This window comes from Xenopus laevis, chromosome 5L (assembly GCF_017654675.1).
Source record: "Xenopus laevis strain J_2021 chromosome 5L, Xenopus_laevis_v10.1, whole genome shotgun sequence".
Lineage (NCBI taxonomy): Eukaryota > Metazoa > Chordata > Amphibia > Anura > Pipidae > Xenopus > Xenopus laevis.
The window spans coordinates 160,278,442-160,350,530 of NC_054379.1; the positions used below are offsets into that span (position 1 = coordinate 160,278,442).

General features: G+C 38.7%; 3 protein-coding genes across 3 annotated transcripts in view; 2 read left to right on the forward strand and 1 right to left on the reverse strand.

Annotated features, from left to right (window-relative positions):
• Positions 1–8,004: 8,004 nt before the first annotated feature.
• Positions 8,005–23,208, forward strand: LOC108716251 (cytochrome P450 2C14). Its single transcript, XM_041563594.1, has 10 exons — positions 8,005–8,189; positions 10,279–10,470; positions 11,470–11,632; positions 13,432–13,581; positions 15,112–15,272; positions 16,791–16,967; positions 18,094–18,235; positions 20,125–20,309; positions 20,973–21,114; positions 22,789–23,208. Exons 2-10 carry the CDS (start codon positions 10,291–10,293, stop codon positions 22,965–22,967), a joined length of 1,479 nt encoding a protein of 492 aa, XP_041419528.1. The 5' UTR covers positions 8,005–8,189; positions 10,279–10,290; the 3' UTR covers positions 22,968–23,208.
• Positions 23,209–39,861: 16,653 nt separating this feature from the next.
• On the forward strand, positions 39,862–55,727 carry LOC108716384 (cytochrome P450 2K6). Its single transcript, XM_018262478.2, has 10 exons — positions 39,862–40,063; positions 41,685–41,876; positions 44,903–45,065; positions 46,179–46,328; positions 47,699–47,859; positions 50,919–51,095; positions 52,213–52,354; positions 53,503–53,687; positions 54,337–54,478; positions 55,285–55,727. The coding sequence occupies exons 2-10, from the start codon at positions 41,706–41,708 to the stop codon at positions 55,461–55,463; spliced, it is 1,470 nt and encodes a 489-aa protein (XP_018117967.1). The 5' UTR covers positions 39,862–40,063; positions 41,685–41,705; the 3' UTR covers positions 55,464–55,727.
• Positions 55,728–59,350: 3,623 nt separating this feature from the next.
• cyp2b6.L (cytochrome P450 family 2 subfamily B member 6 L homeolog) overlaps positions 59,351–72,089 on the reverse strand; it is a 14,106-nt gene continuing 1,367 nt past the window's right edge. Inside the window, 9 exon segments of the mRNA NM_001094630.1 lie at positions 59,351–59,698; positions 60,601–60,742; positions 60,973–61,157; positions 63,295–63,436; positions 64,424–64,600; positions 66,302–66,462; positions 67,217–67,366; positions 70,455–70,617; positions 71,384–71,564. Of these exon segments, the coding sequence (NP_001088099.1) occupies positions 59,520–59,698; positions 60,601–60,742; positions 60,973–61,157; positions 63,295–63,436; positions 64,424–64,600; positions 66,302–66,462; positions 67,217–67,366; positions 70,455–70,617; positions 71,384–71,554 (1,470 nt within the window). The 5' untranslated portion in view covers positions 71,555–71,564 and the 3' untranslated portion in view covers positions 59,351–59,519.

Below are 72,089 nucleotides of genomic sequence, written 5' to 3' on the forward strand. Positions count from 1 at the left end.
AATGGGCATCTTTTACTTGGTCTCCTTCCAAGGGTGGCCTTTCTTTTTGCCCAGATCCTTTTAATTTTGCTTAGTTTAAATTGATATATAATGCCATTTTTAGCCCTTATTATGCCATGCATCCAGGTTACATGGAAAGGAGCACAAGTTGACTTTCAACATCTAGGGGGTTGTTTATCAACGGTTGAGTTGTTTTTCCCATGAAAAATTTGAGTTTTTCAGGCAATTTTTTGGTCTAAAATCGATTTTTCAGATTAGAAAAAAAACCTTGAATACCATTTAGCTAAAATAGCTCAAATCTGAAAAAACACATCTAAAACCGGTCGAGGTCATGTAGAAGCCAATGGCAGAGGTCCCTTGAACCATTTGAAGATCTTTGCAGCCTTCATGATGTTCGAGTTTTTTTGGTGGGTTTTGCTCAAGAATTCGCTCAATTCAAGCGTTTCGAATCAGACAAAAACTTGATCAATTCGAGTTTTGGGTTTCTCAACTCAAATTCACTGATTCAGGTTTTTTACATGAAGTTTTATCTTAAATAAGAAACCATTCGAGTTCATTCAAGGTCTAAAAAAGCTCACAAAGCTCTAAAATTTGACATTTGACAAATAATGCCCCCATTACAAGCTTTACAAGGGATCTCATTGATATTTTCCTTGTTAAGTAACAAGAGGGGAAATGCTAAATTCGTCACTGTTGTGTTAATTTAAACAATTTCCATTTGCTTCTGTCAAGTCAAAATATTGGATATTAAAATTAGCATGTCCCCGTGTGCATCCATGATTGCCCTATTGGCACTACTATTGCTAGTAGACACTAATGTTCAATTAGCAAGTATATTGCACCAAACATGCAGTATAATGTGTTACCAGACACCAATAAAGTTCTGGAAAGGGGTCAGTGGCAGAACATCAAAGGAAGAGCCAGGAAGGGCACCGCCAATTACTCCATGATTTGGTGGGAAGGGGAGATGGATATTTCTGATTTTTTTTCATTCTGTGATTCTAAAAAACAAATGGTTGCCAGGGTCACATTATATGAATATCTTGCACATGGATCTGGAACATTAAGGTGAAATGATTTTGTGTTTGTTCCTAGAGATACTATTGGGGGCATATTTATTATGCTGTGTAAAAAAACAGCGGTATAATACACCACACATTGCCACGCAAAGCAATGTAAAATAACAGTGGCAAATCTGACGTTTGCATGTTGTGAAATTACACACACATCGTTAAATTCACCTTTTATTTTACACAGCTTTTAATACAGTTTTTTTTCAGAGAACTTCATTTTACACAACATAATAAATATGCCCCTTGATGTATAAGAAATTTTTCAAAGAGTATTCGATTCTTTTTGTGCCATTTCCTATTGTAGAAAAGTGTTTTAAACTGGTTTAAGTGGATACAGTAACACTCTGGGACTATAGGGTATAATTTAAAAAGATATGGAATTCCACTGCTCCAGTGGACATATTTATCAAAGTCAAGGGAAAGTGTTGGAAGGGTTTCTGTCTTCTCCTATTTCATGGTTGCTGTTGGCTCTGCTTTTATGTTGCATTTATTTATGGCAGTAGTCATGTACTAAGCCTACTCCTCGTGCAGATAGCACTCTATTCATCCAAAAAGCTGTGTGTTGGAGTACGAGGACCTGCACCTGTGGGCACTGACAATAGGGCAGATACAAAGCAATAAAAGCACGATGCCTTGTACCTGCTTTTTGCACTTTGCAAACTGCTCCATAGTTCAGAAACATCTTATTTGTAATAAAAAAGCACTATGGCTGTCCAGTAGTAGTAACCCATAGCAACCAATAAGTTGTTTGCTTTTAAACTGGTGACCAGTAAACATAGTAAGTTAGGTTGAAAAAAGACACAAATCAAGTTCAACCTATTAACTCTTTTTTTAAAATCTGCCAGTTGATCCAGAGGAAGGCAAAAAACCCATCTGAAGCCTCTCCAATTTGACTCAGAGGGGGAAAAAATGGCAATGGGACCAGTCCCTGGATCAACTTGTACTATGAGCTATCTCCCATATCCCTGTATTCCCTCACTTGCTAAACACCATCCAACCCCTTCTTATACCTATCTAATGTATCAGCCTGTACCACTGATTCAGGGAGACAATTCCACATCTTCACAGCTCTCACTGTAACAAACCCCTTCCCAATATTTAGCTGGAACCTCTTTTCTTCTTATCGGAATGGGTGACCTTATGTCAGCTGGAAGACCTTTTAATACAGCTCAAGACCTTATTTGCCCTTGATGCTGTTGACTGGCATTGCTTGCTACAGCCAAGTTCATCATCTACAAGGATTTCAAGGTCCTTTTCCATTATGGATTTGCCTAGTGCCGTCCTATTAAGGGTATAAGTGTTTTGGATATTTTTACATCCCAGGTACATGACTTTACATTTATCAACATTGAATCTCATTTGCCACTTAGCTGCCCAGATTGCCAGTTTGTCAAGATCCTTTTGCAAGTGCCACATCCTGGATGGAATTAATTGGGCTGAACAGTTTAGTGTCATCTGCAAACACTGATACATAACTTAGAATACCCTCTTATAAGTGGTTAATGAACAGGTTAAACAAAAGTGGACCCAATACCGAGCCCTGATGGACCCCACTAAGAACCTTACTCCAAGTAGAGAATGTACCATTAGCAACCACCCTCTGTACCCGATCCTGTAGCCAGTTTCCTATTGCTGCTCATAATGCCATTCACTAAGACAAAATTTTAAATGTGATCCCTTAACAAGCCTTCAAATAATTTGCCCACCACAGATGTCAAGCTTACTGGCCTATAGTTGCCAGACTGAGATCGTAATCCCTTTTTAAATATTGGAATGACTTCAGATTTTCTCCAATCCATAGGCACCATACCAGATGAAAGTGAATTGGAGAAAATCATAAACAGGGGCCGGTCTAAAACTGAACTAAGCTCTCTTAGAACTCGGGGGTGTATGCCACCAGGCCCTGGAGCCTTGTTTACTTTGAAAATCGTACGATTCAAATGCACTATTACTTTGATTCGAACTATTCGAATTCGATCAAAAACGGACCTATTCAGCCAAAAAAAACCTTTAATTTAATTTCAGTTGGTCTTTTTGAATTCGAATTTCGAAGTTTTTCAAATTTAAAATTCGACCCTTGGTAAATCTGCCCCTCAGTATAGCAGCTCCCACACTCACTTTGAAGTCACAGATTTATAGAGGTATCAAATCTTAGGTGCCAACTCTGCTGAATAAATGTTCTAAAAAGGCAAAGCTAATTGTTTGGTGTGCTTCCTCCCTATGGGAATTCTTGTATCAAATCTTAGAACACATAGCCTGATCAGAATTTACCTGATTTGCTCCTCCCCTTAAGCAGACAGAGGGAAAGAGAGAAAAAAATGCTGTTCGTTACCACCAGTAAAATAACAATCCCGTATTAACTTTAAAAAATGTTCCCCCTTAGAAACTCACAGGCTAAAAGACAAAAAGAAAATAAATGCCCTAAATGTATCTACCAGTTTACCCCAAACAAAGTAAACCCTACTTATGAATTATAAAGTTATTTCCAATAATGCTAGTAAAAAATAATGAAAATTCTATAATCCATTTAGACTTATCTGTTAATTACCATTGTTGTTTGCTGTTTTCTCTTTTCTGTAAGCTCTGCAACTGCTTTATATTAAGTATAAAAAACAATGGTTAAATAGTATAAGTCTGGAAACCCTGAGCCTTGACCTTTCGGCAGAATTATCTGGGTTGGAACTGTGGAACTGTCTGCAGTAACTGAACATTTCGTCATTAAAAAAACCCAAAACAGTTACTGTATAACTATAAGTGCTGCAAAGAGTCCAGTTCATCTCAGTTCTTGCTTGTATACAAGCTCACTGCCTTGATAAAAGAAAACTGAGAACTGCTCAGGGTCGGAACTAGGGGTAGGCAGGTTAGGCACGTGCCTAGGGTGCAAAGCAGGAGGGGGCGCCAGGCACGCACCTTCTCTGCCTCCTACCCCATATCCATTACTGTCTGCCGCTCTGGATGGCGCTTGCTTCTCTATTCTCGTGCGTGCCCTTTTCGCGCATGCGTGTTTTCCCATGCGCACGTTTTCATGCATGCACGTGTTTTTGAGCATACGTTTTCATGCACACGTGTACCTACCGGGCGCTGCCACTGGCCAGGCTGCCTAGGACATCTGGCCAGACTGGCCTGGCACTGCATCATACTATACAGAATGAAGCACATTTATCAAAGGTCGAATTTCGAATTCATGGGAGTTTTTAAAAACTAAAAAATCTAAATGTATTTAAAAAATTGAATTTGTAAACCATGGGTGAATAGGATTGGCCCAAAAACTCGAATTGAATTCAAATCAAATTCGATTTGAGTTTTTTCTCAGAAAAAAACGCGAATGTCAGGCAGGGTGCAAACCACTTCAAATTGATCCCAGGTCGTCTCCCATTGACTAAAACAGAAATTCTGCAGGTTTTAGGTGGCGAATAGTCAAATTCGAATTCTTAAAGGGCCAGGGTATGATAAATCTCGAAAATCTAACTTGAATTTTTTTAAAAACTTGAATCTAATTTCCCTAGTTGCATTTGACAGTATTGGCCATAAAAAAACAGCAAAAATTCAATTTCAAATTTTCCATTTGACTCTTGATAAATCTGCCCCAATGTGAGTGCACTTGATCAGTCCCACATCTCTAGCTAAACCTATTAAGTAGTTGTTGAACTATAGCCAAGCACATTATTAAAGGGGAACTATAGTGAGAATGAAAATGTAATATAAGCTTCCTCAGACTGAAGTAAGCAACTTTCCAAATACAATCAATTAAAAATTCTGCATTGTTTCTGAAATAATCAAGTTTATCTTCACTATTCCTCTCTCAGCATCTGTTTCTCTACATTCTCTCTTCATGCAGTAGTTGGTTGTCAGATGAATGATCCAATATATCTTATAGTGGGGTGGGGGGACTTCCTTTCCCAGCAGATGTATTATTTGAGATCACTCAAATTACTGATTCCAGTACAAACAAAACCTAACAAAATAACTGCCTTTTGCACAAATCCTGCATGTAGAGAGACATGATGTCTGGTGATTTTAATGGAGGGAGCTCTAATACATCTTCTAGGCAAAAGGAGCCCCCTATAAGATATATTGGATCATTCATCTGTTCAGTAAAGTGACAGTTTTGTTTCATAGAATGGATATTTTATGTTTTGAAATGGAGCTTTCATTTTGTTGAAAGAATGGATCCTATACTATATAATCTTGCTTTCAGTTAGTGATGGACGAATTTATTCTCCAGGCACGAATTCGATGCCGGCGACAATTCTAGGCGCCCATTGACTTTAATGGACGTCCGAATTGTCACCAGCGTCAGAATTGTCGCCGGCGATGGAATTGTAACTGGCATCAAAAATATTTTGACACCGGCAACAAAACTCTATTTTGTCATTAAAATCTAGGCATGTACTAGTTAGTTATACCATTATATAGTAAATATATATATATATTTTTTATATAATTCATTCTGTAAGTTATTTTACACATAAGTGTGTCTGTTACATAGATGTTATACATTTGTGAGACAGATTGCTTGTTAAAATGTACAGATTGGAGTTTGTAATATAATGACATCCTTTTGTGCACAGACCAAATTTTGTTCTCAAGTCTTTTGTAAAAAAAAAAAATTATTTGTGTATATGGGCAAAAATACTTATTTACCATGAGAGACATACATTCTGTGTACTGGGGATACTTTTGTATACAGAATGTATTTGGAACAAACGGCACCCCACATGTGCCACCTGTTGTTTACATGTGCTATATGTTTGGCTGAAAATTAACTGGTTGAGAAAAGGAAAGTCTTGCAATGTTCTCTGGTCAGATGACTATTCTGCTCATTAACTTTGTTTATAAAGTTGAGCAATATAACAAGATGTTCCTTGGAGCAACAAGATGCTGAAATTAATTTTCAGCCAACTGTATCCAGTCAGCTGAACTAAACAGCAGGTGGTACCGTTGTTTCAAATTCATAATATTGACAGTTTAACAACGGGTAATATCTTGAAAATCAGAGTTTGCTTTTATTACATGCACGTTATCATGGAGTTAATAAAAGCAATACTGCCTGATTCATTTGGTGCAAGGACGTTACAGCTATTGATGCTAAGGGAACCCTGGAATTCCTGGTTTGTCCAGGCTGGAAATAGCCCAGGGATCTATGCACGCTATTCATCAGCCCATTGGTTGTATCTAGGCGTATGTATGGTTGCAAGAACCTTCTGTAAATAGCACCGATTTCTGCTCAATTTTGTGTCCAAGCTAGCCCCTTCCACTTTCTCTTGAGATTAAAAATGGGATTTATGGCAGCAACAGTATTTTTTCACAGATGTGAAGATTAAAATAGTTCATTGAAGTTCAGCAAAATGCTCAGTGATTGGCTGTGGTGTGTTACCTGCTTACGCTGCACCCAGCCTTTCACCCACATCTTATCTCTCACCGACTCCCACAGTGAATTCATTGTTTGTAGCTGTAAATATTTAACCCTTGTAATAAATACTATCGCAGGTAATTTGCAATAAAATGTTATTAAAACATCCACAGAAAGCAAAGTTCTCGTACAAATCAGCCACTGGAAATCGTTAATCAGATGGATTTTGTTAGATGGATTCCAAGGTATAGGAGATTGAGGATTTCATTTATAAGGGAATCTTGCTGACTATGGGGCAAATTCACTAAGCAACGAAAATGCGCTAGCGACGCCTTCGCCGCACTTCACCAGGGCGACGCTAATTCACTAAAGTCCGAAGTTGCGCTCAGGGAGGCGAACGGTAGCAAAGTTGCGCTAGCATTAATTCGTCAAGCAAAGTGAAGTTACACTAGCGATGCCTAATTTGCATACGGCGCCAAGTTAAAGTACAATGGACATATATGTAGCAGCAAATACATTACACTACACAAGTCTGGGAAAGCTTCATAAGATAAAATAGAGTTGTTATTTTGCCCTATACATGTGCCCACTGTATAGTTTAGGTGCCATATGTTAGGAAATGTAGGGGGGAAGGAGGTTGCCCCCAAAAAAATTTACGATCTTTTTCAGCCTATCACCCTTAAAAAAGGAAAAGACGCCAGCGTTTTTTGGGACTTAGAAAAAATGTCAACTTTTTTTCAAGCAAGCCCTATCTACTCTGAAAATTTTTTGACACACAACACCATACAAGTCTATAGGCGTCATTTTTGCGGCGAAACAAGGCGAAAAAATGTAATTAAATTAAATAAACCCAACAGGCTGGTTTTACCTCCAATAAGGATTAAGTATATCTTAGTTGGGATCAAGGACGAGCTACATTTTTATTATTACGGAGAAAAACGAAATCATTTAAAAAATATTGTCTTATTTGGATAAAATGGAGTCTATGGGAGACGGCCTTTCCATAATTCAGAGCTTTCTGGATAACAGAACAACGCTGGTGACTCTATTCCCCTGGGCTTTATGATTTATCCACTTCTGAATGATGGGGCTGCCGATGATTTGTTAGACCTGGGAGTGAGTTGGGGGTCACTGACAATTGATTTTTCTTACACCATTAACAAATACAGCAGTATTACATACAACTTGCTCCAAATATATAAGAAAGTAATGCTGTTTGTTGGAAGAGGCACCCCAATAAGGCCCCCCACACTAGGAATAAACACGTAGCAGCAGACCCAGCTAATACACTGACTCTTCAACATAATATTATTTCCCCCATGTGGGGCGTGAACTCTATAAACTCACAGCTCAAGTAGGACACTGTGTAAAAGGGTAACCGGTGGCCTTTCACACAGAGAACATGATAGCGGAAGTGTTATGTGTGTGTTACATCTGATGGAATGTTGCTGCGCTCGTAGGAAAGTGTTTCACCTACAGATACAGGTATAATGCACCCTTGGTTAATGCTTAGCGAACTTGTCACATGACCTGTAACTCTTAGCCCAGATTTTTTTTTTCCTCCTTTCAAGGTAACAGCAGGTATCCCCGTGTGGGCGGGGCTAACTAATATAAATACCAACACAAGACAGCATTGCCTGTGACACTGGGCAAACAAGACCTTAGAGAGAATTTAATTTGCAGAAGAGACTGGAGCAGAGAACAAAACTCTGATTCTACAGCTGCACTTGCTGAACCCACCTTGCACTCCCCTCCTGCTGCAGGTTGGTACTGTGGTTTTGTATTTATAACCAGATTATATTCTAGTTTAGCATTTCTTCACAACACAGTGCACTCTGGTGAAACGAATTGCCATATTCACTTAAACAATATAGGAATATATATTTTCAAGTGTAACCTAAACAGCAATCCATATCCTTATTAACAGCTAGTTATGGGCGAATCTGTCCCGTTTCGCTCCGCCGAAAAATCCTCATAAATTTGGGAAGCTCCGAAAAATTTGTAAAAATGCATTGACGTCAATGGGCGGCAAAATTATTTTGATGCAATCATTTTTACAAGCGTGACTTTTTTTGCAGCAAATTTTTGGAGCAGTGGCGAAATGCAAAAAATTTGCTGCAAATCCATGCCTGCCAAATAAATTCACCCATCACTATTAAAAACATATTGTGATGTCAGAATGTATCATTTATAACTTTAATGGACACGTACAGACCGATCCTATTGGCACTAGTCTGAAAGTGGGTCAATATTAGTGGCTGTCCGAACTGCTATATCTTCACTAATATGGCCAGGGACATTTTAAAGGATGATGTCCCTTCAGACGGACAGTAACATGGGCTGCAGGCTATATAGGGAAATATAACTCTAATATATAATTGAATAAAACTAATATTTAAAGACAATTAGACATCAGATGATGACTTTTTAAAAGGACAGTAAGGTGTTGAGTACAAAAGCTCAAAGCACCGTCTTTTTGCCCACAATGCACCTTGCTCCATCATAATTTGAACCTGATTCTGGTTGCACAAAGATTTGTGGCAGAGAGCGAATGGCATCCTAGTAAGTGCAGATTGTACCCAATATGTAGGGGATAGTAGGTAGGCATTCTCCTGCACACAAGCAGGAATATCACTGTAAGGTTCCTGCCATCCACAGAGTCAGACTGGACCAACAAGACACTAGGCAAGATCCTGGTGAGCCCCGTTGACCCAGGTCTCCATCCAGTGGTACATTGATCACCCAATAACGGGCCAGATTCAATTAAGGGAGAAAAAGTCATCTCATGGTTCATCACGTGAAAATTCATGAACGAGATTCAATTCGAGTAGAAAAAAACTTTTCTACAAGTCAATAGACTTCAGTAGAGTTTTCACGTGATAAACCGTGAGATACATTTCTCTGAATTGATTTGCATCTCAAATTGAATCTCGTCCATGACTTTTCACGTGATAAACCCTTTTCTCATTGAATTGAATCTGGCTCTATATGTTTTTTACTCTGGTTTCCTCCCACATTTGAAAACATAGAGGCAGGTTCGTTGGCTCCCAATAAAACTCATCCTAGTGTGTGTGAATGTTATAGGGGCCTTAGATTGTAAACTCCACTATGGCAGGGACTGATGGGAATCATGTATAATGTTTGTACAGTAGTGTGGAATATGTCCATGCTCTCTCTCTATCATCTACATACAGGGCCGGCCTTAGGCCTATTGGACCAATTGGGCCCAATAGGTCCCCGCACCTTTGGGGCACCACACCACAGGGCAGCACAGATAATATTTCCCTCAGCACATGATGCTGCCTGGCCTGCCCCCAACTTTGAGAGTCCAGCCCATCCCCAAATCCATAGGTCCAGCCCACCCCCAACTCTGATAATCCAGCCTATCCCCCAACTCCATAGGTCTAGCCTGCCTCCAACTCTCATAGGCCCAGCTTTCCTCCAACCTTGATAGGCCCTGCCTGCCCCCAATCCAACCATTCCTGCTCCCAACCTGAATAGGCCCAGCCTGCCCCAAACTAATTGGCCCAGTCCACTCTCCTATTTCCTCCCTCTCACTCTCTTACCTTGTCTGCCCCTTTCCTGTCTATTTTTTGCCTGTATGCCCTTATTTTCCTAAATACTTGGTGTGTCAGTAGCCAGCAACACTTTGTCTAGGGGCCCCGCCAACATGGTCCCAATTGGGCCCCACATTTGATAGGATCAGCCCTGTCTACATATATGTAAAGAATAATGATAAGCTGCTGATTGGCTACTAAGTTTCACTATATCATGAGCAAAATATGTACCTATTTTGTCATTTCTGATACCTCAATGACACAACATATTTTTCCTTGTTCCTTTTAATTGCAGGTGTAGATAAACATGATCACCATGGATCCAGTCTCTGTACTTCTGTCTGTTGTCATTTGTGTTTTCCTCTTTAAAGTTTTCTATGGTGGGAATGGAGGACCCCAGAATTTCCCTCCTGGACCCAAACCATTACCTCTAATTGGAAATCTGCACATAATGAATATGAAGAAACCCCATCTAACATTTATGGAGGTAACACCAGGAATCAGTTTTTGGAACTGAATTGCTGTTTTAGCCTATGGGGGACCTTCTAGAACCTATTTGGAGTCAATTGGTGGACTTTGAAAAATCAAAGGGAATTTTTGGGAAAAACTTTGAATCGAGTTTGATTGAATTCGCTATTCCTTCGATTCGTACAATTCTAATTCGGCCGAATTCGGACCTATTAGATCAAAAACAGACCTAAATGACCAAAAAAAAAACTTTTTCTTAATTTCGGTTGGTCTTTTTTAATTTGAATTTCTAAGTTTTTTCAATTCAAAATTTGCCCCTTAATAAATATGCCCCTAAGCGTCCATTTACTAACTATCGAATTTCTTTTTTGTTACGCCAATCTGTAAAAATTTTTTATTTTTATTTATTTTTATATATTTTATTTATTATTATTATTTTATTTATTTATGTATTTATTTATTATATAGTATATATATATATATTATTAAGTGTAAAAACCAGGAAAACCTCTAATACAAAACTTTGCTTGGCAAAAGTTGTCATAATCCTATAGATCTGATCTTATTGAGCCGTTTTGAAACAATTTGGACTTTTAGACGTTTTTGGATTTTTTTTCATTAGGAATTGCTCAAAAGACTCAAATGGTAATAGAGATATTTCTAATTTCTTTTTCAGTATAATTTTCCGTTTGTACTTGTTTATTTGGATCTTTTTAATAAATGTCATGACATTCGTGGTTTCATAGAAAGTGAGTTTAGTCTTGGTTTCAAAAACCCCTAACATTTTACTTTTAATAATTAGGCCTCTATGTAACTAGGAAAAAAAAAAAACACCTCAACAATCTTGACTAAATATCTCTAGTAAGCCACAAGGAACTCTCTGCTCTCTTTCTCACTTTTTCTCAGTTTCCTCTAAGTTAAAACATAAAATGTAAAATATGTCTCCTATGAGTAACTACAGTTACAAATAAATAAATATTATTTAGATGACAGTATTCCATTAATGCTTCCATTACAGCTGGCTAAGACATACGGCTCCGTATTCATGGTTCAGCTTGGCATGCAGAAGACTGTTGTGCTTTGTGGCACCGACACAGTGAGAGACGCTCTTATCAACCACACCGAGGAGTTTTCAGAGAGAGGCAGAATTCCCATTATTGACGATGTTTTTAAAGGACATGGTAACCTTATTCAAAATAAATCTGTTCATGACAATTGTTAAATCATTTGGCTCCTCAAATCCAGCATGTATTGGTTTTGGTTACATGACAGTCCTCATCTTTTCCTATTAACTATGGTGCAAATAGCAGTAAGCAACCAAATGTACCAAATGTACCTAAACTCTTATCAAAATCTACTAAAGTGGTGGTTCACCTCTAAGTTAATTTGTAGTATTTTATAGAATGGCTTATTCTAGCCAACTTTTCAATTGTACTTCATCTTTTCTTTTTTCTGAAGTTTTTGAATTATTTGCTTTCTTCTTCTAACTCTTTTAACTTTCAAATAGAGGCCACTGACCCCATTTAAAACAAATTCTCTGTAAGGCTACAAATGTATTGTTATATACTCGTATGTATGTATGTATGTATGTATGTATGTATGTATGTATGTATATATATATATATATATATATATATATATATATATATATATATATATATATATACACTCGAGTATAAGCCGAGTTTTTCAGCATCCAAAATGTGCTGAAAAAGTCTACCTCGGCTCAGTGGGCAGTAGCTGAGATTGTAGTCACTTTTAATCATTCCTATACCAACAGTTCACTTGGGGAGAGACTGCAACATCACACAGCACCCTCTGTTGGTTATATGAAAGAATAAAAGTGACTGCAATATCACACAGCACCCTCAGTTGGTTATATGAAAGAATAACAGTGCGCCCTCTGTTGGTTATATGAAAGAATAACAGTGACTGCAATATCACACAGCGCCCTCTGTTGGTTATAGGAAAGAATAACAGTGCGCCCTCTGTTGGTTATATGAATGAATAACAGTGACTGCAATATCACACAGCGCCATCTGTTGGTTATATGAAAGAATAACAGTGCGCCCTCTGTTGGTTATATGAAAGATTAACAGTGACTGCAATATCACACAGCGCCCTCTGTTGGTTATATGAAAGAATACCAGTGACTGCAATATCACACAGCGCCCTCTGTTGGTTATATGAAGGATTAACAGTGATGGCAATATCACACAGCGCCCTCTGTTGGTTATACGAAGGATTAACAGTGATGGCAATATCACACAGCGCCCTCTGTTGGTTATACGAAAGATTAACAGTGATGGCAATATCACACAGCGCCCTCTGTTGGTTATATGAAAGATTAACAGTGATGGCAATATCACACAGCAACCTCTGCATATGGTAGTGGGACAGTGGGACAATGCACACAGTAATCCGTTTGGAAATTCTCTGTCACTATCAACTTTGCAAAGAAGTCCGGTTGATCGCTGGGGGGTCGCTTTGGCGGAATGTGCGCTGCTGGGAGACAGGGCTGTAGTTGTGTCTAGGCTTATACTCGAGTCAATACGTTTTCCCAGTTTTAGTAGGTAAAATTAGGTACCTCGGCTTATACTCGGGTTGGCTTATACTCGGGTTGGCTTATACTCGAGTATATACGGTACTCATTTTTCTATTCAGACCCTTTCTTATTCTTATTCTCAAGTCCATGCATGGTTGCTAGTATAATTTGAACCCTAGAAACCAGATTGCTGAAACTGCAAACTGTAGAGCTGCTGAATAAAAAGCTATGACTCAAAACCCACAAATAATAAAAAAGGAAAACTGATTGCAATTTGTCTCAGACTAAAATTTAACTCAAAGGTGAACAACCCCTTTAAAGTATTATTGGACTAAAGATGGGATTGAGCTTAATAGTACCTTATGACCTAAACTGGTGCGGTGTAATTTGTACTACAGTTTTACTAGTGCATTTACAGTCTTTCTTTCTTCTCAGGTATTGTTTTTGCTCATGGAGAGAACTGGAAAGTTATGCGAAGGTTCACTCTTTCTGCACTAAGAGACTTTGGGATGGGGAAGAAGACTATAGAAGATAAGATCTGTGAAGAGAGTGATTGTCTAGTTGAAACGTTTAGGTCCTATAATGGTAAGGAGAAGTGTGTATATGTATATATATATATATATATATATATATATATATATATATATATATAATGATATACAGTAGATTATTTACATTCAAAATATGTTCATACTATACAGTATGCTAAGGTGGCTGCAGTAGCCATATACACTGTCCATTGACCAATAAAAAGAGAGCAGCAATAGTTCAGAGAGCAGCAGATGATACAGGCACTCAAGGAAGCAAATCAATATGGTGGTACATTTGTAATGAGCTATCAAACATTACAGAAGTTCTAAGTCATCTCTCGTGTCAATATCCTTTTTACACAAGAAGGCATTTCATTAGCTTTAGTGGACACTTACTGACACTGACGTGCAAAGCCTGTTATCCATAACAACTCCAATTTCTAAATATAAAGGCAAACCCTACAATTCCATTTAGTACAGGTATGGGACCTGTTATACCAATGCTCGGGACCTGGGGCTTTCTGGTAATGGATCTTTCTGTAATTTGGATCTTCATACCTTAAGTCTAGTAGAAAAGCATATAAACATTAAATAAACCCAATAAGCTGGTTTTGCTTCCAATAAGGATTAATTATATGTTAGTTGGGATCAAGTACAATCTACTGTTTTATTATTTCAGGGAAATAATTTTTAAGAAATGTGTATTATTTGGATAAAATGGAGGCTATGGGAGATGGCCTTTTCATAATTCTGAGATTTCCAGATACCAGATCCTGTATTTATAAGTAGTATTTATGCTGGTTTTGCTCAAATGTATAACCTTGTATTTATCAATGTTAAATCTGCTTTACCAGTTTGATTTACAGCCCCCAATTTATTTGTATCACATCAAATCTATATCAACTTCCATAATTCAGATTTCTTCCCACCTTCTTGTAAAAGAAATTGAAATGTGTTCCAGTATCTCAACCCTTAATAGCCTTCAAATTATGTTACCACCACAAATGGAAAAACTGATAATTGTTTGAGTAATGGCACCTCACCAAATATCAATGAGTCACAAAGGTTAATTAAACTGGTTTGGTAACCACATTCCATTGGAAATAGGACACACAAAAAAACTAAAGAATTTTAGAATAAAAAGGGCCATGGAGCTTTCCGGATAACAGGTCCCATACCTGTATATAAGTAGCATTTTTGTTGGTTTTGCTCAAATGTATATACTTGTATGTCTCAATGTTAAATCTCCTTTACCAGTTTCATGTACAGTCCCCCAATTTATTTGTATCACATCAAATCTATGTCAACTTCCATGGTCCAGATTTCTGCCCACCTTTTTGTAAAAGAAATCGAAATGTGTTCCAATATCTTAACCCTAAATAGCCTTCAAAAATTTTACTACCATAAATGGAGAAACGGATGCTTTTTTGAATAACGGCACCTCACCAAATATTAATGAGTAACAGAGCTTGATTAAAGTAGTCTTGTTACCGGAATAAAAAGGGCCATGTTTGGGATTTTGTTTATAGTCTTTTGGAGGATATCCTGAGAATATATATTTACTCTTCTTTTTTCTTTCCCTTAGGAAAGCCATTTGAAAACACCTTGATATTGAATTCTGCTGTAGCCAACATCATTGTGACCATACTCCTTGGTGATCGATTTGAATATAAGGATCAGACAATGCTGAACCTTGTAAAAGTAGTGAATCAAAATATCAGGATTGGTGGTGGCTTTATGACTAGGGTAAGCTATTTTATTATATACACTTTGTTCTTAGTTCCATGATATTGTCAAAGTAGTCAAATGTTACTGAAACTTCTTTATTTCCAAATTATTGAGTGGTTGTAAAACAGCAATGAGTTTTCATCAGTTTTTGCCAAAAAGAAGTTCTTCCCCATCCCATTATTTTGATCTCTTTTGATATTTTGGTTGCAGCAAAAATGTGAATTTGTGTTGTAGAAAATCGAATTTTTGAGATTTATTAAGTGAGAAAAACTCGAACTTGAACATAAGTTCATGGGAGTTGTACTATGATGAAAACAATGAAAATGATGAGTAGTAGGGATGGGCGAATTTTTCCGCCTCGTTTCACCGAAAAAATGACGCCCATAGACTTGTATGGCTGCATGCGGCAAAAAAAAAAAAGACGCACGTCAAAACAATTTTGCCGCGACATTTCGCCTGCGGCGAATTTTTGCCGAAACGAAACGGGTCAAATTCGCCCATCCCTAATGAGTAGAATTCAGTTCCTGGGTTAGATTCAAGTTTAAATTTATACTCATTTTTTATCTTAAATCAATCCCATTTTTTCCTCGACTCCTAACATATTTATAAAAAAAAAAACAATAAAATATGAAAATCTTGATCAAATTAGTTCACAAAAACAAACACATTTGCCAAGAAAATCATATTACAGTTGTAGGATCTGTTATCTAATGTTTGGGACCTTGGGATCCGGTTTTCCGAATAAGGTTTATTCATGTAATTTGGATCACAATACTTTAAAGGGCTAATTTATTAACAATCGAATTTCTTTTGCCAAAAATCTTTAAAAACTTGTGGTTTTTCTATTATTCTTTAAAGCTCTAAAAATTTTAGATTTGGGGAGTTATTTACTAAACCCTGAATTCAAAAATAACAAAAAATTGTGCATTTTTTTAGAAAATCAGACTTTTAAAAATAGTCATGAATTTTTCAGAATTTATTAAACCCGAGGATGGAAAAGTCTGAATCTGAAAATCCAACATCTCAGACCTGTCGAGGTTGCCTATAAGTCAATGGGAGAAGTCCCAAGGATTTTTTGATGTGTGCTGGGTTTTTGGCAATACCCTGAAGTTTTCAGAGTTTTCGGGCAAAAAATCCAAGAAAATCATGAAAATTGGATGAGAAATCAGAAAAAATCAGAAAAACTAAATTTTCAAGTTTTTTTCGGATTTTATTCCACATTTTTTTTCGGGAAAGTGGATTAATAAATAAATCCAAAAACCTGTACGGATTGTGTAAAAACCATGAAAATCACTCATACAAAAATTCACCAAATAAAAGTTGTCGATGTCCTATATAAGTCAATGGGAGCTGCACTGATCCTATTGGACTGTTTTTAATCAATTCAGACTTTTAGGGGTTTTTCTGATTTTTTTTTCACTAGTAATTGTCTGAAAAACTCAAGTTTTTAGAGGATTTTTTTTGTCTTGTCTTTCTACACATTTTTAAAGAAAATAATAATATTTGTAATCACATTCTATCTATTATGTCTTCAAGCTGTATAACATATATCCAACTATTATGCGATGGATTCCCGGCAGTCACAAAACTGTTTCTAAAAACGTGGCAAAAATATACAAGTTTCTTAATGAGACATTTACTGATCACAGAAAGCAACTGGATGTAAATGACCAGAGGGATCTCATTGACGCATTCCTTGTCAAGCAACAAGAGGTAATTCTAAATTCACATCTTAACATAGAATATGCAGGTTTATTCTTTATTCCAGTCTCCAGCTGGTCCTGTGTGTCGCCAGTGATCCCTGGGTTGTGGTCGACAAATGCACATCCTTGACTGGCAGTTTGCGAGGCAAACTTCTACCTTCTGTGAGGTGGAAGTGAGGGCTCGCCAGGTTGGTAAGTTTCGAGTTGGTAATCAGTGGGTTAGAGTTGGGTGTAAGTTTTGTTGACCCGCATAACACTAGTTACCAGCTTAAAGGAAGCTCCTCTTTAATTCCTGCTGTTTTGATTGCTCGGGCTTCCAGTAAAGAAACAAGTTCACTATCATGGTTCTGCAAAACCAAGCCTTACTTTTTATAGCTGTCTCATATGTTTATTTCTACTTTTTAAAGGTCTTCTTTTACTTGTCTGCATACCCAACATTATCCTTATTTCACTACAGTAGTATTATTCTAACCATACAATGGCAAGGCAGGGGTAGAAAGGGGGGAATTTACTAAAATCTGACTTTATCTCATAATATCAATAAAAATAGCTGGACCAAACTCCCATGGCCGATTTTATCTTGTTTATTAATAAAAAAAACTTGATTTAATCGGATTGTGGAAAAACTCGAATTGTACAAATTTTTGGGCTTTTTTCACGCATTATTTTCAAGTTTTTGCCCGAAACCCCTGAAAAGGTTGGATTTTTGGGTTAAACCCAGGGCAGACCACAATTACTTCAAATTGAAATATGTGCCTCTCCCATTGACTTATACAGGACATGAACAGGTCCGAGAAGGCAGATTTTTGGATTCGGACTTTTGGTAGCATCGAGGTATAATATTCCACACAAAAAAAAAAAAAATTGCTCAAGAAATCCCGACCATATACATTTGAGGTTTAGTAAATAAACCCCTATGATGCTATTAACATCTCAAGTAGAGGCAACTTTTTGACAAAGCTTAATGATATAAGGTAGAGTTGGAAAATGAGGGTTCATTGATGAGAAATCCCGTATGTATTATTCAATTCTAGTCAGTAGAGACATGCAGAGCCCCCTGTGTGCCTGACATCTGCATACCTTGTGCCTTTTTATTCTGTAATGCAGACAATATTCATTTGGTTCTGCAATTTCAGGAGAAACTTTCTTCTAAAAAGTTTTTTCACAACCAAAATCTGACGGCCCTTGTAACCAACTTATTTGCCGCTGGAATGGAGACGACTTCAACCACTCTTAGATGGGGCCTCCTGTTAATGATGAAATATCCAGAAATCCAGAGTAAGTGTCCAATTTGCACTATATTTATCTTTGTCAATTTTTCATCCACTGGTGGAGTTCAAGAGGTTGAGGAATGTGTCCCTTTTGTTGACACTTTGTACAATATAAGGTAAATGATTACCATAAGAACATGTTTGATCACTAAGTGAGTGTTAGGGAGTGTTAAATCATTATCTATATTGGTCTTCTGGAACTGTTGTGTAGGTTGACATTTCTCTTTGCCTCATTGAGTATGTGTAAGAGAAAGGTGGATATTCTCACCCTTACAGTTATTAATATTATGGTTTTAAGGAGGTGACAGAGAAGAATACCCTTCCAGGATCATTAGTGATGCCTTAGACAGTGCAATATTCATTGACCATTATGATCAATGTGATCTCAGCCAATCGTTTCGTTGTCTTGAGAGAGAGTGAGGTGACAGTGGTTTAGTAAAAAGGTGGTACTGTCAATATCTACTGCCATGCCCCTGCATGGTACTTTTAGAGAAAAGTGTGTTTTTTTCTGGATTAAAAGGCCACCATATTTTTAACATTTTGTTTGGTTTTAAATTTAATTTTTTTTTTAATTTACATTAATTTGTGTAAGTGTAAGAACTGCTAATATCATACAATGTAAAAAAAAAAAAAAAAAATATATATATATATACTGTATACAGGTATGGTTATCCAGAATGCTCAGGACCGAGGGGTTTTCTGAATAACAGATCTTTCCATAATTTGGTTCTTCACACCTTAAAGGGCATGTAAAGTCTAAAATAGAATAGGCTAGAAATGCTGTATTTTGTATACTAAACATAAACATGAACTTACTGCACCACAAGCCTAATAAAACAAATGATTTATGCTTTCGAAGTTTGTCACAGGGGGTCACCATCTTGTAACTTTGTTAAACATCTTTGCAAGACTAAGACTGTGCACATGCTCAGTGTGGTCTGGGCTGCTTAGGGATCATCATAAACAAAGCTGCTTGAGTTCTGCATGGCTGGGAAGAAAGGCGGGGGCTCCCCCTGCTGTTCATAAGTATGATTGTTTCCCTGCAGAGCAGTTAGGGACCGTCTGACAATTCCTATCCTCGGAATCGAATTGGACTTAATTCCTATCCACAGCAGTACATGAAGGGAGAATTTCACTGCATACAGTCAGGTTTCTTATAAAAACAGTACATATTTTTTTAATTAAAGTATATTGGAGCTAGGTTTCTTTTTCATTAAAGAAAGTAAAAATGGGATTTTATTGTTTTTGCCTTTAGATGCCCTACTAGAAGATCATGTAAATATTAAATAAACCCAATGGGCTGGTTTTGCTTCCAATAAGGATTAATTATATCTTAGTTGGGATCATGTACAAGCTACTCTTTTATTATTACAACGAAAAAGGAAATCATTTTAAAATTTGGATTATTTGGATAAAATTGAGTCTATGGGAGACATCCTTTACGTAATTCGGAGCTTTCTGGATAACAGGTTTCTGGATAACGGGTCCCATGCCTGTATATAAATTCCAAAAAGTGCTCATTTATATTTAGGCTATATGTCATCAGTACTGGTATGTCATCTGTTATCCAAAGTGATTGCATAAGGGATCTTTCCATAATGTGGATCTCCATACCTTAAGTCTACTAGAAAATCATTTAAACATTAATTAAACACAATAGGATTTTTTTGCATCCAATAATGATAGAGATGCAAAAGGAAGAAGGAAATCATTTTAAACAATTTTAATTATTTGATTATAATGGAGTCTATGGGAGATAGCCTTTCCCTAATTCAGAGCATTCTGGATAACTGGTATCCAGATAATGGATCCTATACCTGTATAAGAAGCTCTTTTTATTATGACAACAGAAACCTATTAATGCCTGCTTTACCACTACATTTATGTTTGCTCTAGAAAAAACCCAAAAAGAAATTGAACAAGTGATTGGATCGGCACAACCTCATCTCGAGCACCGGAAACAAATGCCCTATACTGATGCCGTTATTCATGAGATTCAGAGATTTGCAAACATCGCACCTTTGAACGTTCCCCATGAGACAAGTCAGGATGTCACATTCAGGGGCTATTTTATTCCAAAGGTACTATCTATAGTTGCTCTATAGTTGCAATTTCAGCTTTGTAGACTTTACAGTAAATCTTAGTTAAAGTTGGGTGACTCCAGAAGTCACATACCTCATTTCTTGCCTTTATTCTGTATTACTTCACACACAAGAGAAACAGCTTAATGTTCCCCTGACTGATTTTTTGGCCATGCACAATAGAAGCTTCTCCCCCCAAATAAACGAATGTTGGAGTAGGTCTCATTGAGCAGCTCTGTGCTGTATCCTGAAGATCCAGTTAGAGAAATAATAAACCATAAACAGTTTATAGGAGGCCAGGCTAGGGTTCTAAAAAAAAACGACAATTGGCAAGAGCATTCAGTTAGTTCATTACACTTTATTAATAAGCTAATAGAACAAAAGCACAAAATGCATTAGCCTGAGATTTGTCTTCCCAAATGTAGATCTTCTATTATCAGTCCTCACAAAAAAATTATATAGGATTCATACAATTTTTTCATTTCCTATTTTATACCTTTCCTTTCCATGACTTCTAATAATTTCACACATTTTTAGGGAATCCAAGTGATTCTGCTGCTGGAAGTGGACCTTGTGCTTCCTCTATAGTTACACCAGTGTATCTGCTAATCCTTTGTCTTTTTTTCTTTCTAATGGCTTCATCTTATTCAATAAACATTTTAGGGGACCCAAGTGATCCCACTGCTAACATCTGTTCTGCAAGATAAAGATTATTTCAAAAAACCAGAAGAATTTGTCCCGGAACATTTCCTTGACTCAGAAGGGAAGTTTGTGAAAAATGAGGCCTTCCTTCCCTTCTCAGCAGGTACTGTCACTCAATATCTAAAAATATACTAAAATGAAACTATATCTACTTAGCTTTAGATTGAATAATAACAATACAGGTATGGGCCCTGTTAAATGGAATGCTCGAGACCTGGGTTTTTTTGGATAATCATGTAAACATTAAACAAACCCAATAAACTGGTTTTGCCTCCAATAAGGATTAATTGTATCTTAGTTGGGATCAAGTACAAGCGACTGTTTTATTATAACACACAAAAAGGAAATCATTTTTAAACATTTGGATTATTTGGTTAAAATGGAGCTTTTCTGTAATTCAGAGTTTTCTGGATAATGATAACAGATCCCCCAACCTGTATCAATTAGAGACCATTCTATTATTGTTACATGTATGTCATTTATTATTTGGAATGCTTTGGAACCCATACTTATACTATCTACTAACAGAAGACTTTGTAGAGAAATAAACAAAAGGAACACCAAGAGCCCCAATAGTGTAATATGTATTGGTAAGGGATAATGAAATAAGAGTAGATAACATATACTCACAAACCAAGGTTACCAATAGGCAACCACTGTAAAGGCAGGTGGGGAGATTGTCCTGACCCCACTCAGGATTAAGAAGTCGCTCTCTGTAGATAGAAAAGGGGTATCAACCCTCCACCCAGGGTGGACTTAGTATTGTATAAAAAGAACAGAGGCGCCAAAAGAATAAAAGGATATAAACTGTTTAAAAACCAAAACTTGATAATCAGAGGAGGCAGTAGTGGATTTACCTCCTCCAAGCAGACACAAAACGACTGTAATTAAGCAGTCAAAAATTATTAACGAACTCCAATCAGGAGTTCGTTAATAAATTTTGACTGCTTAATTACAGTCGTTTTGTGTCTGCTTGGAGGATGTAAGTGCACTACTGCTTCCTCTGATTACCAAGTTTTGGTTTTTAAACTCGTTTATATCCTTTTATTCTTTTGGCGCCTCCGTTCTTTTTATAGAAGACTTTGTAGAATAGAATTGTAAGAAGGTATTAGAGATTGGTCAGAATCAGCAATGTGCAAGTTATAATAATGATAATTATCATATTGGCAAACAATGGGGGGAAATGTTGTGTTAGAGAGCATGTTGGATATAATTGGTAGAAATTGGGAGCCTGAATTATAAGAACCCAAACATAGATTGGTGAAAATGGCACAGTGTAAAATGGGGTCAATATGTGCAATAGAAATATGCCTGCATAGGAGACAATGGTTAAAATCAACCGAATATATGGGATAGAACAGGGATCCCCAACCTTTTGAGCCCATGATAAACATTCAGAAGTAAAAGAGTTGGGGAGCAACACAAGCTTGAAAAATGTTCTTGGGGTGCCAAATAAGTGCTGTGATTGGCCATTTGGTAGCTCCTATGTGGATTTTCAATCTACATTGAGGCTCTATTTGGCAGTACATCTAGTTATTATACAGCCAAGACTTGCCTCCAAGCCTGGAATTCAAAAATAATCACCTGTTTTTAGGCCACTGGGAGCAACATCCAAGGGGTTGGAGAGCAACATGTTGCTCACAAGCTACTGGTTGGGGATCCCCGGGATAGAATGATGAATCTAGGGAAACCAGTGAGTTACATAGCTAGCCAAACCAGTTACATAAAAACATTATTTCTAATATTTTTAATATGGACTCATTGCCTTTCCACTTAGGCCGAAGAAGTTGTGCTGGAGAGACGTTGGCCAAAATGGAACTCTTCTTGTTCTTCACCAAGTTACTGCAGAACTTCACATTCCAACCCCCTCCTGGAGTTGAGGTCCAACTAACCTGTGGAGATGCACTTACATCCATTCCTCTGGACCATGAGATTTGTGCTTTGCCTCGTAACTAGGACAACAATGTACACAATGGTTATAAAATAAAGTTGTTATGTTAAAAAAAGGGCAAGGACATTTAAAATAAATCAGCATTATAGGGTTCAACAAGCTTGTTCCTTAATGTTCTTGTGCTTGCACCAACCATATTGAAAACAATTAAGCACTTTTTTTACTGTTGTGTAGCTACATATTTTCTATACGTTAGTGTTCCTGCCACTTTAACAATTTTCTCTGTTTCATATCTGTAAATATTTCCTGAAAATATATCCAAAAAATGATGAATATTTTGTAGAATAAAGAAAATTTCAAATGAAACATTTGATATTGGCACTGGTGAGTTTTTCTTATCTTAAGTCATAGGCTTTTGCCGCTGGGGCAAGTAGAATTCAGTGTTCAATCTTAGAAAAACAAAAATAAACCTTATGAATCTAGATGGGCTATAGGAACCAACAGAAACAGCTACTGTAAACATATAATACTTTATTATAAGTCGTCTAATAGAAATACAAATCCTTATGCTGCTTTAATCTTCTTAAAGGGGACCTGTCACCTAGACATAAATGCTGTATAATAAAAGTTCTTTTCATATTAAACATGAAATCTAAATTCTGTTTTTTATTAAAGTATTTATAGCTGTTGTAAATTCATCTAAAAATCTCAGCTGTCAATCAAATATTACTTGCCCCTCCTCTATGCCTTAGGCATAGGGGCAGGACAAGCAATTACTTTCACTTTCCATTCAGCACTTCCTAGATGTCACTGCTCTCACCACATTCCCCCAGTTCTCTTCACCATTTAATTGTGTAACCAGGACATGGGGATGGACATCAGGTCCCCTATTCTGGTGCACAAACAATAATCTGAGATGATACAAGACTTGTCTTAATAACTGTAACGATCGCCGCCCGGAGCAGGCCCAGGAGCTCCGGGCGGCGCGTCCATCTTCGCCGGCGTCGCTCCCAAAATGGCGGCGCCCATGGCCGCCACGTGGGTAGCGGCGCCGGGCGATGACGTCAGCGCGCCGACGTCGGCGCAAGAGCGTCAATGACGTCAGAATGGCGCCAAATTTGAAAATAAAAACTCCAACTAGACGCCTGAATGGCGCCCAAGAATAGGATTACTTTCCTGAAGCATATCCTGGGTTTCCTGTGTGCCTTATTGCCTAATATTGTTCCTGCCTTGTATCCTGACCCTTTGCCTGGACTTTGGACTTTGATTGTATTCTGCCTGCCTGTGAACTCTTGCCTGTTCCTGACTATTCTCCGTTTAACCCTTTGGATACCGCGACCTTGTTCCCTCAAGAGGGCTTCCTCCTTGATCCAGACAACCTCCCTGGAGGGAGCTCCCGGCTCCCTGACATTATTCTTGGGCCATGGATCCTTCTGAGGAAGCCACACCTCATGTCGGACGAGCGCTCCGCGGACTGGCATCCCGCATGGAGGACTACGAAAACCAGCAGGTTCGCATTGGGCAAGCACTCGATGTCCTGCTGGCTCAAGTGCCTTCTGCGTCCTCCACTGCTCCACCTACTGGGGATCCCCCCATGGCGGCAGCCCCCACGAACACAAGCTACCCGACAGGTGAGCCTCGCATTCCTCCTCCCCCTCGTTTCAGTGGGGACCCACAAGCCTGCAGGGGATTTTCCACGCAATGCCAAATTCAATTTGAGTTCCAACCCACACAGTTTCCAAGCGAGCGTTCCAAGGTGGGGTATGTGATGTCTCGATTGGAAGGCAAGCCACTGGAGTGGGCAACGTCTCTTTGGGAGAAGAATTCCCCGCTGACTTTTGATGTTAAAGACTTTCTCCAAGCTTTTCGTATAGTCTTTGATGCTCCAGGTCGGGTTACGAACGCCCCTGCCCGTCTCTTGCAGCTCCGGCAAGGAAGCCGCAGTGTCAATGAGTATGCTATAGACTTCCGAACACTGATGGCGGAGACTTCCTGGTGTGATGACGCTTACAAGGCTGTATACTACCAAGGCCTATCCATCCGCATCAAAGATGATCTCGTCTCCAGAGAGACTCCTGACACCCTGGAAGGGTTGATCGCTCTATCCATTAAGGTGGACACTCGTCTCAGAGAGCACCAGGTGGAGAGAGAGCGCAGTAGACGATTTTCTCCCATGTTGGCCCCTCGCTTTCAAAGGCCGATTCTGCAAACACCCGCTGTTCCTGTGACCCATGTGTCGACGTCTCCCTTGGAGGAACCCATGCAAGTAGGAAAGACTCGCCTCTCCGAGCAGGAAAGACTCCGAAGACGTATGGCAGGTCTCTGTTTATACTGTGGTGGGCATTCCCATTTTGCCAACGCCTGTCCTGCCAAAGCCAAGAGTTTTGTACCCCGAGGGTATGTCTCAGGTTTCTTATGTAGGGGGCATCACTCGAGGTTGTCTGGAGAAGTATCAAGAAAATTCACGCAGGCTTCTCCTTCCTTTGCAGATTCACCTGGCAAGTAAGTCTATCTTCGAAAGGGCCTTCCTCGACTCCGGAGCGGATGGCAATTTCATGGATGCCTTTTTTGCCGAACGCATGAAGATTCCTCTGCTTCCATTGTCTTCTCCCCTGCGAATTACTGCCATAGATGACAAACCCCTGGAGTTTGAATTCGTCACAAAGTTCACGGCGGAACTATCTGTACAAGTTGGGGCGCTGCATCAAGAAAAACTTTCATTCTTCATCATCCCCTGTCCTTCTACTCCAGTGATATTGGGTCTTCCATGGTTACGTCTGCATAACCCCACCATAGACTGGTCCACTGGGCAGATCTCTCGTTGGAGTTTATTTTGCCTGCAACATTGCCTTCCGCCAAAACCCCTCGAGAAGGTGAATGTCTCCTCTGCGGAATTAAAGACTTTGCCCTCCACTTACAAGGGATTTTCCGATGTGTTTTGTAAAAAGTCTGCAGAGTTCCTTCCCCCACATCGCTCCTACGACTGTCCGGTTGAACTCCTGCCTGGAGCTATGCCCCCCAGAGGGCGCACCTACCCTCTCTCTCCTGCAGAGACTACCGCTATGAAGGAGTACATCCAAGAAAATCTCCAGCGGGGGTTTATCCGCCCTTCTACCTCTCCTGCAGGGGCTGGGTTCTTCTTCGTGGAGAAGAAGGACGGAGGCCTTCGGCCTTGTATAGACTATCGGGGTCTGAATAAGATCACCGTGAAAAACAGATACCCTCTGCCCCTGATTGCCGAGCTCTTTGACCAGCTGAAAGGGGCCAAGATTTTCTCCAAGTTGGATCTCCGGGGGGCCTACAACCTCATTCGCATCCGGGAGGGTGACGAATGGAAGACGGCATTCAACACTCGGGATGGGCACTATGAATATCTCGTTATGCCCTTCGGCCTATGCAATGCCCCTGCCGTCTTCCAGGAGTTTGTGAATGATGTGTTCCGAGATCTCCTAGGAAGGTTCGTAGTCGTATACTTGGACGACATCCTGATCTTTTCCAAGGACCTTGAAAGTCATCGCTCCCAGGTGAAGGAGGTACTCTCTCGTCTGAGGAAGAACTCTCTCTTCGCCAAGTTGGAGAAGTGTGTTTTCGAGGTATCCAAGATCCCCTTCCTAGGATACATTATCTCTCCAGAGGGATTTGAGATGGACCCCGTGAAAGTGTCGGCCATCCAGGAGTGGCCTCTCCCACTGAGTACCAAAGCAATCCAGAGATTCATCGGATTTGCTAATTATTATCGACAGTTCATCCGGGGGTTCTCTTCCCGCATTGCACCTATCCTGGCCCTCATCCGAAAAGGGGGTAAACCCAGCCTGTGGCCTCCATCTGCTATAGAAGCCTTTCAGTCCTTGAAAGAGGCCTTCACGTCCGCTCCTGTTCTTCGACATCCCAATCCTGCACTACCCTTCTGCATCGAAGTTGATGCTTCTGAAGTCGGAGCCGGAGCTATCCTGTCTCAGAGACATTCCTCTGATGGAAAATTGCACCCCTGTGCGTTTTTCTCCAAGAAGTTCTCATCCGCAGAGCAGAACTATGACGTCGGGAATCGAGAACTCTTGGCAGTCAAGCTTGCCCTTGAAGAATGGCGTCACCTCCTGGAGGGTTCTGAAATTCCTGTCCAGATTTTCACTGATCACAAGAATCTGGAGTTCATACAGTCCCTCAAGAGGCTAAATCCCAGACAAGCCAGGTGGGCCCTTTTCTTTTCCCGATTTAACTTTGTTTTGACTTATCGCCCAGGTTCCAAAAATCTGAAGGCCGACGCCTTGTCTCGTAGCTTCACTCCGGTGGACCGTGACCCTGAGAGACAGGAACCAATCATTCCACCAGTCAAGATCATTGCTTCTCTGTATCCCCAATTTGCCGACCAGATTCTGGCTGGGGCAGTCCTCGGCTCCTCAAGATACTCCGATTGGCATGGCCTTCGTCCCTCCAGAACTTCGCCTGGCCATCCTGCAACAAACCCACTGCTCCAGGCAAGCTGGACATCCTGGTTCGGCTAAGACCCTTGAACTCTTGAGGCGCCTAGTCTGGTGGCCTGATATCCGCAAGGATGTAAAGGACTTTGTGGCTGCTTGTAATGTCTGCGCCACTTCTAAGCCTAGCCATTCCCGCCCCAGTGGGTTGTTACAGCCTTTGCCGGTACCCTCTCGTCCATGGACGCACCTCTCTATGGACTTTATTGTCGAACTTCCTCCCTCCGGTGGGAATACTGTGATCTGGGTTGTTATTGATCGCTTCTCCAAAATGGCCCATTTCATCCCTCTGAAGAAGTTGCCCTCTGCGGTGGAGTTGTCCCAGCTTTTTATCCAGTACATCTTCCGCCTGCATGGTTTCCCGGTGGAGATCGTCTCCGATAGAGGCACCCAGTTTACTGCCAAGTTCTGGCGTTCCTTATGCAAAGACCTGGGAATTGTTCTTCAGTTTTCATCTGCATACCACCCGCAAACGAATGGGGCAGCTGAACGTGTCAACCAAGCCCTGGAGCAGTTCCTGAGGAACCACGTATCCCTCTGCCAGGATGACTGGTCTGATCTCCTCCCATGGGCGGAATTCGCTCATAATAATGCTTGTCATTCCTCTACAGGAAGGTCTCCGTTCATGTCGGTGTATGGTCAGCATCCTCAAGCTTTTCCCCAAGACTTTGTGCTATCTGACGTCCCGGCTGCTGACGACTCCGCAGCCCATATGTCTGCTATTTGGGCTGCGACCAAGTTGAACCTAGAGAAGAGTGCTCTTGTTCATAAGACTTTCGCGGATCGTCGTCGAAGATCCTCTCCTCTCTACAAGGTGGGTGATAATGTCTGGCTCTCTTCCAGGAATATCCGGTTGAAGATACCATCTCCCAAGTTGGGTCCAAAATTCGTGGGACCATTTCCCATCTTGGAGATAATCAACCCTGTGGCTGTCAGACTCCAGCTTCCACCAGAGATGAGAATCCCCAACGTGTTCCACGTGTCTCTGGTGAAACCCGCCATCACCAACCGGTTCTCTGGCGGTCAGTCTCCTCCTCCTGCCATCTCAGTGGAGGGTCAACTCGAGTACGAGGTGGAGAAAATCCTAGACTCCAGAATCTCCAGAGGGTCCCTTCAGTACCTCATTCAGTGGAAGGGCTTTGGCCCTGAAGAATGCTCCTGGGAAGGACACCGTGATGTTCACGCTCCTCGTCTGGTGAGGGAGTTCCATTCCAAGTTTCCCCAGAAGCCAAGTCCTGGTGGTCCAGAGGCCCCCCGTGAGGGGGGGGTACTGTAACGATCGCCGCCCGGAGCAGGCCCAGGAGCTCCGGGCGGCGCGTCCATCTTCGCCGGCGTCGCTCCCAAAATGGCGGCGCCCATGGCCGCCACGTGGGTAGCGGCGCCGGGCGATGACGTCAGCGCGCCGACGTCGGCGCAAGAGCGTCAATGACGTCAGAATGGCGCCAAATTTGAAAATAAAAACTCCAACTAGACGCCTGAATGGCGCCCAAGAATAGGATTACTTTCCTGAAGCATATCCTGGGTTTCCTGTGTGCCTTATTGCCTAATATTGTTCCTGCCTTGTATCCTGACCCTTTGCCTGGACTTTGGACTTTGATTGTATTCTGCCTGCCTGTGAACTCTTGCCTGTTCCTGACTATTCTCCGTTTAACCCTTTGGATACCGCGACCTTGTTCCCTCAAGAGGGCTTCCTCCTTGATCCAGACAACCTCCCTGGAGGGAGCTCCCGGCTCCCTGACAATAACAGTGTCCACGAAATGGCTCCTGCCTGCTTGTTATAATTATGAATTCCCAGCTGGAAGGAAACAAGATTCACAGAATTTATATAGTGTAATTATAGTGACTTTGTGGGGGTGGGACAATGTCGTGGTAGGGAGGTGGCATCAGTGGTGAAGATATGATGTGGCGATCAGCAATTGGCTGCTTCAATCTCAGGGAATCCTAATTTGGAAATCTGGGCAGGCGGTTTTGACCTGGACAATCCTTCAAAAAACTGGGCTGTCAATTCTGATTCGACTGTTCTATTCCCCACCAAGTGGACCAGACCCACAGTGAGGTACAACTGTTCTAGACTGTCCAGATGTGTGGAAGATGCTAACCATCAAGTACAGGTATAGGATCCCTTATCCGGAAACCCAATATCCGGAAAGCTCCGAATTACGGAATGGCTGTCTCCCATAGACTCTCTGTAATAATAAAACAGTAGCTTGTACTTGATCCCAACTAAGATATAATTAATCCTTATTGGAGGCAAAATCAGCCTATTGGGTTTATTTAAGTTTAAATGAATTTCTAGTAGACTTAAGGCATGAAGACCCAAATTACGCAAAGATCCATTATCCAGAAAACCCCAGGTCCTGAGCATTCTGGATAACAGGTCCCATACCTGTAGTACAAAATCTGCTATTATCTTGAAATCTAGAAAAAAGTATTTTATTTAAATTACAAAGTTGATTTGAAGTGCCCTAAAAAACTTCATTTTAATTTGTTTTGAGGGTTTACATTTGCTTTAACAGTTCTAACCTTTCCGTTGTGTGTAATGAGATTACGCTCACTGGGGACTAGTGTTACTGTAGAGTTCCATAGTAACCACTATTGCAATTCTTTTTGTAGTAGACATTGAAATGGGCAGCAAATGGTTTATCTCAGATTATTATGGAATAGAATTATCACAGGGCCACCATCAGAAGACGAAACTGGGCCAGTCAAATTCTAATCTGAAAAGAGCCTGGGCACATAGTTACTTAAATCGCAAAACGTATTTTTAAATTTACATTAAGGGGATCATTTATCAAAATTTTTTCATAAATTTCTGAAAAACAGTCTGACGAAATCTGCATAGATTTTTGTCCCTTAATTTATCAATACATTTTCCCAAAAACTCACTAAAAATGTGAAAAAATTCAAATTGTACCAATTTTTCAGATTTGACAACTACAAAATCCGATTTTATAGTAAAAAGAAATTTGGCATGTGGACTTTAATAAATAATACCCGTAATATTACTTCTGAAAAAAATGTCGATGGGTTGCATGAGTCCATGAGCAATGCCAACTGCAGATTAGTGATGGGCGAATTTATTCGCCAGGCGCGGATTCGCTGCAAATTTGCGCATTTCGCCGCCAGCAAATAAATTCGCGAAACGCCCGTGAAAATTCGCGACAAAAATTCGCCGGCGTCAAATTTTTTTTTTCTCGAAAAAACGGACGCCGGCGCCAAAAACGGCGCCGGCATCAGAAAAACGGGCGCCGGCGTCAAAAACGAGACGCCGGCGCCATTTCTTTTTCGCCGTTTCGCGAAATTCGCAAATTTTTCGGCGAAGCGAAACGTCGCAAATTCGCCCATCACTACTGCAGATCAAGGGGCATGAGCAAAAATATTGGTACTACTTACTTGTGTTCATGGGGGGAAGTAGCAGATATGAGTTGCAGGAGCTAGGAGAGCGTTTGAACCCGAAATATAGTATGCAGAGTATGTAGACGCCCATAACGAACTGGCTGATAACCATTCAAGAATGGAAAAAGAGATTGAGTACTTGACAAGTAAAGTTGCAGACTTGGAAGATTGGTCTCGCAAAAATAATCTGAAACTGCTTGGCATACTAGAGTTGGTGCTAGCTCAGGATTTGTAGGACTACCTTGCAGTAGTGATAGGCGAATTTGCGCCATTTCGCTTTGCCAAATAATTCGTGAAGTTCGCGAGAAATTCGCGAAACGGCGAAAAATTCGCAAAACGGCGAAAAATTCGCAAAACGGCCCCGGCGTCTCGTTTTTGACGCCGGCGCCCGTTTTTGACACTGGCGTCCGTTTTTTTAGACACCGGCAAATTTTTTTCGAGGAAATTTTCGCGGGCGTTTTGCGAATTTATTCGTTGGCTTCGAATCGCGCAAATTCACCCATCACTACCTTGCAGCCTTGCTTAAGATAATTATGCCTGATACTCCGCACATTGGGGCAAATTCACTAAGATGCGAAGTTGCGCCAGGCGCAACTTCGCCGCACTTCGCCAGGCGTAGTTTCGCCAGCGCTTCGCAAATTCACTAAAATCCGAAGTTGCGCACAGGGGTAGCGTAAGGTTGCGGAGTTGCGCTAGCGTTGATTCGCTATATAAAGCGAAGTTGCGCTAGCGAAGGCTAATTTGCATACGGTGCGAAATTCAAATTTCAATGGAGGAATACGTATCTGCACTACAAATGCCTAGAAAACCTTCAAATCTGCAAATAAAAATTGTTATTTTGCCCTACACATGTGCCCACTGTCTAGGTAAGTTGCCATGAGTCAGGAAATGTAGGGGGGAGGAAGGGGAGCCCCAAAAAATTTTTGATCTTTTTCAGCCTATCAGCCATCATGTAGAAAAAACGCCAGCGTTTTTTGGGACTTAGAAAAAAAATTGACTTTTTTTTAAACAATCCCTATCTACTCTATTGCGCTTCGCCAGGTCTGAGGTGGCGAAGGAAGTCTAGCGTAAAAGGTAGCGTTCGCTACACTGCGCAAGTTAGTGAATTTGCGTAGTTTCGTCGCTAGCGAAGATTCGCCTGGCGTAAGGTTGCAAAGTAACACTAGCGAAACTACGGCAGCGTTCGTTAGTGAATTTGCGCAGTAGCGAAAATGCCAAACGCTAGCGAATTAACGCTAGCGTTCGGCGCTTCGCGCCTTAGTGAATTTGCCCCTTTGAGTTAACAATGGATAGAATACACAGGATCCCCAAGCCACAAAATCCCCCTGACTCAGCCCCAAGAGACATTCTCACAAAGCTGCATTTTTTCAATATAAAGGAAAAACTTTTAAGCTCAGCCCAGCGCAAAGATAGCTGGCCAGCGAAGTATGCAGATCTACAAATATACGCAGACTTAGCCCAAGCATCCCTAGCAAAAAGGAGAGCTTATACGGAGGTCAGTAAAATTCTCCAGGACAACAACATACCATACCACTGCAGGTTCCCAGTAAAACTTACAGTCACAAGACAAGGCACAGGCAATCCAACCTCCATCACGTCACTTGAGGAAGCCAAAAAAGCCCTCCGGAGATGGAATCTTCTCTATACCCCTACCTCTCCGACACGCTCCCCACAGCACAAGCAAATTCAAAAGCTGCATAAGGAGTGGCAAAAGGTGTAAAGTAAATGTCTGATTCCAAAATGTTGGAATAACCTACGACTTTTAACCAGGTCTATAACACAACAACTAAGGCTCATAGAGATCGGAGAGTACAGTCCTCTCCCATACTTCAATTCTTTTGCTTTGTGTTTCAAGCACTACCAAAAAAGGATAATCATCTCCCCCACATTTCCCAGTTTATGTAAAGACTTGGTCCCAAACCGGCGCAGTTCTACCCAGGCACCTCACACACTCATCTAGTTGGACCAAGGAAGGTCTTAACCTTGATGTTTATATTGTTACAGTTTAATACTTATTGTTTTTTGCCTATTACACAGCTGCATTTTCACTTTTTAACGTGATGATAATATTCATTCATTCCAAAGTATTTTCTCTGCTCTCTTTTAATGGTAGAGCTTAACAAATGAATGTGGAAGTTAGAACATTGGGTAAAGCAAACGTGCGAAGCTCAAAATGGTTCATATTTACTCACTAAATGCTAGAGGATTAAATACTCCGCAAAAAAGAAACCTGGACCCTTAATGAAGCTTTCAAAGCTAAAGCAGATGATTGAGAGACCCATTTTAAAAAACACCATCAACCAGCATTTCATAATAAAAGATTCCCGCATAATGTTCATGCTCTCTTGAGCACCAAAACGAAAGGAGTCTCTATATTGGTTAGTACAACTATACCATTTCAAATGCATCGCATGTTGGGTGACCCCTTTAGGCAGGGATCTAATGCTAATTTGTACGCTACATAACCAGATGTAAATCAATGTAAATCAATGTAAATCAATGTATATGCTCCTAATGAAAATCAGTTACAGTTACAGTTTCTCAGCAAAACTCTGACTCAACTTATGCAAAATAGAAAAGGCAAGTGTGCCATGGCGGGAGATATCAATCTGGCACTAGACTCCCTTGTGGATATACATAGAACTACTGCACAACCTCAAAGATATATTCTTATGGATGATGTGATCCTTTCGTTATTTTAGTACTATGTGGTTCACATTCAGAGTAAGGCACCGCCAGACCTTCAAACTTTCACAATTCTTAGATAGGACTCTGGAGAACCAGTTGCTGATTCAGTGATTCATTTATTCAAAATTTGCACGACATGTTTCGGGCCTAGTAGCCCTTCCTCAGGTGCTTGTACAAATACTGTGGGTAACCCAAATCCCTTTTAAAACCATCAAAAACAAACAAGTGTGTCCATTTCCATGTGGCTAGACACATTCACATACATTGTAACAAAATTCTCTTACAGAGCACTGCCATCTTCTGGCCTGCTCCGATATTGCACCACAGATTCAGTAATGTTATACATTAAGTATTCATTATGCAGTATAGATTACAGTTGTTGATAGTCTCCTACCTTTTAAGTAAAAAAGTCCATGTTGTATTATTAACAAGCTGAAAAGATAAGAGAATGTATTACAATTTACAAAAAACACTTAAAGCTTTGTGCATCATTTAATCCTAGGGGTTCAAGTGTATTGAAAGCATCTATCCATTTAGCTTCATGTTGGAGTAACAGTCTCTTCCTATCCCCACCTCTACTTGGAGCAGGGACCTCTTCCAACACTTGCCATTCTCAAGCTAGCGCTATTATGTCTGTTTACAAAAATAATTTTCCCACTGGTGTATGTGTTTTTATTTCGTTTGGATTGTAAGTCGTTATAGACCTTTTATGCTCATTTATCCTTACTCGTATTTTTCTAGATGTTTGGTCCACATACATCTTGCCACAAGAGCATTTTAGGCCATATATGACATAATTTGTATTGCATGTGGCATATTGTTTCACTTTTATTTTGTTACCCCGTAATGGATGGGTTATGTGTTCACTCTTAAAGGAGAAGGAAACCCCCTTGGCGCAAATCCCCTCCCCCTCTTCTGTGTTGCCCCCCCTCCCTCCTCCCCCTGGCCTACCTGTCCCCCTGGGCAAATGCCCCTAACTTGTTACTCACCCCTCGGCGCAGGTCCATGGAGTTCACAGTCGCCATCTTCTCCCACGCGCGTCTTCTTCCTCCTTTGACTGGCGTCTTCTGGCGCATGCGCAGTAGGAACAGTTACCGGTACGGATCTACTGCGCATGCGCCGAATGTCACGAAGAAAACTTTGTGACATTCGGCACATGCGCAGTAGATCCGTACCGGTAACTGTTCCTACTGCACATGCGCCAGAAGATGCCAGGACAGGACCTGCGCAGAGGGGTGAGAAACAAGTTAGGGGGCAACACGGGGGAGGGGTTTTGCGCTGAGGGGGTTTCCTTCTCCTTTAATAATGGAGTTGCAGCATCCACAGTTAAAACATGGGAAAGTGCCTACCTTGGGAGCACCTAAAAATCTTGTGGTTTTCTGTTTGCATCTCAGGTCAGACTTGACTGGTCTGTCAGCTAAATTTCTGCCCCGTTTGTATGAGAAAATGCGGAGGTCCTTGCAGTACTTTCCCAGAGAGGGGTCTTTCTGTATTATAGGCCAATAATGGCAAATTAGATTTTGCATTGTTTTACTGTTTGGGCCATACGTGGATACAAAGGGGAAACAAGCTGTTTCTTTTTTACTGAACTAAAGATTCCCTTTTAATCTTAAGTACCTCATCACGTACTTGAGTTAACATCTGTCTTTCGTAGCCTCTTGCTACAAACTTCTCAATTAGCCCATTGGCACTGTTAACATATTTCAGGTCATCAGAAGTTATCCTCCTTATCCTAAGAAATACCTTTTAGGGTGCTGGGTGTATGATCGCTTGTCCTGTGCAACATATTATTACGTTCGGTAGGTTTGCTATATAAGTCAGTAGTCAGGGAATTTCCTTCTTTAATCACATTCACATCCAGATAATGTACCATTCTTGCATTATATTCAGCAGTAAATTTAATGGTTGGATGTTGTGTATTGATGTACTTAATGAATTCACACAGTTTTGATTAATTTGACCCCCATAATAAAAATATATCATCCACACAGCGTAGATAACATTTAATGTATGTGCTGAATTCGTTAAATCCCAAGATTATCTTCTGTTCAATGAAGAGCATGAAGATGTTGGCATAGCTTGGCGCAAGGTTACTGCCCATAGCTGTGCCCTGTGTTTGGATGAAAAATTCATTGTTAAATCTAAAGTAGTTTTTTTTTCAAAACCAATGTTACTAGTTCAAGCAAAAAATATATCATATTATATGGGATCCGGGTAGCAAAAAGTGCCTCCTTAATACAGTGTATGCCCTCCTCATGAGGTATCGATGTGTATAGGGATTGGACGTCTATGCTACAAAATATCCAATCCCCCCCCACATGTGTCAGATCCTGTAATTTGTACAACCTCTCAGCAAACAACAACTTGTGCAGGTCAAAAAACTTAGGGACTTATTTCATAGCTTTGCTCTTATAGATTAATGCAGATCCCACCACCCAATGGAGAGGGACTATACATATCACTCCCCTAGATTCTTAACTCATACAAGTTTAGAGGTTTTCTTAGCAGACCCACAGACCACAGCGCAGACAACAAAGGCCTGGATAGGAACCCAAACATGGTCAGACCATGCACTGATTGGAATCGATGAAGGCCCTTTCCCTAACAGAAAAAAAAGCTGGCTCTAAATTCGTACTTTCAAAATAATGTAACACCAGAAGTAGATTACCAAACAGTATGGCTAGCACACAAAGCCACAATGAAGGGGGGAAATTATTTCACAGGCATCAAATCTTCGTAAGTAAATGCCTCAATAACTAAAGACGAAATTATTCAAGCCATCAAACTCTTGAAGTTAGGTAAAGCACCTGGGCCGGATGATTACACCAATACTTATTACAAACTGTATGCAGATACTCTAACCCCCCACTGCAATTATTCCAATCTATTATGGATACAGGACAAATGAATTCTGAATTCCTCCAGGCACATAACTCAACCAAGTGGGATTTGTGCCTTGACGACAAGCCCCTGATAACACCAGGAGATTGCATAACTTATTGCACATAATCAAACAGGGGAAAATTCCAACCTTATTGCTGTCCCTGGATGCAGAGAAGGCATTCGACAGGATCCACTGGGGATACATGACACAAACCCTTACTAGATTTGGATTTAGGGAGATCTTTTTAAAGGCAATAACTCCACTTTACTCCAAACCTTCGGCCAAGGTTTTGGCCTCGGGTTCCTGTCGAGCTCCTTCAACATCTCCAATGGCACCAGACAGGGGTGCCCTTTGTCCCCCTTGATTTTGGCTCTTATGGTCGAACCACTAGCTATTAGGCTTAGGCAAAACAGAGACATACGAGGGGTCCCAACAAAGTCGGGCTACAGCACAATAGGACTATTTGCAGATGATATTATACTTTCTCTAATTAATCAACACACAACACTACCTAACATTTTTCAAGAACTGCGATCATTCTACAATATCTCCTGGTACAAGATTAACTCACACAAAACACAGGCCCTGCCAATTAATATCCGCAAACATGAGAAACAGCAACTTGAAGGCAACTACTCATTTGAATGGAGAGACACATTTATTGTTTACTTAGGAGTTAAGGTAACCAAAGTCCCGGAACTACTATACAAACATAATTATATTCCCTCACAGAAAACTATCCAGGATAGCTATCTTAAATGGAAACCACGATACATTTCATGGGTAGGTAGAATAAATGCTACAAAAATGAATGAATTACAAAAAATCCTATATTTATTTAGAACTACACAGATTGATCTTCAGCCACAATACATAAAAACATTGGCAAAAAAAAAAGAATGAGTTTATATGGGGAGGAAAAAAACCTTGTACAGCTGCCAGAGTTTTGCAACAACCAGCCTCTATAGGAGGCATAGGACTGCCAAATGTTAATATTTACTAGAAAGCATCTATGGTGGACACTGTCATTAACATGCACAGCCCCTTGACTTGTAGACAATGGCTAGATTTGGAAACAGCGGAAACATCAAACGACAGCATCCACCAACTATTATGGATCCCACCACAATATAGACCCAAACGATCAGTCAATGCTGCCCAACACTACAACAGTGATGAAAATTTGGGACAAAGAGCGAACCAAATCAGATGTCAACAAGCCTTTTTCCACCAGAGCACCATTACAAAGCCTCCAATACTTTCTACAATACTTACTTATACAATTTTGGATAGCTAAATGCGTGTACACGATAATGGATCTATACGGAATATGCACAAACTTAACATTCCTGGAACTACAAGATAAATACCAACTTACTGGACAGATACACACATATAAGGATAACACAACTGATCATGAAACATATACTAAATTACAAAACTCGTCCACCACGACCAATCAACTTATTTAAGGGGAGTACCGTAGGATTGCTCCAATAGATTGGACAGAAGCCTCTGAGAAAGTGAGATTCAATTTAAATGTGTCTGGATATTAATTAATGATATAATAAAGCTCGATCGAATCCTCTGAGCTCTTTCTTTGTTGCTCGAAAACGTTTTCCAGCCCACAGAGTTCCGTGACTGCCCCTGCTGGAGATCCGAAGCTTGTTTGAAGCAACCAGGACGTGAAGGGAAGATCGTGGGCAAGTGGAACAGACTGCACTACGAGCGAGAGAACCCGACACCTGGGAGCGTATCTGCCTGTGTGATCAGTGGAATCCCGTGAGTACATTCTTTAGCAGGGAACTGCTCATTAACATCGCAGAACTACACTAAGGGGCGGATTTACTAAGGGTCGAATATCGAGGGTTAATTAACCCTCGATATTCGACTAGGAACTAAAATCGTTCGACTTCGAATATCGAAGTCGAACGATTTAGCGCAAATCCTGCGATCGAACGATCAAAGGATTATTCGTTCGATCGAACGATTAAATCCTTCGAATCGAACAATTCGAAGGATTTTAATACAACGATCGAAGGAATATCCTTCGATCAAAAAATCACAGGCAAGCCTATGGGGACCTTCCCCATAGGCTAACATTGACTTCGGTAGCTTTTAGCTGCCGAACTAGGGGGTCGAAGTTTTTCTTAAAGAGACAGTACTTCGACTATCGAATGGTCGAACGATTTTTATTTCGAATCGTTCGATTCGAAGTCGAAGTAGTAGTCGAAGGTCGAAGTAGCCCATTCGATGGTCGAAGTAGCCCAAAAAACACTTCGAAATTCGAAGTTTTTTTAATTCGAATCCTTCACTCGAGCTTTGTAAATGTGCCCCTAAGTATTCTTTTTTGTGTCTTTGAGGATCGTGGAGGAGTGGGAGAGAAGAGGAGTTAACCGATATTCAAAGACACAACGTGTTTCCCAAAGTGTGGAGAACGGGCTCGATTAAATAACTTTGGTGAAGCTTATCTTATATCTTTGCTCATTTAGGAAGCGCACACTGAATCTATCACCCATATCACCCTTGGTTAAAGGAACAGTAACGGCAAAAAATAAAAGTGTTTTAAAGTAATGAAAATATAATGCAGTGTTGCCCTGCACTGGTAAAACTGCGGTGTTCGCTTAACAAACTCTACTATTGTTTATATAAATAAGCTGCTGTGTAGCAATGGGGGCAGCCATTCAAACGAGAAAAAGCTCAAGTTACACAGCAGATAGCAAATAAGCTCTGTCTGTCTTATGGTGTTATCTGTTATCCATTAGTTAACCTGTGACATATAGCTGTTTTTCAATTTCCGCCATTGCTACACAGCAGCTTGTTTATATGAACTATAGTAGTGTTTCTGAAGCAAACAGATCTTTTTTATCAGTGCAGGGCAACACTAAATGATATTTTCATTACTTTAAAACACTTAGGGGCCGATTCATCAAGCTCGAGTGAAGGATTCAAAGTAAAAAAACTTCGAATTTCGAAGTGTTTTTTGGGCTACTTCGACCATCGAATGGGCTACTTCGACCTTCGACTACAACTACGACTATGAATCGAAGGATTCGAACTAAAAATCGTTCGACTATTCGACCATTCAATAGTCGAAGCACTGCCTCTTTAAAAAAGACTTCGACCCCCTAGTTCGGAAGCTAAAAGCTACCGAAGTCAATGTTAGCCTATGGGGAAGGTCCCCATAGGCTTGCCTAAGTTTTTTTGATCGAAGCATATTCCTTCGATCGTTGGATTAAAATCCTTCGAATCGTTCGATTCGAAGGATTTAATCGTTCGATCGAAGGAATAATCCTTCGATCGTTCGATCGCAGCATTTGCGCTAAATCCTTCGACTTCGATATTCAAAGTCGAAGGATTTTAGTTCCTAGTCGAATATCGAGGGTTAATTAACCCTCGATATTCGACCCTTGATGAATCGGCCCCTTACATTTTTTGGTGTTACTGTCCCTTTAATGCTTAGCAAACTTGTCATATGACCTGTAACTCTTAGCCCAGATTTATTTTCAGGACAACTTGCAGCAAGGTAACAGCAGGTATCCCCGTGTGGGCAGAGCTAACTAATATAAATACCAACACAAGACAGCATTGCCTGTGACACTGGGCAAATAAGACCTTAGAGACAATTTAATTTGCAGAAGAGACTGGAGCAGAGAACAAAACTCTGATTCTACAGCTGCACTTGCTGAACCCACCTTGCACTCCCCTCCTGCTGCAGGTTGGTACTGTGGTTTTGTATTTATAACCAGATTATATTAGTGTTTAGCATTTCTTCACAACACAGTGCACTCTAGTGAAACGAATTGCCATATTCACTTAAACAATATATAGTGAATAAAGTACCCCCTATTGTAAAATATAAGGATATTATAAGTTACCGTGGAGTTTCATGACCATATAAAAACACGAGGCCGAAGGCAGAGTGTTTTTATACAGGTCATGGAACTCCGAGGTAACTTCTAATATCCTTATATTTTACAATAGGGGGTACTTTAATATCCTCATATTTTGTTTGGGGGTACTTTATTTATTATAATACACAAGATTCAGTGAGTATTGACAGCAATGACATCAGATCTCACCGTTTATAACTGATGACATCAGAACTCACCGTTTATAAGGATATAATTTACAAGATATTCATGGCTTTTGTGTATTATAGGAATATATATTGTAAGGTGCACTCAAGTGTGCCCTATACATTAATGCATATCCTTATAAACAGCATATTGTGATGTCAGAATGTATCATTTATAACTTTAAGGGACATGTACACACCGATCCTATTGGCACTGCTCTGAATGTGGGTCAATATTAGTGCGAGTCAAAACTGCATATGGCCAGGGGCATTTAAGGGGATGCTGTTCCCTCAGATCGACAGTAACATGGGCTGCAGGCTATATAGGGAAATATAAGTCTAATATAAACCAATATTTAAAGACAATTAGACATCAGATGATAACTTTTTAAAAGGACAGTAAATGGTTTAGTACAAAAGCTCAAAGCACCATTTTTTTGCCCACAATGCGCCTTTCTCCATCATAATTTTGACCCTGATTCTGGATGCACAAAGATTTGTGTCAGAGAATGAATGGCATCCTAGCAAGTGCAAATTGTACCCAATATGTAGGGGATGGTAGGTAGGCATTCTCCTGCCAGCCACAGAGTCGGACTGGACCAACAAGACACTAGACAAGAACCTGGCGAGCCCTATTGACCCAGGTCTCCATGCAGTGGTACATTGATCACCCAATAATGGCCCAGATTCAATTCAGTGTGAAAAAGTCATCTCATGATTTATCACATGAAAACTCATGGACAAGATTCAAAATTCAGTTCCACATGATTCGAGTTTTCACATGATAAGCCGTGAGATACGTTTTCTGAATTGAATAGTATCTCAAATTGAATCTCGTCCATGACTTTTCACCCATTTCTAATTGAACTTAATCTGGCCTTATATGTTTTATAACTGGGTACACTGGTTTCCTCCCACACTTGAAAACATACAGGTGGGTTCATTGGCTCCAAATAAAACTGATCCCATTGTGTATGAATGTGATAGGGGCCTTAGATTGTAAGCTCCACTGGGGCAGGGACTGATGGGAATCATGTATACTTTCTGTACAGTAGTGTGGAATATTTCCATGCTCTCTCTCTCTCTCTCTCTCTCTCTCTCTCTCTCTCTCTATCATCTGCATATATATATAAAGCATAATAAGGATAAGCTGCTAAGTTTCACTATATCATGAGAAAACGAATTACCTATTTTGTTTTTTTTTATCCTTTCTCATCTTAATTATACTCAACATATTTTGCCTTGTTCCTTTTAATTACAGGTGCAACTTAACTTGATCGCCATGGATCCATTCTCTGTACTTCTGTCTGTTGTCATTTGTGTTTTACTCTTTAAAGTCTTCTATGGTGGGAATGGAGGACCCCAGAATTTCCCCCCTGGACCCAAACCATTACCTCTCATTGGAAATCTGCACATAATGAATATGAGTAAACTTCATCTAACCTTTATGGAGGTAACACCAGGAATCATTTATATGTAGTTTCCCCCTTCCCATTATCTTCTCCCTGTCTTGCCCTGTTTTTGCCGTATTGAAACCATGCATATGCCCATAATAATAATAATAATAATAATAATAACTATAAGCTCATTTATTATTGATAGTGCACATACATGGATGCCCTGTGTTTTCCTCTACTAGTATGCAACCGTATGCAATTGATGAGAGCAGGCCAAATCAGAATGTGTACAGGCAAGTACCCTTCTTTGGATAAAATTGCACTTGAAAACCTAAATGAGCCTTTATTTGCGAAACATATTTATTAAAGAGACAATGTTCATTTAAATCCCAGGGACATCCCCCCAACAATTTAATTCAATAGTTTCAATATCAAGGAAAAGTCACTTTGCTGAAGGTTTATGGCAACAATGTCTCAGAGGGCTAAAAGACAAGCCACTAATGGCAATTTTTATAGCACGATAAAATCAAGTGACCGGTGAATAGCTTCATTGACAAATTATTGTAAGGATAATTAATTTCCATCAATTGGTTTGGACTCTAGTGGACTTGATGTAAAGGGTCCATTAACTTCCTTCCCAACAGTTATAGTCAAGCTGATAGAATTAATACTAAAAAGGAAAAATTTAATTAGACAAAAATGTCAGTTGGGCAAAAGTAATGGAATTTGAGGCTATTTATTCTACAGGATATCATCACTGCAGGCAGGGCACTGTAGTCACAATTTACACTTCCTTGCCCCTAGTGCAAAGATCCTCAGGATAAAAAAGAATGAATAATCAGTGGCTGCTAAGAGCTCAAAATAATACATATTGGCTTGCATTTCAGATTCTTTTCCAAAAGGCAAAATTTAGGGGCCCATTTACTAAGGGTCAAAGTGAATTTTCGAATTCAAAAACTAAGAATTTCAAAGTAATTTTTGAGTACTTCGACCATCGAATAGTCCAAAATTCAATTGAAAAAACATCGACTTCGAAGATCGAAAAAACTACCTTAAAGTGGACCTGTCACCTACACATAAAAAGCTGCATAATAAAAGTCCTTTGCAAATTAAATATGGAACCCCACATTTTTTTTTCATTAGAACATCCATAACTGTTATAAAGGTGTTTAAATATCTAAACTGTCAATCAAATATCACCTGCCTGTGGCATAGAGGAGGGGCAGTCAATTACTTTCACTTTCCATTCAGCACTTCCTACATGTCACTGCTCCCCTCACATTCCCCCTTCCCTCCTCAGGCTCTATAATTGTGTAGGGCAATGCACATGGACATTAGGTCCCCCATTCTGGTGCATACACAAGATTTTGGGGTGATTTAAAATAATAAAAACGTGATTCAAAAAATCCCCTTATAGCGCCTAACGCGTTTCATGCTTACCTAACACTTAGTCATAGGCAATATCATATTGCCTATGACTAAGTGCTAGGTAAGCATGAAACGCGTTAGGCACTATAAGGGGATTTTTTGAATCATGTTTTTATTATGATAATGGAATAAACTAAGATTTTTTACTTCTTAGCATGCTTTGGAAAATTATTTAAGCATACATGGTTGTACCTCTATTTGGCCACTTTAGGTTTCCGGCATGCTACCATAATATTCATTTGATTCTACTCCCTAGCTGACTAATTTAGCTCTCTGAGAAGTTGGGCCAGATTCAATTCTGAAAACTCATGGACAAGATTCACGTAGCAAATCAATTCTGAAAAATGTAAAAAACGCTATCAAAATCTATGGAAAAAAACTGGAACTGCATTTGAAGAAATTTTTTTTCTCATTGAATTGAATCTCGTCCATGAGTTTTCACATGATAAACCATAAGATAACTTTTCTCAATGAATTGAATCTGGCCCATTGTGAGTTGTAACTCTACAACAATTAACTTGTGCCTCTTCTGACTTTACTTATTTTAAGGGTGGGTGATGGAATCAGGTTCAAAGGTTTCAAAGCCAAAGACTCAGATTCCATAAATTAGATTCCATTTATTTCCTTTTTAATGCATACTATTCTCCCAATTCTCTTGAATTTAATATTATTACACCAAAACCATGTTGTATTATTTTATATTTAGGACAAGTCTTGCAAAGCCAACTCAAGGCTAAGGGGCCATTTACTAACAATTGAATTTTGTTTGTTTTTTCCATGATTCTATAAAAAAATTATGGTATGACTATTTTTTTTAAAAGCTCTAAAAATGTATTAAGTGTAAAAACCAGGAGAACCTCTAATACAAATCTTTGCTTGGCAAAAGTTCTCACAGCTCCATAGAAGTCAATGGGAGCAGAGCTGATACTATCGAACCGTTTTGAACCAATTTGGACTTTTAGAGGTTTTTAGATTTTCTTTTCGCTAGGAATTGTCCAAAAGACTCAAATTATTTAGAGGTTTAAGAGATATTCAAATTTTTTTTATTGGATCGCTCAGCGTAATTTTCCGTTTGTAATTTTTTTTATTTCGATCCTTTAATGAATGTTAAATTTATTAAATGACATTCATGGATTTATATAAAGTGAGTTTAGTCTTGGTTTGAAAAACCCCTACAATTTTACCTTTAATAATTAAGCCTCTATGTAACTAGTAGTGATGGGCGAATTTGCGAAACGGTGCCGGCATCTCGTTTTTGACGCCGGCGCCTGTTTTTTTGTCGCCGGCAGTCGTTTTTGACGCCGGTGTCCATTTTTTTCGACGTCAACCAAAATTTTTTTTTGACGCTGGCGAATTTTTTCTGGCAAATTTTCGCGGGCGTTACGCAAATTTATTCGCTGGCAGCGAATCGCGCAAATTTGCCACAAATTTGCGCCTGGTAAATAAATTCGCCCATCACTAGTAACTAGGAAAAAAACAAACACCTCAATAATCTGGACTAAATATCTCCAGTAAGACACAGTTCACTCTCTACTCTCTTACTCACTTTATCTCAATTTCATAAAAGGAAAATATCTCTCTCTATGAGTTACTACAGTTGCAAATAAATAAATATTATTTAGATGACAGTATCACATTAATGCTTCCATTACAGCTGGCTAAGACATACGGCTCCGTATTCAGCGTTCAGCTTGGCATGCAGAAGACTGTTGTGCTTTGTGGCGCCGACACAGTGAGAGACGCTCTTATCAACCACGCCGAGGAGTTTTCAGAGAGAGCCAGAATTCCTGTTTTTGAAGATGTTTCTAAGGGACATGGTAACCTTATTCAAAATAAATCTGTGACAATTGTTTATCATTTGGCTTCAAAATTCTTCATAAAAGGCTCCTCAAATCTATGTATTGGGTTTGGGTTACATGACAGTCCTCATCTTTTCCTATTAACCATGGTGCAAATAGCAGTAAGCAACCAGCAATTATAAACTTACATTAAAGGATGAGTAAACCTTTAAAATAAGTGAATGTAAAATTGATGAGAGTGCTATTCTAAGCCCTTTTGTCATTTACATTCATTATTTATTTGCTTTTGATTCCAAGATATTAAGGGATACATGTGCTGTTAAGATGAATGAATTTTAGTTTCTGACCACCAAGTAGTCAAGGAAGTTGTCAGGAGAAAGAAAGAGGCTGCTCTAATGTTCTGATTAGGAAAGATTTGAAAAAGGTTTCTAATGATTTTCCTAAGCAGAAGAACATCAGAGCAGCCTCTTTCTTTCTCCTGACAAATTCCTTGACTACTTGGTGGTCAGACTGGTCAGAAACTGACCAGCAGGTGGCGTTGTTGGAACAAAATTCATTCATATTAACAGTACATGTATCCTTTAATATCTTGGAATAAAAAGAAAATAAATAACGAATGTCAATTAGAAAAGTGCTTAAAATAGCACTCTCATCAATTTTACATTCACTTATTTTAAAGGTTTACTTATCCTTTAAGCACTAGATATTTCAAATGTATCTAAACTCTTCTAAAATCAAAAAATCTGCTAAAATTGACTAAAGTGGTGGCTCACCTCTAAATTAATCTGTACTATTTTATAGAATGGCTAATTCTTTATAACCAACTTTTCAATTGGACTTCATCTTTTCTTTTTCTAGTTTTTAAATTATTGGCCTTCGTCTTCTGACTCTTTCCAGCTTTCAAATGGGGGTCACTGACCCCATTTAAAAACAAATGCTCTGTAAGGCTCCACATGTATTGTTATTGCTACTTTTTATTTCTCATCTTTCTATTCAGACCCTCTCTTATTCATATTCCAGTCTTAACTCAAAGGTGAACAACCCCTTTAACGTTTTATTGGACTAAAGCTAGTGCAGTGAAATTTGTACTACAGTTTTACTAGAGCATTTAGAGTCTTTCTTTCTTCTCAGGTATTGTTTTTGCTCATGGAGAGAACTGGAAAGTGATGAAAAGGTTCACTCTTTCTGCACTAAGAGACTTTGGGACAGGGAGGACGACATTAGAAGACAAGATCTGTGAAGAAAGTGATTGTCTAGTGGAAACGTTTAAGTCCTTTAATGGTAAGGCGAAGTGTATATATATATATATATATATATATGTGTGTGTGTGGTTGGTGATATACAGTAGATTATTTACATTTAAAATATGTTCATACTATACTGTACTATACTGTACTGTACTATACACTGTCCATTGACCAATAAAAAGAATAGTTAAGAGAGCGGCAAATACAGGCATTTGTAATAAGATATCAAACATTCCTGATGTTCTAATTTGCTTTGGTGGACACTTACTGACCCCGAGGCATAAAGCCTGTTATCCATAATAACCCAAATTTCTTCTCATTAAAGGCAAGCCATACAATTGCATTTAGTACAGGTATGGGACCTGTTATCCAGAATGCTCCAGAACTGGGGTTTTCCAGTAAGGGATCTTTCCATAATTTGGGGTTTTTATACCCTATGGGGGTTATTTATCAAGGTCCGAATTTATCTCAATATCGGCTGCTACAAACTACGATCTAACTCGCCCTGGTTTTTAGTGCTTATTTATTATTACATTTTCCCGAAAATTATCTTTGCGGGAAAAGCTCAGATTTTCACGATTTTTTCATGAATTTTCCCCGAAATTTCAGAATTTTCACCCAAAAGCTCTGAAAACATAGTGAAATTGCCCGAACCCCTCGACAAAACCAAAAACCAATGGGACTGTTCCCATTGACTTTTATGCAACCTCGACAGGTTTGAGATGCCATGTTTTTATATTCTGGCTTTTTAGCTTTTTTTTTTAAATGAGGATTTAATGATTTTTTTTTTTAAAAGTCAGATTTTATAAAAAAAATCACGAATTTTTCGGATCTCGGGGAATTTTGGGTATTCGGAGTCTACTAGAAAATCATATAAACATTAAATAAGCCCAATATGCTGTTTTATTATTACAGGGAAAAATTTTGGATAAAATGGAGTCTGAGAGATGGCCTTGCCGTTATTTGGAGCTTTCCGGATAACAGGTCCCATAACTGTATATTTAGTAGGATTTATGTTGGTTTTGCTCAAATGTATATACTTGTATTTCTCAATGTTAAATCTCCTTTACCAGTTTCATGTACAGTCCCCCAATTTATTTGTATCACATCAAATCTATGTCTACTTCCATGGTCCAGATTTCTGCCCATCGTTTTGTAAAAGAAATCGAAATGTGTTCCAATATCTTAACCCTTACTAGCCTTCAAAACATTTTACTACCATAAATGGAGAAACGGATCCTTTTTTGAATAATGGCACCTCACCAAAGTTGATCAAAGTAGTCTAGTAACTGATTAAGTAGTCTAGTAACCGGGATAAAAAGGGCCATGGTTGGGATTTTGTTTATAGTCTTTTGGAGGATATCCTGAGAATATACAGTTAGTCTTCTTTTTTCTTTCCCTTAGGAAAGCCATTTGATAACACCTTGATATTGAATTCTGCTGTAGCCAACATCATTGTGACCATACTCCTTGGTGATCGATTTGAATATAAGGATCCGACAATGCTGAACCTTATAAAAGCAGTGAATCAAAATATGAGGATTGGTGGTGGCTTTATGGCTAGGGTAAGCTATTTTATTATATACACTTTGTTTTTGGTCCCATGTATAGTGCTATTCAACTTGTTTATTAATGTCCTGGAGGTGGGCATTGAAAGTACTGTTTCTATTTTGCAGATGATACTAAATTGTGCAGAACTATAGGTTCCATGCAGGATGCTGCCACTTTGCACAGTGATTTGTCTAAACTGGAAAACTGGGCAGCAAACTGGAAAATGAGGTTCAATGTTGATAAATGCAGGTTATGCACTTTGGCAAAAATAATATAAATGCAAGTTATACACTAAATGGCAGTGTGTTGGGAGTTTCCTTAAATGAGAAGGATCTTGGGGTCTTTGTAGATAACAAGTTGTCTAATTCTGGGCAGTGTCATTCTGTGGCTACTAAAGCAAATAAAGTTCTGTCTTGTATAAAAAATGGCATTAACTTAAGGGATGAAAACATAATTATGTCTCTTTATAGGTCCCTGGTGAGGCCTCATCTGGAGTATGGGGGGCAGTTTTGGACTCCAGCCCTTAAGAGGGATATAAATGAGCTGGAGAGAGTGCAGAGACTAAGTGCAACTAAACTGATTAGAGGGAGGGAAGAGTTAGATTATGAGGGGAGACTGTCAAGGTTGGGGTTGTTTTCTCTGGAAAAAAGGCGCTTGCGAGGGGACATGATTACACTTTACAAGTACATTAGAGGACATTATAGACAAATAGCAGGGGACCTTTTTACCCATAAAGTGGATCACCGTACCAGAGGCCTCCCCTTTAGACTAGAAGAAAAGAACTTTCATTTGAAGCAACGTAGAGGGTTCTTCACAGTCAGGACAGTGAGGTTGTGGAATGCACTGCCGGGTGATGTTGTGATGCTGATTCAGTTAATGACTATAAGAGGGACTTGGATGATTTTTTGGACAGACATAATATCAAAGGCTATTGTGATACTAAACTCTATAGTTAGTATAGATATGGGTATATAGAATTTATGTGAAAGTAGGGAGGGGTGTGTGTATGGGGCTGGGTTTTCATTTGGAGGGGTTGAACTTGATGGACTTTGTCTTTTTTTCAACCCAATTTAACTATGTAACTATTCAATGGAAATATTGTCAAAGTAGTCAAATGTTACTGAAACTTCATTATTTCATAATCATTACTTATGAAACAGTAATTCTTTCATCAGTTTTTGCCATAAAGAAGTTCTTTATTATTTCGATCTCAGTGATATTTTCTTGCAGCAATAATTGCGAATTTGTGTTTCAGAAACTTGAATTTTCGAGATTCATTATGTGAGAAAAACTCAAACTCGGTTACAGACTTTCACCATTTGAATGTACAATGGGAGTTGTGTTGTGATGAAATCAGTCACTCATTGAAAATGATGAGTAGATTACAATTCCTGGGTTAACCGAATTAAGTCAATCCCATTTTTTCTTTGACTGCTAACATATTTATAAAAAAAAAAATTAAATCTGAAATTCTTGATCAAATTAATTGAAAAAAAGAAGCACATTTCATTACAGTTAAAGGATTTCTTATCTAATGCTTGGAACCTTGGGAACCAGTTTATTCACGTAATATGGATCACCATACTTTATAGGGCTGATTTACTAACAATCAAATTTCTGTTTTTTCCAAGAATCTCCAAAATGTTTTGGTTTTTCTATATTTCTTAAAAGCTCTAAAAATGTGAGATTTATTATGTGTAAAAAACACAGAAATCACTGATACAAAAATTCACCAGATCAAAGTTGTTGAGGTCCTATAGAAGTCAATGGGAGCTATTGGACTGTTTGGATTTTTAGAGGTTTTTGGATTTTTTTCACTAGTAATTGTTCAAAGAACTAAAATTTTTAGATGTTTTCAAGGTATTTGGAATTCACCAGATCAAAGTTGTTGAGGTCCTATAGAAGTCAATGGGAGCTATTGGACTGTTTGGATTTTTAGAGGTTTTTGGATTTTTTTCACTAGTAATTGTTCAAAGAACTAAAATTTTTAGATGTTTTCAAGGTATTTGGAATTCACCAGATCAAAGTTGTTGAGGTCCTATAGAAGTCAATGGGAGCTATCGGACTGTTTGGATTTTTAGAGGTTTTTGGATTTTTTTCACTAGTAATTGTTCAAAGAACTAAAATATTTAGATGTTTTCAAGGTATTTGGATTTTTTTTACAAATGTGTTTTTTTTTCAGATCGTTTAAAAAACTTTTAAACCATAAATTTACCTAATGGGATTGTTTTGCCACTAATATGGATTTATATTTTATTATTACAGAGAATTACTTGCTTAAAAGGGAATCTATGGGAGATGGCCTAGTTAATGGCTGTAATTTGGAGCTTTCTAGATAACGGGTTTCTGGATTATCGATCCCATATCTGTAGTCCATTAATTTTAAATAGTGCAACTTTTTTTTAAAATAATAATAACATACCTTAACTGCAAATTTTAGCAGCCCAATGTTTTCATTTGGATTTCAAGTTTTTTTTTTCAATTGGTAAATCTTGAAAATGTGAGTGAAAATATATGAATTCTAGATTTTTTTGGTTTTGGCACACTTTTCTCAAACTGCAGCAAAAATGTAAACCGGATTTTAATAAATTTTCTACAATATTTGGCTACGTATGCTAGGGGTTATACTGTAACACTTTCTTCACGTTGGCTTGTTAGCGCTTTAGGCTTTAGCCTTACGATATCGTGACACTCGTTTGACAGTAGCCATACTACTGCTTGACTGTCTTTTACTGGATCTTTTACCAGTGTCCAGACTCTGGGTTTATATACCAATTCCCATTAGGATAGGCAAGCAATCAATTATGACTCTCCTTTCCTATCGGAAGTAACCCCGCGAGTGCACACTAGGTAGGAATTCCTATAGCAGTAAAATCCTACAACTCTGAGCTTCACTGTTTAGTAAAATGATAGAAAGGAGAGGCAATTTCAAGTGTTCTTTAATTCTTTTTTTATTCTCAATTCATATAGTGTGGGTGACAGTTTAAAATATTTTACAACTTGTTTTTGTATGCTTTTTTTTATGAAAATGAAAATATTTGTAATCACATTTCTATTCTATTATCTCTTCAAGCTGTATAACATATATCCAAATATTATGAGATGGATCCCCGGCAGTCACAAAACTGTTTCTAAAAACATAGCAAAAATATACAAGTTTCTTAATGAGACATTTACTGATCACAGAAAGCAACTGGATGTAAATGACCAGAGGGATCTCATTGACGCATTCCTTGTCAAGCAACAAGAGGTAATTGTAAATTCACAGTTTAACATAGAATATGCAGGTTTATTCTTTATTCCACTCTCCAGCTGGTCCTGTGTGTCTCCAGTGATCGAGGTCAGACTGGAGGGTGCAGGGCCCACCAGCATTTCCGCTCCAGGGGCCTCCACACCCCCAAGGGGTCCCCACCATGCCCCCCACACCCCCTATAGGGGCCCCCGTTAACTGCGGCCTGGTGGGGGCACTGGCAGGAATCGGTCCAGTCCGACCCTGCCAGTGATCCCTGGGTTCGGGTTGTATGTCCGGAAAGTCATTAAAGTTCTAAAAAACGCTGGTGTTTTTTCATGTTTTACAGCCCAACCATTTGAGGGACATGCTACATTTGTTTTAGGGTGGGATCATGTCTAGGGCATTAAAGGATCTCTTTTGTATTTATTTAGCTTGGAAATTTGTAATAATAAGTTGCCACTTCAAGCATTTGCACCAACATCTCTAATAAAGACGTCTATACAACCTATATGTACCAGCCCTATTCAAATTATCATCATCATCATCATCATCATTTATTTATATAGCATATAGCAAATTGACCTAAGCATCAGTGTACTAACAACGTTTCACTAGACAGAAATGAATGCTATCAAAAGTTTGCTGTGAAATGCTCAGCGCTGATGAATTTACGATAGTGAAAATTTGCCAACTGGTTGGCTACATAGACAAAACTTCGCATTTTATTGAATGTTGTAGTGGTAACGAATTTACGCCTGGATAAGTGGCGTGAATTGTGGCGGATCCTTCGCTGGTGAAAGTTTGCCCTTTAGTGAAATTGCCCCATTATCTTAATTTTATTTTAGTAATCTACCATACAATGGTGATGCTGGGGGATCTGATGGGCAGGCCTGGAGCAGACTGGAGTAGGACACTATGATTCTATTAACATCTCAAGCAGAAACAACTTTTTGACAAAGCTTAATGATATAAGTTTGAGTTGGAAAATGAGGGTTCACTGATGAGAAATCCCTTATGTATTATTCAATCCTAGTCAGTAGAGACATGCAGAGCCCCCTGTGTGCCTGACGTTTGCATACCTTGTGCCTTTTTATTCTGTAATGCAGACAATATTCATTTGGTTCTGCAATTTCAGGAGAAACTTTCTTCTAAAAAGTTTTTTCACAACCAAAATCTGACAGTCCTTGTAACCAATTTATTTGCCGCTGGAATGGAGACGACTTCAACCACTCTTAGATGGGGCCTCCTGTTAATGATGAAATATCCAGAAATCCAGAGTAAGTGTCCAATTTGCTCTGTATTTATCTTTGTTTACTTTCCATTCACTGGTGGAGCTCAAGAGGTTGAGGAATGTGTCCCTTTTGTTGACACAAGGCTGCAATTTGTCTGTATAATATAAAGTAAACGATTACCATAAGAACATGTTTGATCACAAAGAGAGTGTTAGGACACATTAAATCAGTATCTTTATTGCTCTTCTGAAACTGTTGTGTAGGCTGACATTTTCTCTTTGCCTCCTTGGGTATGTGTAAGAGTAAAGTTCATGTTCCCACCCTTACAATTATTAATATTATGGTTTTAAGGAGATGATGGAGAAGAATACCCTTCCAGGATCATTAGTGATGCCTTGGGCAGTACAATATTAATTGCCCATTATGATCATTGTGATCTCAGCCGATCATTTCCTGGTTTTGAGTGAGAGTCAGGTGGTTTGGTGAAATGGTGGTACTGTCGATATCTACTGGAGAAATAAAAAAAAAAATCATTTCGGTTTTTCCTTTAGTTTTTATGCAGCTGTTCCTGTCTCAGCTTGCTGAGGCTGCCATTGTTTATCAGGCTGACTATAACTTTCCCTGTATCATCCCCAATTGCTTACATTGAGTTAGTAGGAAACGAGAAAGGAGAAGTGGGTTTAGGACCCTGGAGGCATGTTTTGACTATAGGCTGCAGTTGGCGCAACACAGTGCAAATTGACATACCTTTTACCATTTTAGTGAAGTCTTTAGCTATGCATTATGTTGCCTAGTATGAAGCCATTTAAGAGATTCTATAATCTTTTTTCATTATATTTGTTCTTACACTGAACAATAGAACTGACCAGGGAAGATTCTAATAATAAGAACTGCTAATATCATACAATGTAAAAATTAAATAAATAAATATATATATATATATATATATATATATATATATATATATATATATACACACACACATATATATATAATATATATATATATATATATATATATATTTATTTATTTTTTTACATTTTATGATATTAGCAGTTCTTATTAGCAAAATTTCAAAATATGCTCATTTACAATTAGGCTATATACCTCCTTTAAGTATAAGAAGCTCTTTTTATTATGGCAACAGAAACCTATTAATGCTTGCTTTACCACTAAATTTCTATTTGCTCTAGAAAAAATCCAAAAAGAAATTGAACAAGTGATTGGATCAGCACAACCTCGTCTCGAGCACCGGAAACAAATGCCGTATACTGATGCCGTTATTCATGAGATTCAGAGATTCGCAAACATCGCACCTTTGAGCGTTCCCCATGAGACAAGTCAGGATGTCACATTCAGGGGCTATTTTATTCCAAAGGTACGTAGTATAGTTGCTCTATAATTGCTATTTCAGCTTTGTAGATTTAAATGTGATCCTTAATTAAAGTTGGGTGACTCCCAAAGTCACATACCTCATTTTTTGCCTTTATTCTGTATTACTTCACACACAAGAGAAAGAGCTTAATGTCCCCCTGACTGATTGTTTGGTGATACACAGTAAAAGCTTCTCCCACCAAGTAAACTACTGTTGGAGTAGGTCTCATTGAACAGGTGCTGTATCCTGAAGATCCAGTTAGAGAACTAATAAATCATAAACAGTTTATGGGAGACCAGGCTAGGGCTCTAAAAAAACAACAATTGGAAGAGCATTCAGTTAGCTCATTACACTTTATATATATAGACTAATAGAACAAAAGCATGAAATGCGTTAGCCTGAGATAATTGTTTTTATGATAATCTCTTATCAGTCCTCACAAAATATTTCTGTAGGATTCATACAATATTTTAATTTCCAATTCATTTCCTTTTCCAAGACCTCTAATCATTTCACACATTTTTAGGGAATCCAAGTTATTCAGCTGCTGGAAGTGGACCTTGTGCTTCCTCTATAGTTACACCAGTTTATCTGCTAATCCTTTGTCTTTTTTTCTATCTAATGGCTTCATCTTATTTCATAAATATTTTAGGGGACCCATGTGATCCCACTGCTAACATCTGTTCTGCAAGATAAAGCTTATTTCAAAAAACCAGAAGAATTTTTCCCGGAACATTTCCTTGACTCAGAAGGGAAATTTGTAAAAAATGAGGCCTTCCTTCCCTTCTCAGCAGGTACTGTCACTCAATATCTAAAAATATACTAAAATGCAGCTCTATATCTACTTAGTTATAGATCGAAATATAATAATATAATAAAAATAAAGGTATGGGAATGTTGGGGCCTGGGGTTTTCTGGATAAACATTAAACAAACACAATAAACTACTTTTGCCTCTAATAAGGATCAGTTATAACTTAGTTGGGATCTAGTACAAGCTACTGTTTTATTATTACACAGAAAAAGGAAATCATTTTTAAAAATGTTGATTATTTGGTTAAAATGGAGCCTATGAGAGATGACGTTTCTGTTATCCAGAACTTTCTGGATAAAGGGGTTTTCAGATAAAGGATTCCATACCTGTATCAATTAAAGGCCATTCTAGTATATATTTTTTCACTGTCTAACAGAAAAATTTGTAGGATAGAATTGTAAGAAGGTATTAGAGATACAGAATCAGCAATCAACAATGTGCAAGATATAATGATGATAATTATCATCAGAATGACTTAGAATAAGGGGGAAATTTTGGGTTAGAGAACATGTCGGATATAATTGGTATAAATTGGGAGCCTGAATAATAAGAATCCATATATAGAATTTTGAAAAGAGTGCAGTGTGCAATAGAAGTATGCCTGCATAGGAGAGAATTGTTAGAATCAACAGATATGGGATGGGATATATATATATATATATGGGATAGAATGATGAATCTGGGGTGAATCTATGCAAGCCAATGAGTTATAATAGCTTGAAAAACCAGTTACATCAAAACCTTATTTCTACTGTTGTTAATATGAACTTGTTGCCTTTCCACTTAGGCCGAAGAAGTTGTGTTGGAGAGACGTTGGCCAAAATGGAACTCTTCTTGTTATTCACAAAGTTACTGCAGAACTTCACATTCCAGGCACCTCCTGGAGTTGAGGTTGACCTGACTACTGGAGTGGCCTTGACATCCATCCCTCTGGAACATGAGATTTGTGCTTTGCCTCGCAACTAGTACATGTTCATAATAATTATAAAATGAAGTTGCTATGTTAAAAAAGGGACATGGACATTTCAAATAAAGCAACATTACAGGGTTCAACAAGCTTGTTCCTTGTTCTTGTGCTTGCACCAACCATATTGAAAAAAATAAAGCACTTTTTTTTATTTTCGAGATGTTAATTAACAATTTTCTCTGTTTCATATCTGTAAATATTTCCTGAAAATATAGCCAACAAATGACCAATATTTCATGGAATAAAAAAAATTTCAAATGAAACATTTCATATTGGCACTGGAGAGTTTTTTTTTTTTTTATCTTTGTACAGTAAGTCATAGGCTTTTGCAATTGGGACAAGTAGAATCTTAGAAAAACAAAATTAAACCTTGTGAATTTAGATGGGCTATATGAACCAGCAGAAATAGCTACTGTAAACATACTCTATTATATGTTGTCTAATAGAGATGCAAATCCTTATGCTGCTTTAATCTTTTTAACTAGCAGGGAACAACCTCAAAGTCCTATTGTTGAATATTGGCCAAAATGTATTGTACTTTACATGCACCTATTTGTTAATTGGCATGCAGTGGTTGGTGTACTTTTTTGGTTCAAGCCCCCATTGGAGAACCAACTTTTGTTTAGGGACCCTTAGCTCATTAACAGGTTATACTGTAGATGCAGAAAAATATTGCTGTATCAGCCATTCATCAAGAATATATTGAAAAGGAAATTAGACACAATATTATCATAATTAGTCTTTGTTGAGCTTTCAGTGTTATCTAGAAGGTATCCATTTGACTTGGTGGGGTGGAATAATGGCGTGGTGGGGGAGGTGACATAAGGGGCAGAGCTAATGTATGATGTGGCGATCGGCAATTGGCTGTGTCAATCTCAGGAAATCCTAATTTGGAAAATGGGGCAGGCAGGTCCAGGTTTTGACCTGGACAACCCTTCAAAAAAAATGGCTTTCTAAGTCAAAACCAGACAGATGGCAACCCTAATTTGACTGCTCAAGGCCCCACTAGGGGGACTAGCCCCAAACTAAGGAACAACTGTTCTAGACTGTCCAGATTTTTGGCAGATGCTAAACAAAGAACAGTAGTTTGCACATAATTCTATCACTAAATCATTTTGAAAGCAGCTAGTAAGTTGCAGGTAAAACTTGAGCATAGGACTGGCCAGATATGGCATGACTTTGACGTAATTGGCAGCTTAAATATATTGCAATATATGGACAAACAATCCCTGTTTTGGGTAAGGCATTATTAAGTAGCAGTATGCACAACATGTCTATGTCTTAAATATATTGATAATGGGTTGAGTGCAGAGGATTCTTGTTTTTGTCTAAATGTTCCATAGTAACCACTATTGCAATTATTTTTGTAGTAGCCATTGAAATCAGCAGAAAATGTTTTTTTATTAATTCTATTATAGAATAGAATTACTGAAGGGCCACCATCATAGAAGGAGACTGAGGAGGAGACTATTGTCCTGGGCCAGTCAAAGTCTAATCTGAAGGAAACCTGGGCACATAGCGTAAAGTTACGTAAATCACAAAACTTATGTTTGAACTTACATTAAAACGTACCCAATTTTGCTTCTGTAATAACGTCCATGAGTTGCATGAGTCCATAAGCAATGTAAACTGTAGATCAAGTTCAATCCTTTGCCCTTGCAAAACCTAACTGCCAGTTGCACACAAGAAACATGACCAAAAATTTTGGTACTACTCACTCGTGTTCATGGGGGGGGGGGCAGATAAATAAGTCATATGGGGCAAAGTTTCTGATGGCGCTCTGAAATACCATATACCTGTGATACATCTTCAATAACTGAAAACTCCTCAGCCTGGTGTTGAGAGCATCTTGATGAAAGAATAACCATAAAGCAAAACAACCCTCTCTGTACTGAGCCGTGCTTCTTAGAGAACTACAATGAAAGCAATTACAGTTGTAATAACAATTTTACATAAAGTAAGTTTACTATCCGTCCCCAATTCCCATGGACTGGTCCTGTTTCAGAACCTTGGTTCCTGAGCCAAAGATTTACCAGGCAATGTCCCTGCTTGCTGACATTCCCAGGCAAGCTCCATATTTTCAGATCCATCCAAGGTGCCTGTCAGTCTGCTGGGAAACCTATACCTACCTGGTCTCCTAATAGTTGCAGGGACTGCTTCCTCTAGCATTATTCTAAATGCTACCAATACATCCCAACATTTCCATAGGGGGTCATAAAATCTACATTGCTGGTATAAAACCAGCAGCATTACAGCACTATTGATTTTATTGTTCTGGAGTGTTTCAGCATGTAAAACACTCATGCTAAAATCCCTGCAGCCCAGGATAAAGTGTATTTAGATAGTATCAGACTGATGGACTGAAGGGTGGATTGATACTATCAGTCCACGCTTCCAAAACAGTCTTACATTGCTAACATTGTGCAGTTGTACAGGCAGTGGGTTAAAATTGGGCTATATTTACAGAACATGTTACAACACATAGTAGGTAACTATCAACTACAGTTGATTTAGACCTGTACTTGTATGTTCTAATAGAAACCCTGACAGGCAGATGACGGAAAACTCTTTTTACATTCTTTAAGGCAGGAAAAATGAGAATGCTTAGATCAGTGATCCACAACCAGTGGCTTATGAGTAACATGTTGCTCTCCAACCCCTTGGATGTTGCTCCCAGTGGCCTCAAAGCAGGTGTTTATTTTTTTACTGCTTGTCTTGAAGGCAAGCTTTAGTTGTATAAAAGCAATGTGTACTATGAAACAGAGTCTCCTGTAGGCTGCCAGTCCACATAGGGGCTACCAATAAACTATCACAGCTTACATTTCGCACCGCCAGGAACTTTTTGCATACTTGTGTTGCTCTCCAACTTTTTTATATTCAAATGTGGCTCACAGGTAAAAAAGTTTGGGTACCCATGGCTTAGAGTATCCATCTCTTAACCCTGCCAAAACCCTGTCTTCACTGACTCATTAGGGTCTTGTAACATTCTGCTGCAGACTGACTAGAAATCTTAGACATTAATTAGAATGGCAAGATCAAAAGCATTCTACAATAAGGTTTAAACAGAATCATAGTCAAAGTCAGGCACAGTCTTGGTAGACAACAAACAGGTTAGGAGCAACCATGGAGTCAATATACAGGGAGGTGAGCAGTAAACAAGCTTGGGCTAGGTACTCTGTAGACCCTGTAGACCTTAGGTGCTGGACGTCTAAACTGCAGGCAGAGTAGAGAAGAAAATCAGTTTGAAGTGTTGCAGGAATGCTTTCAGCTGTATTCTAAAAGTTCACTATGATTTGTAGGGTTACACTATGTAGGAAAGCCACAATATCATAAATATGAAAGGAAGGGCAAAGGGGGAAAGAATAAGTCAGAGCACTTTTAATTTACGGGAAAGAGAATTCATGTGTTCAGGGCAGCAATATACTGGGGAATAATTGGTCTATGAGTCAAACAAGGGGGTTGGTTAGTAATGGAAAGGTCTAAGTGATTTTGCATCAAGAGTTATTGGCTTAAATATAAGTAAATGAGCAGAAACTGTGACTTAGTCTGAATAGACTGAGAGATCCACAGGTGAGACAGATATAAATAAGGGCCATTATCATTCCACCGTTATTCTAAATAAACATTTTAGATATGAAATAGAATTTGTTTCTCATTATTTTTAAATATATACTGTTATATACTGTTTTACCAGTATATGTTGAAATTGCTCTTTATTTGGGCCCCCTATACCTCTTGGGCCTCCCTCCGTAGTTACTCCTCCGTATATTGTTTGTATTCCAAAAGATTTTTTGATTTCTCCTTGGAATTAATTTTATTTTATATAATATTTGTACATATTGGAAACATAAGAACTCACGAATACAGTGGCATAACCCACACAACATTAAAAAAACCATCAATGCTTTATTGCCTTAAAAAAAAGTAACACCTATAAACAAAATAGCATAAAACAATATCTGTCCACTGACTGTGGTTTTGGTTTCTTCAAAATGGCCTAACATTAATTTTTTTAGTTCATTTTTAAAGTTGTAATCTTTATTTGCAGATATTTTCTATGTACGAGGCAAAGCACAAATCTTATGTGGCAAAGGAGAAGATGTGAAGCCTTCTCCAGAAGTTAGTTGGACCTCAGCTCCAGGAGGAGGCTGGAATGTAAAGTTCTGCAGTAACTTTGTGAAGAACAAAAAGAGTTCCATTTTGGCCAACGTCTCTCCGGCACAACTTCTTCTACCTAAGAGGAAATGGCAATAAATTCATATTAAAAATATACACTATATATTCAACTCATTTTTTCCTTAAAATGTATCATTTTTCTGGAGTCAACATGAGTTTATGGAACAAACACCGTTTTGTAATGCGTAATGTTCTCTAAGTTTCATTGTAAATAAAACTAAATTTGTAAATGTTTGAGACATTTAGGGGCAGATTTATCAAGGGTCGAAGTGAATTTCTAAGTAAAAAAATTCGAAATTTGAAGTAATTTTTTGGGTACTTCGACTATCGAATAGGATACTACGACTTCAAATTTACTTCTGATTTGATTAGAAGGAAAATAGTTCAAATATTCGACCATTTGATAATCAAACAACTGTCTTTTTTAAAAAAAAAACTTCGACTTAAATACTTCGCCAAATTAAATCTGCCGAAGTATTATGTTAGCCTATGGGGACCTTCTACAGCATTTTTCTATGTGTTTTGAAGTCAAAGTTAAACCGTTAGACCGTTAGATAGTACGATAAAATCGTTCGAATGGTTTGATTCGAAGTATTTACTACTTTGACCGCAGAATACACAAATTCTATGAAAAAAGTTCGAATTCGATATTCAAAGTATTTTAATTTGATGGTCGAATTTCGAAGTATTTTTTACTTCAAATTCGACCCTATGTATCTATAAAAGACAATGTTCAACAGATCTCCTAGGATTTGAAAAAAAGGACATACATAAAATAGGTATGTGGGGGTTGAAGGATCCACTATTGTATGGTTTTAAAAAAAGTGAAAATCTCAAAGATGTGCAGATACTGTTGAATAATGATTTACAACTGTAAGAATATTTTCATTAGCGTTAATTGGTAGTAGAGAAACAGTTGTAGTCATGTGTATTGGGAAATATTATATAGATTCACAATACCTGCTGAGAAGGGAAGGAAGGCTTCGTTTTTCACAAAATGTCCTTCTGAGTCAAGGAAATGTTCAGGGTAAAATTCTTCTGGCTTTTTAAAATAAGCTTCATCTTGCAGAACAGATGTCAGCAGTGGAATCACTTGGGTCCCCTAAAATGTTTATGAAATAAGATGAAGCCATTAGAGAGAAAAAAAGGCATAGGATGAGCTTTGATACAACCCCTAGGAATGTCAGCCTATAGGTCTGGGAACCTGTACGCCAGTGTAAAAGGGAACAATCGGGTGCAGTAGAACACATTTCGCTGGAACCCTATATCAATAAGAAATTGTAATTCAACAAATGTGAGAACTGCATAGAAACTAAAATAAAAAGAACATACTTTTGGAATAAAATAGCCTCTGAAGGTGACATCCTTAGTAGTTGCATGGGGAAGGTTACTAGGTGCAATGTTGGCAAATCTCTGAATCTCATGAATAACGGCATCAGTATAGGGCATTTGTTTCCGGTGTTCAGCTTGTGGTTGTGCTGATCCAATCACTCTGTCAATTTCATCTTGGATTTTTTCTTAAGAAAACACAAAAGTTTGCATCAGGCTTTTTGCATTATTGTTCCACAGCATAGGAATGGCCTTTACAGGAAAATAAAAAGGGTGTGTTATGCCTCACAGTTTTGAACTAAAAATGTAAATAATTACACCAAGCAGTAAAAGATCCTTTAATCCTAACACATTTCGCACAAGGCTCTGGAGGCTCTGAAAGTCAGTTTTAACTACAGGTGGAAAGTAGACTGGATAATTGTTGTACATGGATAATTGTTTAACCTTAATTTCAAACCCTTAATACAGTGAAGAAAGTCTTTCTTTAAAATTGGTCTAAATATACAATCTTCTGGTTAGGAAGGATTGCAGCCATAAAATAAATATATTGCCCAAATACCTCTATTTGTTTGAGACCCTCCAGTTGCAATCTCCTCTACAGTCTTCAAAGATGTACAGGCCCAATTTCAGAACTTCATTTGGAAGCGACATAGACACAGTTACAATATCAGTAATGATGACGGCAACCATACAGGGGGGCCTGGGATTCCCCAACCTACAAAAATACTACTAAGCTGCACACCTGAGGCAACTGCTGGCCTCATCTCACTGGTCCTCCCACACTATCTGGTGCCACAATGAAAATGTTATGGCAAAAGGCTGCCACTTGAATGCTCTCATATGGGACTTTTCCCTCAAACGCACTTTCGGCAACTCAACTCACCAATTCAATTTAGCTCAAGACTAAGCATAACTAATAACTTGATGTCTATCAGGCCTTTGTTGACAACATATATGAACAATCCGACATTCCAGCCTGGAACCGAACTCTGCCTCTATGCCAGTTGGGCCAAACTCCAACTCTTCACTGTGCAGGACTTGCTTCACACACAGACACACATGATTTTACTGTTCCAAACAATACAAGAGAAGCACTCACAGGTGAATGTTTAATTGTTCAAAAACCTCCTCATGGCATTCAAATCCCTGGCAACCTCAAAAAAGGCCTCATTACCAGAACTTACAATCTACTCACCTCCCCCCTCATTCCTCTCAATATAGACATACATAGGTACATGGACAAATGGACCAAGCTCTTCCACAGCCCTTGTCCACTAAAGAATGGTCACTAATCTGGAATAATGCTAAATTGATGGTCTCGTGCATAAAGAACACATCTATAAATTTAGAATTATTTAAATAATAGTCATGTAATATTGGTTATAAGGTAGATTTCTGATCTGTTCCATCAACTTTATGTATCAACAGTGTTATACAAAATAACAGTACTAACATTCAGCTCTTGTGACAAATGACAAATGAGATACTATAGAGGACCCTATAGAGGATTCTGTGGGAAAGAGGCTAATAACCTGTTAGTTAGGTGACTCCTGGGGGGTGCGTGGTTTGGTTGTCCTTGTTCTTGTTTTAGGCTTCTGAAGTACTGGTATGACTCCATGACCAATGGTTGTTCTGTCATTAGTGCTGTGTCATTCCATGTTGTGCATCTAAATATGTGGACTGTGAGATGTCTGATTTGTTGTGGTAGAGATTCCATGTATGTTGTCCATATCTTAAAGAATTTTGTTGTGTTTTGTTCCTTTCTAATTGTTGCTTCTAGCCAATCCATGTAAAAGATGTGATGTAATTTTTGTTTAACTATCGTAATGGTGGGACTATCATCTATAAATTTTTTAACTTCTGGTATTACATTGCAGACATACTGCATTAACTCTTTCCACACCATTCCCCTCTATGCTGGAGGAACTGTGGATCCAAAGGCACTTTGACACACATTTTTGGATTTCCCGCACATTCAACCCTTGTGCACCAAGGTGGCAAACCTTTTAAGTCAACTTATAGCTCACCAAGTTCCACTAGATTCCTCCACTATTTTGTTAGGAAAGCCAGTACCAAAACTCTGCAAAAGCAGCCAAGCCCTGGTCAATCTACTTTTGATAGCAACCTGTCTAGCTAGTTTAAGCCAAATAAAATGCAAGTATTTACAGGCATAAATCTTCTGGGTATGTCCTAGATGTAACATGTCAGTGCAAATGTTGAAAGGGCGGTAACCCTCTGGATAAAGGACCCTCCTCAATAAATGTTCTTTTTGCTGACCCTTTAAGATTTTGGGAGTGCATTATCCTGTATATAATGATTTCTTACTTTGAATTTCTGGATATTTCATCATTAATAGGAGGCCCCATCGAAGAGTGGTAGAAGTTGTTTCCATGCCGGCACCAAATAAATTGGCTACAAGTAATGTTAGATTTTGGTTGTGAAAAAACATTGTAGATGAAGATTTCTCCTGAAAAATATTTAAAAAATGATGTTTCTTTAATGAAACATTAAAAACCAGGAGCAGAAGGCGTTTTGCTTGCCACTGGCTAGCAGTGGTCAGACTATGACCAAGTGTTGTTTCCCTTTTGTAACAGTTGGCACCTTAAATCTAGAACTGATGCCAAGCACCCTGGTCTTGGCTCGTGCTTCTGCCTGTAGCAGCTGCCTTTGGCTTCAGGAGGAGCCCTCAGCTACTCAGATGCCGCCAGGTCTTAAAACGAGAGGTGCAAGGCGAGGGGTTCTAGACAATCAGAGGGGCAGAAGGTCACAGTACAAGGTGTAAAGCAAAATCGTAGTCAGGCTGGGTCGAGGCAGGCAGAGAATAAGCGTAGTCAGGCAGGCAAGGGTCAAACCGGGAGATCAATCAGAAGGGAATTAGCAGAAGAAGTAGTCGGTATTCAGGCAAGGGTCAGGATCCAGAGGTCAGAATAGTCAAAAGCCAGGCAGGGGTCACAACAGGAATCAATCAGAATCAGGAACAGGATCAAATAGATAGCACAAGGCTCAAAAGCACCACAGAATAAACCTATCATGGGCAATGAGTGAAAGAATGGGATCCCTTTAAATACTCTTTTGAATTTCACTCTATTGCGCGCCTTTGCGAGCTGACGTCATCACGCCAGCCCGTCCGCGTCAATATCACAAATGAGACTCGGGCATGGGCGCCCTAAGTAGCCACAATGGCGGCCGAAGAGGGGTGAGTTTCTTTTCTCACACCTTTCTATGATGCACCAGTTGATTTTCAAATATAGTGTAAGTGCACTAATTGGATGCAACTTGCCATGTTACAGAGTGTTTTCCAGAATTCCAGTGTAACAGCAGATGCCTATTAGGAACTAAAACTGGTATATGGTTGCTAGAGTCACTGACCCTAACAGCCAGTAAATGAAGGATAACTAAGAGAAAGCCCTGATGGACTAGAAAATACTATAAAATGAAACAGAACAGAATATACCTCTTGTTGCTTGACAAGGAAGGCGTCAATGAGATCTCTCTGGTCATTTACATCCAGTTGATCTCTGTGCTTAGTGAATGTCTCTTGAAGAAAGTTCAATAACTTTAATGTGTTCTCAGCAACAGTTTTGTGATTTCCAGGAAGCCATTGCACAACAGATGGATAGGTGTTATACAGCTAGTAGAAACAATAGAACAGAAATACAGTATATATCAAATTAATCAAGAAGGATAAAAACCACAATTAAAATTGTAATTGCACAATGAGATCATATAGTATGTTGTACTACTACAGGCTATACAGAGTACACTTTCTGCATTAGTTACCCATTGGAGGGTATGGGCCATTGGCGTAACTAGATGATACTGGGCCCTACAGCAATTGAATTTTATGGACCCACACTTATCCAGAGGTTGACATGTTTTACCAATATACATTTAAATTGCTCATTAATTAGTGCCCCCTGTATATCTTGGGCTCCCTGCATCCACAGGGTCTGCTTCTTCTGTAAGTATGCCTCTGGTATGGGAGGAGGAACCTGCAGTGCCTTGTACTACTTTACTACAAAATTTGCAATTGTTTCAGATCATGTTTTTTGATGCTAGAAATGTTGAAAAACTCTGAATATGAAAATACTCCAGCTAAAACCTATTGAAAATATGTGGAAGTCAATGGCAGATGGTGGTTTTAGAGGTATTTTTAGTACTGACTTTTGTGCAACAATTCGAAAAAGTCATGGTTTTCTTGACTTTTCCCATTTCTACTTTTTTTATTTGGATTTTTAAATAAATTGAAGGTTTTTTTTTTGTTTTTTTAAAAGTCTGAATGCTAAAGACTAAAAAAAAATTTTCACTATAAAATCTTATTTTGTAGTAGAAAAAAAATGATTTTTTTTTTTTAGATTTATTAAAGCCCATTTAGCAAAAAGTCAGAATCCAAAATCCGCCATCTCAGACCAGCCAGGGTTGTATATAAGTCAGTGGGAGAGGTCCCAATCCTATTTGGAAGTTTCTGTGGTCTGTGCTGGAATAATCTTAAAAATCTGACTATTTCAGGCTTTCCAGGCAAAAATCGGACAAAAATTGTGATTAGGGGAAAACTCTGAAAAAATCATACAATTCAGGTTTTTGCTCGATGTTATTGAGTTTTTCCCTGATCCAATTAAAACATGTTTTTATAAATACATAAGGTCAAATTGTGGATTCTAGTTTGGTCTTTTCCCATTCCTACTTTTTTTATTTGGATTTCTAAATAAATGTTATGACATTCATAATTGAAGGGTTTTTTTTAAAAAAAAAAAGTCTGAATGCTAAAAACTCAAAAAAAAATTTTCACTATAAAATCTTATTTTGTAGTAGAAAAAAAATTATTTTTTTTTAGATTTATTAAAGTCCATTTAGCAAAAAGTCAGAATCCAAAATCCGCCATCTCAGACCAGCCAAGGTTGTATATACAGTAAGTCAGTGGGAGAGGTCCCAATCCTATTTGGAAGTTTCTGTGGTCTTCGCTGGAATAAGATTAAAAATCTGACTATTTCAGGCTTTCCAGGCAAAAATCGGACAAAAATTGTGATTAGGGGAAAACTCTGAAAAAATCATACAATTCAGGTTTTTACTCGATGTTATTGAGTTTTTCCCTGATCCAATTAAAACATGTTTTTATAAATACAGAAGGTCAAATTGTGGATTCTAGTTTGGTCTGAGTTTTTTTTTTAAAAATTCGATAAAATTTGGATTTTTATAAATAAACCCCTTAAAGAGTTTAGTCGTGGTTTCAAAAACGTCGAGGCCTCAACGAGTTTTGTTTTGTCACATCTAAGGCTTAGGTTGTACACCTGGGTCAGGGTGTTGTTTGGTTGCACACTAACTAATACTTTACCATAACCATAGGGCTTCCCATAAGCTTGACATTTTCATTTATTATTTTTATAAGCTTCAGAAGTGCTGTATCCTGATAATCAAAGCGATGACCAAGCAGTATGGACACAATGATATTGGAGACGGCTGCATTCATTACCAGGGTGTTCTCAAATGGCTCTCCTGAAATGATAACAAAGGCAGAGTTGCACATCTGCAGAAACAATGCACACACACAAATGCACACACACAAATGCACACACACATACACACACATACGCACACAAACCACTACCCTCCCCTAAGACATTTTACAAAAGACTAAAAGCGTAATTCTATTCTATTTGGTGGTTCTTTTAGCAACCTTTGATGTCAACATTTGCCATATTCTTTAATGCATTGTTAAAATAAGTAATAGATTAGAAGGGAAATGGGACGTGACTTTTCTAAACTTCATCAATTGCCATGAACCGCATACCTTTTAACCCCAGAGATTCACCTTGTAAATGGTAGACTTGCCCCAAACAAATCGTCTTTATTTTCAATTGATAATTGGAAAAAAGATCAACAATTATGAGGATCTTCTGCTTTGAGTTCACCACTTAAGATTGGAATCATTTATGAACAGGGCGCTCCAATCCTATTTGTTATATGCAGTGGCCTTTATTTGTCAAATTATTATAAGACCCCTACATAACTTGGTGGCACTGTATAAATATATGATTATGATCCCACATTCATTTGCTCTCACTCTCTAATTTTTCTGTCCGCTTTTGACATCAACGTCTACAGTATATCTATCTCAGGGGTCCATTGATCGGATCAGCAATCACTATAAAGCCTGGATTCTCTACTAGGTTTTGTAAAGTAAGAATTTCTTGTAAATATACACTTTTCTATACCCTCCCATGAGACAGGCACACAAGTAAGCACTAACCTTTATAGGACTTAAATGATTCCACTAAGCAATCTGACTCTTCGTAGATTCTATCCTCTATGGTTTTCTTCCCCATCCCAAAATCTCTCAGTGTGGTAAGAGTGAATCTTCTCATTACTCTCCAGTTCTCTCCATGAGCAAAAATAAGTCCTGAGTAGTAAAAATTCAATGAATGCATTCCATGTATGCCTGTGTGTTTTTACCGTAAATCAGTGAACCACAACCAGTAGCTCGTGAGCTACATGTTGCTCCCCAACCCCTTGAGTGTTACTCCCAGTGGCCTCAAAGCAGGAGCTTATTCCAGGCTTGAAGGCAAGTTTTGGTTTCTGACAAATATATGGGACCCAAAGTCAAGAAGGAATAGGATGGAACCAAACTTCTGCACCTATCTTAATGAACAGCCTTTAAGCTAATTTGTTGATTCAGTGCACAATTTGGCACACATTTTTTACTTTTTGTAGCGGTTAAAGTAATGTTACTTTGTTCTCCTAATTATTCCACCTTGTGGTAGAACACAAGGTTGCAGGGTAAGTTATATACTGTATGTTAAACTCTAAAGGGGTTATTTATTAAAGTCTAAATGCCAAAAACCTGAAAAAATTGTGTTTTTTTTACTATAAAATCACTGAGGGGTCCTGTGACCATATAAAGGCACAAGACTGCAGGCTGAGTTATACAGGGAACTCTGAGTATCACTCATGTATTATAAGGGATAATGTACCCCCTACTGTAAATGATAAGGATATTAGAAGTCACTGAGGGGTTGTTCTGTGACCATATAAAGGCACAAGGCTGCAGGCTGAGTTATACAGGGAACTCTGAGTATCACTCATGTATTATAAGGGATAATGTACCCCCTACTGTAAATGATAAGGATATTAGAAGTCACTGAGGGGTTGTTCTGTGACCATATAAAGACACAAGGCTGCAGGCTGAGTTATACAGGGAACGCTGAGTATCACTCATGTATTATAAGTGATAATGTACCCCCTACTGTAAATGATAAGGATATTAAAAGTCACTGAGGGGTTATGTGACCATATAAAGACACAAGGCTGCAGGCTGAGTTATACAGGGAACTCTGAGTATTACTCATGTATTATAAGGGATAATGTACCCCCTACTGTAAATGATAAGGATATTAGAAGTCACTGAGGGGTTGTTCTGTGACCATATAAAGACACAAGGCTGCAGGCTGAGTTATACAGGGAACTCTGAGTATTACTCATGTATTATAAGGGATAATGTACCCCCTACTGTAAATGATAAGGATATTAGAAGTCACTGAGGGGTTGTTCTGTGACCATATAAAGACACAAGGCTGCAGGCTGAGTTACACAGGCCAGGGAACTCCAAGGTGACATCTAATATCTTTATATACATTATAACTGGCCTCAGCATGTCTATGTTTTCAGTGATATCTTTATTTTTAGTTTATTTTTGGTTTTTTAATATCTTTGTTCTGTTTGCTGTAAATGTTTGTGCTACAATATTTTGAAATGCTTTTGCATTGTTGCACTTCGGAGTCCAGTCACTGTATATTTGATCTGTTGTTCCTAGTACCAAAGAGCTATAACCTACAAAACAAATAACATAAGAAAATAAAGGCATTGTGCAACATATTAAAGTAAATGAATAGCTGGGAGCTGTGGATTTGAACTGGACTGACATAAACATCCGTATCCACTACATTCTAAACTAATATAATATTATATAGTGAATAAAGTTCCCCCCTCTTGTAAAATATAAGGATATTATAAGTTACCGAGGAGTTTCATGATCATATAAAAGTACGAGGCCGAAGGCCGAGTGTTTTTATACAGGTCATGGAACGCCGAGGTAACTTCTAATATCCTCATATTTTGCAACTGGGGGTATTTTATTTATTATAATACACAAATTTCAGTGAGTCATGTGACAGAAATGACATCAGAACTCACCGTTTATAACTGATGACATCAGAACTCACCGTTTATAAGGATATAATTTACAAGATATTCATGGCTTTAGAGCCATGAATAGCCTGTAAATTATATCCTTATATATATATTATACCACTCATAGGGGCATATTTATTATGCTGTGAAAAAAATAGCATAACACATCACATATTGCCAGGCTTCGACATTATATCTGCCAGAACTAATGTAAAATAGCGGTGGTAAATATGGTGTTCACATTTCATACAATTACACACACCTTGATAAATTTGTCATTTATTTTACACAGCTTTTTACACCGTTTTTTTCTGTGAATTTCATTTTACACAGCATAATACATACGCCCTATAGATTCCTTTTCACTGTTTTCCTTAAAACATCTGACTGATTGGGCTCTCCAACCCAAATCTTTCACCCAACCTGGTGGAAGTTGTAGTTTCTACCCCTATCTGGACATTGGTTTTTACAAGTTGCCCAGGAACTATCCACATTCAAGAAGCACCCATCAGGATGTGATGGTTGGCTATCCAGTGCCCCTCTGTTGTTAACACAGATAGGTCCCACCTACCCTTATAGGAGAACTAAAGCCTAACTAAAGAAGTAGCTAGAAATGTTGTACATGATGTTTTGTGCTTCTGTACCAGCCCAAGGCAACCACAGCCCTTTAGCAGTAAAGATCTGTGTTTCCAAAGATGCCCCAGTAGCTCCCCATCTTCTTTTCTGCTGATTCACTGCACATGCTCTGTGCTGCTGTCACTTACTGAGCTTAGGGACCCACTCACAATATACAGTACACATAGAATAGAAATGTCACAATATAAGGCTGATTAGTAATTAATACACATAATTACTACATGGCAGCACAGAAACCAGTGCAATTAGCATCAGAATTTAATAATCAGCAAACCTGTAGCATCAGCTTATATTACAGGGGAAGCTCATTTTCTGCTGGATAATTAGTGACGAGCCCTAAGCTTAGCTTCTCAACAGCCAATCAGAGCCCACTGAGCATGTGAGTGTCACAGACACTTTCCAAGATGGTGACCCCCTGTGACAAGTTTGAAGTCCTGGATCATTGCTGCTATTGACAAGCTGAAACTTTAGCCTCCTGCAATCAATTCAATATGTAACATATGGCATCTATCTAGTATCTATCTATCTATCTATCTATCTATCTATCTATCTATCTATCTATCTATCTATCTATCTATCTATCGTTATGATAGATAGAAACCTAACACTGAAATCTGCAATAAGAATGAAACGTTTGCTCTTAGAATTTCTTGTTATAAAATTACCATATCCCTTTGATACATCCTCAAAAATTGGAATTTTGGGCCTCTCTGAAAACTCGTCGGCATGATTGATAAGAGCGTCTTTCACTGTGTTGTAGCCACAAAGCACGACAACCTTCTCTGTGCCAAGCTGAACGCTGAATACTGAGCCGTACTTCTTAGCCAGCTGTAATGGAAGCATTAATGGTATAATGGCATCATAATTCTTTATCAAGTATCATTCTTACCCTTTAAAAAAGTACTGGTAAGACTACATATGAATAGAGAGGGGAGTTGTGGCCTCTAGTCATGGTCGAATTTCTCCCGTTTCACTTTGACGAAAAATTCACTAATTTCCTGCGAAATGGCGAGAAATTCGCAAAAAAATAGTGAAACTCATAAATTGTTGCCTGCGTCAATTTTGGACATGTGTCCGAAAAGTCGATCGCGTCAATTTTGTCACCGGCGTTAAAGTCAATGGGCGTCCAAATAGTGTTGACGCGCGCGACTTTACGCCGGCGAATTGTCACAGGAGTTTTGCGAATGTATTCAACGGTGGAAAAACACAGAAATTTGCCGCAAATTTGCGCTAGGCAAATTTATTTGCCCATCACTAGTGTGGTCTACAATACTCAAAGGGAGACTTAAGTTAAATAGAAATAAACAGAAAAACAGATCCTGTGTCTCTGAATTAATTTTTAATTCAAGGATGGAGTTTTGTAAATGCAGCATTACAAGGTCCACATTCTGTACCTCTGAGACTGAGAGTAGGAGCAGCCAATGTCTCCTGATTGTATTAGTCAATTGCAGAGGGTTTGATGTAAATAGAAAATAAGGGGAGCTAGGGGTAATAAAAGTCAGAAAGGATCGAGTTTATTGGGAAGGAGATTAACTTCCACTCATGGGTCTAAGCAGCAACTAAATAACTATATCAGAACGTTGCAAGTTATTACCTCCATAAATGTTAGATGTGGTTTCTTCATATTCATGATGAGCAGATTCCCTATGACTGGCAATGGTGTTGGTCCAGGAGGAAAAGTTTTGGAATCTCCTTTCCCACCATAGATAAGGTTTAACAGGAAAACACAAACAGCAATAGACAGGAGTATAGAGATTGGATCCATGGCAATCACACTGTAGTAAGAGAAGACAGGACAAGAATACAAATAACAGTTTGTATTTTATACAGAATGTGGACACCTTTATTCAGGCAGTCCCCATAATGTTTTGGACATTTTAAGGCTGGTGTTGTTTACAATACGGGGAGTTGTTACTTTTTTCCATGTGATAGTATTTCCCTGATAGATAAATAGTTGGCCATGGAGATTCAGGGTTCCCTAGTCCATAAAAATGGATGTCACCATGTGCTTGACCTCATTCTGTGAATTCCCACTTGCTGGAGGGGGTGATTGTGCCAGAAGAGCCTGGGATGGAGGTAGGCCTCAGTAGTGGGAGAAGACAGTTTCTGTAATAGTTCACTCTAGGAGGCAGATTTATTAAGGGTCAAATTGAAAATTCTCATTTTCAAATTTTGTTATGGTCAAAACTATCAAATTCGACTAGGGAATTATCCAAACTCAATTCAAGTTTTTTTTCAAAAAAATTGAATTAGACTTTCTAGAGTTATCATACTCTGGCCCTTGAAGAATTCAAATTCGA

Excerpts from the sequence above, each read along its gene's own strand:
- LOC108716251 (XM_041563594.1), top strand. The coding sequence starts at position 10,291 with ATGATCACCATGGATCCAGTCTCTGTACTTCTGTCTGTTGTCATTTGT. Across the intron at positions 18,236-20,124 it reads GAAATATCCAGAAATCCAGA|AAAAAACCCAAAAAGAAATT; the intron begins GTAAGTGTCCAA and ends TGTTTGCTCTAG. Across the intron at positions 20,310-20,972 it reads GGGGCTATTTTATTCCAAAG|GGGACCCAAGTGATCCCACT; the intron begins GTACTATCTATA and ends TAAACATTTTAG.
- LOC108716384 (XM_018262478.2), top strand. The coding sequence starts at position 41,706 with ATGGATCCATTCTCTGTACTTCTGTCTGTTGTCATTTGTGTTTTACTC. Across the intron at positions 51,096-52,212 it reads TCCTTGTCAAGCAACAAGAG|GAGAAACTTTCTTCTAAAAA; the intron begins GTAATTGTAAAT and ends CTGCAATTTCAG. Across the intron at positions 54,479-55,284 it reads CTTCCTTCCCTTCTCAGCAG|GCCGAAGAAGTTGTGTTGGA; the intron begins GTACTGTCACTC and ends CTTTCCACTTAG.